The sequence below is a fragment of the Bufo bufo genome, chromosome 8 (assembly GCF_905171765.1).
Source record: "Bufo bufo chromosome 8, aBufBuf1.1, whole genome shotgun sequence".
NCBI lineage: Eukaryota > Metazoa > Chordata > Amphibia > Anura > Bufonidae > Bufo > Bufo bufo.
The window spans coordinates 176,732,896-176,804,984 of NC_053396.1; the positions used below are offsets into that span (position 1 = coordinate 176,732,896).

The 72,089-nt window shown below is 44.9% G+C and overlaps 1 protein-coding gene and 1 long non-coding RNA gene across 3 annotated transcripts; one reads left to right on the forward strand and one right to left on the reverse strand.

The window, feature by feature from the left end:
• The first annotated feature begins 26,056 nt into the window (after window positions 1-26,056).
• Window positions 26,057-43,027, forward strand: LOC120977789 (NTPase KAP family P-loop domain-containing protein 1-like). Of its 2 annotated transcripts, XM_040405907.1 has the most exons (5): window positions 26,076-26,177; window positions 31,608-31,696; window positions 35,019-35,087; window positions 38,055-38,186; window positions 40,498-43,027. In XM_040405907.1, the coding sequence occupies exons 3-5, from the start codon at window positions 35,075-35,077 to the stop codon at window positions 42,603-42,605; spliced, it is 2,253 nt and encodes a 750-aa protein (XP_040261841.1). In that variant the 5' UTR covers window positions 26,076-26,177; window positions 31,608-31,696; window positions 35,019-35,074; the 3' UTR covers window positions 42,606-43,027. The 2 variants fall into 2 exon arrangements, with proteins under 2 accessions (XP_040261840.1, XP_040261841.1); XM_040405906.1 differs by lacking the exon at window positions 31,608-31,696 and having other exon boundaries at window positions 26,057-26,177.
• A 14,958-nt stretch (window positions 43,028-57,985) lies between these two features.
• On the reverse strand, window positions 57,986-58,743 carry LOC121009162. The gene is made up of 3 exons (XR_005780713.1): window positions 58,652-58,743; window positions 58,316-58,458; window positions 57,986-58,100 (listed from the first exon to the last, which is right to left on the reverse strand). It is a non-coding gene; the product is annotated as an uncharacterized LOC121009162 (long non-coding RNA).
• Between the last annotated feature and the right edge of the window lie 13,346 nt (window positions 58,744-72,089).

Here is a 72,089-nt window from a genome sequence, read left to right on the forward strand (position 1 = left end):
GAGGCCTTCTGTCCACACACTGGACTGGTCTTCCTGGGACAACCTCTCTTTCAAAAGAGCTGGATACAGAAAGGATATTACAGCTACTCTCCTTCTTCTGAGTGTCCATTAACTGCCGGACATCTGCAAGCCAGGATGGAATCGGATTCAGTCCCTCACAGCACAATCCTTCCACCATGCCAGATCAACACACTTCCTGGTTCACTCACAGGCAGCAGCATGAGTCATCAGCATGAGTCATCATCTGTTTTGCATATTTAAATCTCAGAGTGTGCTGCTGTAGCTGCAAAACAGTGGCCTCTAGTGCCCGGAATGCCAAATGACAGTTTAAGTAAAGACATGCAGAAATAGCTTTTTCACAATCTCACAAAAGAGTGGTTCAGGGAGCATGAGACATCATTTTCACACATGGATTGGCCACCACAGAGTCCAGACCTTAACCCCATTGAGAATCTTTGGGATGTGCTGGAGAAGGCTTTGCACAGCAGTCAGACTCTACCATCATCAATGCAAGATCTTGTTAAAAAATAATGCAACACTGGATGGAAATAAATCTTGTGACATTACAGAAGCTTATCGAAACAATTCCACAGTGAATGCGTGCCGTAATCAAAGCTAAAGGCGGTCCAACAAAATATTTAGGGATGGGCAGTGTATTTCAAGCTGGCAGCTCAGGGTGAGTGTCCTTTTTCAAGGGTGCGTCCTTTCTGCTGCAGCTGCTGGCTGTTGAAAGATGGAACTGAGCACGTGCTTCCATCTCACTGAGCTGGACAAAGAATTAAAAAAAAAGAGCAAACAGCAGGTGGCGCTATACAGATGGATTTCAGTGAATAACTCAATGGCTACACTCAATATTTAATTACATGCAATTAGAAAAGTATTCAGATCAAGGTGCTGGTTTAAAAAAAAATGTTGTGGGACAACCCCTTTAAGCAATTGATAAGTTGTACCAGCCACTATAGAACGCAAAGACTGATGGGCCCACCCAGCCATAAGGTCAAAGAGGTTGTCTTATTCCAGCAATATTTATTATGTAGATAAATTTAATACAAGGCACTTACTAATGTATTGTGATTGTCCATATTGTCTCCTTTGCTGGCTGGATTAATTTTTTCCATCACATTATACACTGCTTGTTTCCATGGTTAGGACCACCCTGCAATCCAACAGCAGTGGTCGTGCTTGCACACTACGAGGAAAATGTGCTGGCATCTCTGGTGCGCATAGGCAGCCACTTTTTCCTATTATCTGTGTTGGCCCCATGTTCATAGGTGCCCGCATTGCTGAGAAAAATGATGTTTTAATATATGCAAATGAGCCTCTAGGAGCAACGTGGGCGTTGGCATTACACCTAGAGGCTCTGCTCTTTTTGCAACAGCTGCACCCTCTGCACTTCAATTGACAGCGCCAGGCATGAAAACGTTTTCACTGCTCTATCCTGCAATCAAAGTGCAGAGGGCGCAGCAGTTGCAGAGAGAGCAGAGCCTCTAGGTGTAATGGTAACGCCCCGGTTGCTCTTAGAGGCTCATTTGTAAATATAAAATCATAATTTTTCTTAGCAATGTGGGCACATAGGAACACGGTACCAACACAGATGCCTTCAGCTGCCAGGCGCACATGTAGCAGGTCAGCCAGTTGCATAGGTACAAAACTGCTGACAGATGCCCTTAAAAAAACAGCCATTAACCCTTTCAGGACCAAGCCATTTTTCACCTTTCTGCCCAGGCCATTTTTAGCAAATTTGACATGTGTCACTTTATGAGGTAATAACTTTAAAACGCTTTTATTTATCCATGCCATTCTGAGACTGTTTTATCGTCACATATTGTATTTCATGACAGTGGTAAAATTGAGTCAAAAAATGTCATCTTTATTTATAAAAATAAATAAAAATGTACCAAACATTTTGAAAAATTAGCAAATTTCCAAATGTCTATTTCTCTACTTTTATAATAGATAGTAATAACTCCAGAAATAGTTACTACTTTACATTCCCCATATGTCTACTTCATGTCTGGATCATTTTGTGAATGTCATTTTATTTTTTGGGGACATTAGAAGGCTTAGAAGTTTATAAGAAAATCGTTACATTTTTCTGAAATATTTCCAAAACCAACTTTTTTGAAGACCAGTTCAGGTCTGAAGTCACTTAATAGAAACCACCCAAAAATGACTCCATTTTAGAAACGACACCCCTCAAGGTATTCAAAACCGATTTTACAAACTTTGTTAACCCTTTCGGTGTTCCACAAGAATTAATGGGAAATGGAGATTAAATTTCAGAATTTCACTTTTTTTGCAGATTCTCCATTTTAATCAATTTTTTTCCACTAACAAAGCAAGGGTTAACAGCCAAACAAAACTCATTATTTATTGCTCTGATTCTTTATTTAACAGAAACACCCCATATGTGGTCGTAAACTGCTGTACAGGCACACGGCATTGAGCAGAAGGAAAGGAACGCCATATGGTTTTTGGAAGGCAGATTTCACTGGGATAATTTTAAGCTGCCATGTCACATTTGAAGACCCCCTGATGCACCCCTAGAGTAGAAACTCCCAAAAAATTACCCAATTTTGGAAACTACGGGATAAGGTGGCAGTTTTGTTGGTACTATTTTAGGGTACATATGATTTTTAGTTGCTCTACATTAGGCCCCTTTCACACGGGCATCCCGTATTTGCTCCAGATGCGTTGCGTGTGCATTGCGGGAAACCCGCGCGAGTAGGCACGCAACTGCAGTCAGTTCTGATGTTCAGTTTTTTTCCGCGCGAGTTAAAAAACTGAATGTGCTACCTAGACCTTAACCCAGACTTCTTCACTGAAGTTCGGGTTTGGATTAGGTGTTCTATTAATTTTATTATTTTCCCTTATAACATGGTTATAAAGGAAAATAATAGCATTCTTAATACAGAATGCTTACTAAAATGTGCCTTGGGGGGTTAAAAAAATAAATAAATTAACTCACCTCAACTCACGTCAGCGCAGGTCCTGCTGAATGAAGATAGAAGGATCTTCTATCTTCATTCAGCAGGACCTGCGCTGGCGTCCCCATGCTCACCACGTGGTGAGCGCGATTACATCATAAAAGGTCCTTTTGCAGGTCCTGAAAGAAGAAAAAAGAAGACAATGCCGGGTGCGCGAACAAGTGGATGAGGTGAGTTTATTTATTTATTTTTAACCCCTCAAGGCACATTTTAGTAAGCATTCTTTATTAAGAATGCTATTATTTTCCCTTATAACCATGTTATAAGGGAAAATAATACAGTGATTAGACTTTAATGGGGTTGCTCATCCCTATCATCTCCTAGCAACCATGTGTGAAAGTCGAACCGCATCCGCACTTGCTTGCGGATGCTTGCAATTTTCACACAGCCCCATTCATTTCTATGGGGCCTGCGTTGCGTGAAAAATGCAGAATATAGAACATGCTGCGATTTTCACGCAACGCACAAATGATGCGTGGAAATCACCGCTCATCTGCAAAGCCCCATTGAAGTGAATGGGTCCAGATTCAGTGCGGGCGCAATGCGTTCACGCCTCACACATTGCACCCGCGTGGAATTCTTGCCCTTGTGAAAGGGGCCTCACACTTTTTGTGAGGCAAGACAACAAAAAATAGCTGTTTTGGCACCGTTTTTATTTTTTGTTATTAACAATTTTCATCTGACAGGTTAGATCATGTGGTATTTTTATAGAGCAGGTTGTTATGGATGCGGCGATACCTAATATGCATATTTTTTTTATTTATTTATGTTTTGCACAATAACAAGACAAAAACACAGAAATATAGTGGCAATACTGGAGGAGCGGCTCAACCCCTAACACTGTAGCGTGTTTTACATTGGGGGAGCAGCCCCACCGCATGTGGACCGCAGCAAACGACTATCCCCAGCAAAAAATGCATACGGTGGAGGATGTCGGCGCGGTCCACATGCACCACAAGGGCATCCTACACAAAACGGAGCATTGTGCGGATGTAAATACAATCATATAAATCACAGAAAAAATGCACCAAACGGATATGCCACTGACTATACTGGCTAGTCATAAATGCAGATATTAAAAGCTGAGACTTTCGCCAATATATTCCTGTCAGGAAAATATCGGAGCCCATCATTGCACCACGTCACGGTCACTCAGCATGGCAAAGGGTCCTACCACTACGCTACCTATGGTGTGAACACGGTCTGAAGGCGATGTAATCCAGCTCGCAGCCAGGCTTCCACACAAACGCCTAGCAGGACAACTAGTGCAATGTGAACAAAGCCAAGACTGCAAGCCACGCCCATATCAGAGCCTGTGATGGAGGTCACCAGGTGCAAAAGAGTGTTTGAATGCCAGGTAACGGCACATACACTACATATGAAACAAGACAAAAACACAGAAATATAGTGGCAATACTGGAGGAGCGGCTCAACCCCTAACACTGTAGCGTGTTTTACATTGGGGGAGCAGCCCCACCGCATGTGGACCGCAGCAAACGACTATCCCCAGCAAAAAATGCATACGGTGGAGGATGTCGGCGCGGTCCACATGCACCACAAGGGCATCCTACACAAAACGGAGCATTGTGCGGATGTAAATACAATCATATAAATCACAGAAAAAATGCACCAAACGGATATGCCACTGACTATACTGGCTAGTCATAAATGCAGATATTAAAAGCTGAGACTTTCGCCAATATATTCCTGTCAGGAAAATATCGGAGCCCATCATTGCACCACGTCACGGTCACTCAGCATGGCAAAGGGTCCTACCACTACGCTACCTCCATCACAGGCTCTGATATGGGCGTGGCTTGCAGTCTTGGCTTTGTTCACATTGCACTAGTTGTCCTGCTAGGCATATCCGTTTGGTGCATTTTTTCTGTGATTTGCACAATAACAGCATTTTTTTATAAAAAACAATCATGTTTCAGTGTCTCCATATTCTGAGAGCCCTATTTTTTTTAGGTAGGGTCTCATTATTGCGGGATGAGATGATGGTTTGATTGCTAATATTTTGGGGTGCGTATGACTTTTTGATCGCTTGGTATTACACTTTTTGTGATGTAAGGTGACAAAAAATGGCTTTTTTGACACCGTTTTTATTTTAAATTTTTTTTATGGTGTTCACCTGAGGGGTTAGGTGATGTGATACAGACGTGGCAATACCTAATATGTCTATTTTTTTATTTATGTAAGTTTTACTCAATGATATTATTTTTGAAACAAAAAAAAATCATGTTTTAGTGACTCCATAGTCTGAGAGCCATAGTTTTTATATTTTTTGGGCGATTGTCTTAGGTAGGGGCTCATTTTTTGCCGGATGCGGTGATGGTTAGATTGGTACTATTTTGGGGGGCATATGCCTTTTTGATCGCTTGGTGTTGCACTTTTAGTGATATAAGGTGACAAAAAAAATGTTTTTTCTAGCATAGTTTTTATTTTATTTAGTGCTCACCTGAGGGGTTAGGTCATGTGAAATTTTTATAGAGCCGGTCGATACGGACGCGGCGATACTTAACCGCCTCAGGACCGCCTAACGCAGGATCGCGTTCCGGAGGCGGCAGCCCTGCGCACAGTCACGCATATATGCGTCATCTCGTGAGACGCGAGATTTCGCTCAAAGCCGGCCCACGCATGCGCATCGCGGGCCGGCAAAAGTTAGAGGGGGGTCGCGTCATCAGCTTGCCAGCCAATGATCGTCGCTGGCAAGCTGATGATTTTTAAAAAATCGAATCAGAAGCCAGTTAACACATTATATTTGTAAATATAATGTGTTAAATGGCTTCTCTGCTCCTCTGCTGGTCCTTTTCATCGGTTGGTTCCAGCAGAGGAGCAGACATCACTGTGAGTACCCACCAACACTGCACTTAGCCCCAGATCACCCCCCATCACCCGAATTAACCCCTTGATCATCCCTTGATCGCCCCTGTCAATCACCTAGTGAAAGGAAAAAAGTGATCAGTGTAAACTGTCACTTTTTTTTCACTGGTATTGACTGTTAGGTTTTAGGATAGTTTAGGTCCCTTGGTTAGGTAGTTTAGCGTCAGTTAGCGCCCAGCCCACCGCACCGCAGTCACTGATTCGCTGATTAGCGTATCGCTAATCAGCATTTGTACTTTTATAGTATCTGTAAGTGATCAAAACTGATCACAGTCAGATCTATAATTGTATTAGTGTCACCTTAGCTCGCCCTCCACCCAAAACGCAGTGTTTGCCCGATCAGGCCTGATCGGTCGCCCACACGTGCGTTCACCCACGCCCGCCCCACCGCAGTGACAACAATTATTATTTTTTTTGATCACTGCACAATCACTTTACAAGCACTGCGGCGATAAACAAAATCTGTTTTGATATTTTTTATCAATCGCAGCGGCCTCCGGTACTTCGCTAGCCTCCCATTTGTAAGACAGGCTTGCTTTTTTTCTTGGGTAGTCTCAGGGAATACCTCTAAATTTAGTAGTCCAAATGTCAAACAGGGGGTATTCTTCTGAAGAGGCCTACAGGATTCTGACCCAGTCGGATGAGGAATGGGAACCCTCATCTGACGAATCTAGCGGGTCAGAATATGAACCTGTAGAAAGCAGTGGCAGTCTGACCCAAAGTTCGGACGAGGAGGTTGAGGTCCCTGATAGCACCAGGCGTACCCGGCCCCGTGTCGCTAGACCACAGGTTGCGCAGGATCCGCTTCAAGAGCAGCAGAGTGGGGCTGGCGCTGTCGGATCACGTGATGAGGCATACACCAGCAGCGCAGCCCTCCCTGGACCTAGTACCAGCACTGCCGTACAACATGGTGAAGTGGCGAGCACCAGAAGGGCAGTTGAAGCTGGTACGGTGGCACGTGCAATAGTTACCCCGTCGCAGCCACCGCACAGACAGGCCCGTAGACCCCCTAGAGTCCCTGAGGTGCTGGCAAATCCTGATTGGCAGTCACCAACTTCAGCCGCACCTGTAGTTCCCCCTTTCACCGCCCAGTCTGGAGTTCGGGTTGAGACAGCTCAAATCGGTTCGGCCCTGGGATTTTTTGAGCTGTTCTTGACTGCGGAGCTCTTGGACTTAGTCGTGGCAGAAACAAATCGGTATGCCACTCAATTTATATCCGCCAACCCGGGAAGCTTTTATGCCCAGCCTTTCCGGTGGAAACCAGTCCAAGTTTCCGAATTAAAAAAAATTCTGGGCCTTCTCCTGAACATGGGTCTAACCAAAAAGCATGAATTGCGGTCATATTGGTCCACGAACCCGATTCATCACATGCCCATGTTCTCTGCTGCTATGTCCAGGACACGATTTGAGGCCATCCTGCGTTTCCTGCACTTTAGCGACAACACCACCTCCCGTCCCAGAGGCCACCCAGCTTTTGACCGGCTCCACAAAATTCGGCCCCTCATAGACCACTTCAACTAGAAATTTGCAGCTTTGTATACCCCTGAGCAAAACATCTGCGTAGACGAGTCCCTAATACATTTTACCGGGCGCCTTGGCTTCAAACAATACATCCCAAGCAAGCGCGCCCGGTATGGGGTCAAATTGTATAAGCTCTGTGAAAGGGCCACAGGCTATACCCACAAATTTCGGATCTATGAGGGAAAAGATCAGACCCTGGAGCCGGTCGGTTGCCCTGACTACCTGGGGAGCAGTGGGAAGACAGTCTGGGACTTGGTGTCAACCTTATTTGGCAAGGGGTACCATCTTTATGTGGACAATTTCTACACAAGTGTGCCCCTCTTCAGGCATTTGTTCCTAGAACAGATTGGCTGCTGTGGCACCGCGCGAACTAGTCTCGTGGGCTTCCCCCAACGGCTCGTTACCACCCGTCTTGCAAGGGGGGAGAGGGCTGCCTTGTGTAACGAAGAACTGCTCGCGGTGAAATGGAGAGACAAGCGTGACGTTTACATGCTCTCCTCCATTCACGCAGACACGACAATACAAATTGAGCGAGCTACCCGTGTCATTGAAAAGCCCCTCTGTGTCTACGACTATAATTTGCTCATGGGAGGGGTGGACTTCAATGACCAGATGTTGTCTCCGTATTTAGTTTCCCGACGCACCAGACGCTGGTATAAGAAGGTGTCTATATATTTAATTCAATTGGCTGCATATAATAGCTTTGTTCTCTACAGTAAGGCTGGGAGAACACGATCCTTCCTCAAATTTCAGGAAGAGATCATCGAGAATCTCCTGTATCCAGAAGGTTCCGTGGCCCCATCCACCAGTGTAGTTAGCCGTCTACACGAGCGACATTTCCCCAGTGTCGTTGCCGGTACCTCAACCCAACCGTCACCCCGAAAAAGATGTCGTGTCTGTAGCAGGAGTGGAATAAGGCGTGACACCCGCTATTTCTGTCCTGACTATCCTGACCACCCTGCCCTATGCTTTGGAGAGTGTTTCCGGAAGTACCACACACAGGTACACTTAGCATAGGGATTGCATCTCACAGGACAGGCACACAGGGCTATTAGGGCCCTTTCTCTCACAGCTGCTGCAAACCTCTCCTTTCACCTGGGATAAAGTGCATAATGTACTTCGTCACATCTTTGGGCGATTTGCGCTTTGCACATTGTCCCATGGGGAAGGAAAGGTTTGTCCTATAAAAGGTAAAAAAAACAAAAAAAAAACACCAGTAAGCAAAAAAGTTAACTTTCAGTTCAAAAAGTTAAAAAAAGTTTATATGTTCTGTTCAAAAGTTATTATAAAGTTAATAAAATTTATTGCGTTGCGGCCTGGTTTTTTCTTTTTTGTTTTGTTTTTTTTACCTTCCAGGTGGACCAACGATCGACTAGCTGCAGCACTGATGTGCATTCAGACAGAAGCATTGCGCTGCTGTCAGATTACACACAAGTCGGTGTATGCGGCGCTGCAAGACGAGATTTCTCCTCTGCAGTAAAAGATACGTTTGCCGAGGCATATGAGCTGAGGGGGAGGTGGTGTTCATATGCTTTGGCAAACACTTTGTATATATAAAAAAATCCTGGCAATGATTTATTCATCCACATCGATTGATGTGAATGGAGAAATCTGGTTTGCCAGGGCATACGGGCTAAGTGGGTTTGGATGTTGGGTGGAGCTCCTATGTCCTAGCAGACGCCTTTCCCCTCCTTTTTTTTTTTGGCAGAGATTTTTTCATCCACATTGATCGATGCGAATGAAGAAATCTGTGCCGTTCCTTTTTTCTTTCTGCCCAGAGGCTGAACGGAAAAAAAAAATCTCATTACCCGTATGCTCAATATAAGGAGAATAGCAGAAACTCCTAATGCTGGCCATACATGTAATGATTGCGGAGACCCTCAAATGCCAGGGCAGTACAAACACCCCACAAATAACACCATTTTGGAAAGAAGACACCCCAAGGTATTCGCTGAGGGGCATATTGAGTCCATGAAAGATTGAAATTTTTGTCTCAAGTTAGCGGAAAGGGAGACTTTGTGAGAAAAAAACAAAAAAAATCAATTTCCGCTAACTTGTGCCCAAAAATTTTTTTTTATATGAACTCGCCATGCCCCTCATTAAATACCTTTGGATGTCTTCTTTCCAAAATGGGGTCACATGTGGGGTATTTATACTGCCCTGGCTTTTTAGGGGCCCTAAAGCGTGAGAAGAAGTCTGGGATCCAAATGTCTAAAAATACCCTCCTAAAAGGAATTTGGGCACCTTTGCGCATCTAGGCTGCAAAAAAGTGTCACACATGTGGTATTGCCGTACTCAGGAGAAGTTGAGCAATGTGTTTTGGGGTGTCATTTTACATATACCCATGCTGGGTGAGAGAAATATCTTGGTCAAATGCCAACTTTGTATAAAAAAATTGGAAAAGTTGTCATTTGCCAAGATATTTCTCTCACCCAGCATGGGTATATGTAAAATGACACCCCAAAACACATTGCCCAACTTCTCCTGAGTACGGCAATACCACATGTGTGACACTTTTTTGCAGCCTAGGTGGGCAAAGGGGCCCACATTCCAAAGAGCACCTTTCGGATTTCACCGGCCATTTTTTACAGCTTTTGATTTCAAACTACTTTGCACGCATTTGGGCCCCTAAAATGCCAGGGCAGTATAACTACCCCACAAGTGACCCCATTTTGGAAAGAAGACATCCCAAGGTATTTCGTGATGGGCATAGTGAGTTCATGGAAGTTTTTATCATTTTGTGCTAACTTGTGACAAAAAATAAAAAGTTCTATGAACTCACTATGCCCATCAGCGAATACCTTAGGGTGTCTACTTTCCGAAATGGGGTCATTTGTGGGGTGTTTGTACTGTCTGGCCATTGTAGAACCTCAGGAACCATGACAGGTGCTCAGAAAGTCAGAGCTGCTTCAAAAAGCGGAAATTCGCATTTTTGTACCATAGTTTGTAAACGCTATAACTTTTACCCAAACCATTTTTTTTTTACCCAAACATTTTTTTTTATCAAAGACATGTAGAACAATAAATTTAGAGAAAAATTTATATATGGATGTCGTTTTTTTTGCAAAATTTTACAACTGAAAGTGAAAAATGTCATTTTTTTGCAAAAAAATCGGTACATTTCGATTAATAACAAAAAAAGTAAAAATGTCAGCAGCAATGAAATACCACCAAATGAAATCTCTATTAGTGAGAAGAAAAGAAGGTAAAATTCATGTGGGTGGTAAGTTGCATGACCGAGCAATAAACGGTGAAAGTAGTGTAGGTCAGAAGTGTAAAAAGTGGCCTGGTCATTAAAGGGTTTCTGTCACCCCGCAAAACTCATTTTTTTTTTTTTTGGATAGTTAGATTCCTCATAGTGCGATATAGGAGAATATAATGCTCTTACTTACTTTCATGCGGCCGATTCTTTATAAAACGAACTTTTATAATATGTAAATGAGGGCTCTACCAGCAAGTAGGGTGTCTACTTGCTGGTAGCTGCTGCAGAAATCCGCCCCCTCGCCGTGTTGATTGACAGGGCCAGCCGTGATCTCCTCCTCCGGCTGGCCCTGTCAGTAATTCAAAAATCGCGCGCCTCGCGTCATTCGGCGCAGGCGCTCTGAGATGAGGAGGCTCGTATCCTCAGCACTCCCTCAGTGCGCCTGCGCCAATGACATCACCGAAAGAGAAGACGTCATCGGCGCAGGCGCACTGAGGGAGTGCTGAGGAGACGAGCCTCCTCATCTCAGAGCGCCTGCGCCGAATGACGCGAGGCGCGCGATTTTTGAATTACTGACAGGGCCGGCCGGAGGAGGAGATCACGGCTGGCCCTGTCAATCAACACGGCGAGGGGGCGGATTTCTACAGCAGCTACCAGCAAGTAGACGCCCTACTTGCTGGTAGAGCCCTCATTTACATATTATAAAAGTTCGTTTTATAAAGAATCGGCCGCATGAAAGTAAGTAAGAGCATTATATTCTCCTATATCGCACTATGAGGAATCTAACTATCCAAAAAAAAAAAAAAGAGTTTTGCAGGGTGACAGAAACCCTTTAAGGGTGTTTAAGCTAAGGGGGCTGAGGTGGTTAATATGTCAACTTTTCTTTTTTTCCCTATTTTTGACAAATTTTTATTCTACTTTGTTTTGGGAAAAATACGCTTTTTTCAAATTTAAACATTTTTTTTTTTTTTTTTCAGTTTATTATTTTTTGTCCCACTCTGGGACTTCAACTTTTGGGGGTCTGATGCCCTTTACAATGCATCTCACAGGCTCTCCCAGAAGGCAGCCACAATGCCTAAAGAAGGCATCGGGCTGCCTTCCATGCCATCGGGTCCCCGTCACAGCAGCGCGGGGACCCGATGGCTTCTTCCTCCCTGCACGGACATCGCACGTGCCACGGTCAGCGCTGGAGTTAATGCGCCAGCATCGGTGATTTCACCAATGCCGGCGCATACAGCAGGGGACCGGCTATCGGTGACTGCCGGACCCCTGCCGCGGATCGGTTGGGCGCAGCTCCTGCACCCGCCCAATCAGTGCGCCGTACATGTATGCCGCTGGGCGTTAAATCACGTCCAGTTGCTCCATACATGTATGGCGCTGGGCGTTAAGGGGTTAATCTTGATTGTCGGAAGTAAAACATGACATGTTTATGGCCGTGTAATAGCTCGTTATTTTGCAGCAGTTTAGAAATTTTGTGTGAGTGTGATTCATTGTGTGAAGTTCCTGGGTTACATTTGGTTGCAGATTTCAGGTAATCCTTCACCGAGGTGCGCCCAAGAAAAACTAGTTACAAGAACGTGTCTGCTGCTCCCATTGTGTAATCGTCTGACATCTGCTTCTTGTATCAAAACATGTTATACCTTGAAGACTAGCCAATTATATACACCTGTTTATTTCAGGGCTGGGACACTGACGACGACGATGACGATGATGGTGATAAGATGGGAGAAACATAAATATTATATCACAGGGTGTCTACATTTTTGCAATTATTTCATTTTTTTTGCTTTTTTGTAGATGATGATGACGACGAGAAGTTTTATACTTTTATATATTTGCACTTGTGTGTGTGACTGTTTAGGCCTCATGCACACGACTGTTGTTTTGGTCCGCATCCGTTGATCCGTTCCGTGGTCCGCAAAAAAAAATTACCTGTCCTATTCTTGTCCGCAAAACGGACAAGAATAGGCAGTTATATCAATGGCTGTCCGTGCCGTTGCACAAATTGCGGAACACACACGGACGCCATACGTGTTTTACGGATCCGCAATTTGCGGACCGCAAAACACACAATGGTCGTGTGCATGTAGCCTTAATGTGTGACTTGTGCTTTATGTTTTATCACTTTGTTCAGCTATTATGTAGCTGTACAGATGGTGGCGTCTATCCTTGGCATCAGGTTTTCAGAAGGGTCCTTATTTTAACAGGGTCCATTCCCAGTGGAACTCCGAGTGACATTTGTAACTCATGGACACACAGGCGTTGTACCTCAGCGTTATAAGGAAGGAGATGTTGACACTTTATAAAGGGCTACAGCAACCTAAGCTATAGAAACCAGTGTCAGGCAGCTGCTGTCAAGGTCAACAAGATAATGGGTTTCATCAAAAGGGACATAGATGCCTGTGATGAGAACATATTCCTGCTACTTTACAAATCACTAGTCATACTACACATGGAGTACTGTGCAGGGGCGTTGCTGTGGTCTCCAAGGATCCGGGGCCCAAGCCCCAATGAATATGGCCCAGTTCTCTAAGGCTACTTTTACACTAGCGGTAGCCTTCTCCGGCAGACTGTTCCAGCGGGGGAACAGCCTGTCGGATCTGTGCTACCGCTAGTGCACCATGCCACCGGAAGTCCGCTCTGCCCCCATTCACTATAATGGGGCAGGTCAGAGGAGAAGACTACCGCTAGTGTGAAAGTAGTCGACCCTTCCCGCGCACACTGCATTTCACTGTACTCGCTATACAGCAGCACGTACCTATCACATCCAGGGACTCCCAGGTGACGTCTCCTCTGATGTAGATCTTCTCTGTCATCATCTTCTCCACTCGGTCCAGACAACTTCTTTCAGCCGACTCGTCTCTGCAGAGTGTGTCACACAGACATCTTAGGTTCCTCACATTTCTATCATCATCCCCCCCAACCTGGAGTCCCCACAGTGTTATCCTGCGGCTTGCTGTGCTCCCTAATCCTCCCAAATACTATCCTGAAGAAAAATGAGTGCTGTACAGAGAGCCCCCCCCATAGTAATAGTGCTCCTCATAGTCCCAACAATAGTAATTCCCTTCTAGAATGCCCCATTAGTAATACTGCCCCTACAGTGCCCCCAACAGTGATAATGCTCCCCAAGAGTGCCCCCATTAGTAGAAGAGCCCTCCTTTATTAATACTGCCCTCACAGACCCCTCAATAGTAATAAGAACCCCCTATTGTTCTCCCAGTGGTAATAAAGCTCTCTACAGACCTCTCAATAGTAATATGGCCCCCCCATAGTGCTCTTAGTAGAAATAAGGCGGATCTATAAGTCCCTCTTAAAGACTCCCCAGTAGTAATAAGAACACCTAATGTCACCTGGATTTATAATGCCCCCACAGTGCCCCCAGTACTTACATTGCCCCCTCCTGTTATAATGCTCTACCCTGCAGTGCCCCCTGTAGTTATATTCCTCCTCTTAGCATCCTCACAAATTATAATTCTTCAGCCCCTCCACCATACAATCCCATGTAAATAACACTATTTCCCTCCCTCCGCCATAGAGTGCCATGTAAATAACACTATTTCCCTCCCTCCGCCATAGAGTCCCATGTAAATAACATCACACCATCTTCCAGCCCCCTCCAATATACAGTCCCATGTAAAAAAAAACTTCCCTCTCTATCTACAGCCCGCTTCAATATACAGTCACATGTAAATACCATCTCTCTCTGTCTACAGCCCCCTCCAATATACAGTCCCATGTAAATAACATCACCCACTCCCCAGCTGCCTCCAACATGCAGTCCCATGTAAACAACATCACCCCCTCAAAATTCAGTCCCATGTAAATAACATCACTCCCTCCCACAGTCACCATCAGTCCAATGTAAATAACATCACTACCTCCCCCAGCCACCATCAATATACAGTCCCATGTAAATAACATAACTCCCTCCGACAGCCTACTTCAACATGGAGTCCTATGTAAATAGCTTCACCCCCTCAACACACAGTCCAATGTAAATAGCATCACTCCTCCCCACAGCTGCCATCAACATACAGTCCCATGTAAATAACATCGCCCCCTCCCCGGCCTCCTCCAACATGCAGCCTCATGTAAATAACTTTCATCCTCTCTCCAGCCTCCTCCAACGTACAGTCCCATGTAAATAACATCACTCCCTCCCACAGCCGCCATCAACATGCAGTCCCATGTAAATAACATAACTCCCTCTGACAGCTTACTTCAACATGGAGTCCCATGTAAATAACATCACCTCCTCAACACACAGTCCAATGTAAATAGCATCACTCCTTCCCACAGCTGCCATCAACATACAGTCCCATGTAAATAACATTGCCCCCTCCCCAGCCTCCTCCAACATGCAGCCTCATGTAAATAACTTTCACCCTTTCTCCAGCCTCCTCTAACATACAGTCCAATGTAATCAACATCACTCCCTCCCACAGTCGCCATAAACATACAGTCCCATGTAAATATCACCCCCTCCCACAGCCACCTTCAACATACAGTTCCATGTAAATAACATCACCCCCTCCCACAGCCACCTCCAACATACAGTTCCATGTAAATAACATCACTCCCTCCCACAGCCACCTCCAACATACAGTCCCATGTAAATAACATCACCCCCTCCCACAGCCACCTCCAACATACAGTCCCATGTAAATAACATCACCCCCTCCCACAGCCACCTTTGACATACAGTTCCATGTAAAGAACATCACTCCCTCCCACAGCCACCTCCAACATACAGTCCCATGTAAATAACATCACCCTCTCCCACAGCCACCTCCAACATACAGTTCCATGTAAATAACATCACTCCCTCCCACAGCCACCTCCAACATACAGTCTCATGTAAATAACATCACCCCCTCCCACAGCCACCTTTGACATACAGTTCCATGTAAATAACATCACTCCCTCCCACAGCCACCTCCAACATACAGTCCCATGTAAATAACATCACCCTCTCCCACAGCCACCTCCAACATACAGTCCCATGTAAATAACATCACCCTCTCCCACAGCCACCTCCAACATACAGTCCCATGTAAATAACATCACCCCCTCCCACAGCCGCCTTCAACATACAGCCCCATGTAAATAACATCATGCCCTCCCACTAGGGTGGCCAGCAGTCCGGTTTTCTGGCTCCCTGTCCTCCGTCCAGCACAGGACCTGGACGGACACAGGCATGTCTGCCCTTTCAGTAGCTCATGCTCAGACAGCAGCACTGTGCTGTCTGAGTGTGAGCTGCAGCAACTGACTGAGGCTTCTCTCACCCCAGTCAGTCACTAGAGCCCGGAGACCTGGCTCCCTGTGGCTGACTGAGGGTGAGAGAAGCACCTGGGCTGCCCCCAGCTCACCTTCCCCTCAGAAACTTCTCCCCCCCCCCCCCCCCGTTTTTTTTCCCGGCCGACGATAGGGTGTGTGGCTTAACGGAGGCAGGGCGTAGCTTCACAGAGCCGGGCGTGGTTTATTGGTTTGGGGGCGTGGCCGGTGAGGTTTGGCTTTCTTGGGTGAAGCCAGTGGCCACCCTAGCTCCCACACCGCCTTCAACATGCAGCCTCATGTAAATAACATCACTCCTGAACATTTAGTCCCAAGATAACATATCTCCCTTCAGCCCTAACATACAGTCCTAGTTAAATAATCACAACTCCCAGCATTGCTCTGCCTCTCCCTTCACCTACCTCTCCTCATGTAGCAGACATCACCACAGCTTCTTCTCCAAGACTTTTCCTCCTCACTGCCCTCCTCTCCTGCACTGGTCACATGATGGTGACATCATCGCAGGTCCTTCTCAACCCCTGCCTTTTGCAATGATCACATGACCTGTGATGTCATCACAGGTCCTTCAGATCTTGCAGTGCATGAGATTCAACGTCCTGAGGATGGCAATACAGCTGTATCTGCCTGGCAGGCAGTACATTCGGGGCCTGGGACAAAATATCCCGGGCCCAGGCCCAGGCCCAAAATGTTTTAGCCTAGCAACGCCCCTGGTACTGTGTACAGTTCTGGGCTCCTGTGAACAAGGCGGACATAGGAGAGCTGGAGAGGGTTCAGAGGAGGGAAACTAAAGTAATAACTGGAATGGGTGGACTACAAGGCCCAGAAGGATCATACAAATTAGGGTTATTCACTTTAGAAAAAATACGACTCAGGAGAGATCTGATTACTATGTATAAATATATCAGGGGTTAGTACAGAGATCTCTCCCATCATCTATTCATCCCCAGGACTGTGACTGTGATAAGGGGACATCCTCTGTGTCTAGAGGAAAGAAGTTTTCTACACAAACATAGAAGAGGATTCTTTACGGTAAGAGCATAGAGACTTTTGGAACTCTCTGCCTGAGGAGGTGGTGATGGTGAGTTCACTAAAAGAGTTCAAGAGGGGCCTGGATGTATATCTGGAGTGTAATAGTATTACAGTCTATAGCTACTAGAGATGGGTCGTTGATCCAGGGAGTTATTCTGATTGCCTGATTGGAGTCTGGAAAATTATCTTCTACCTCACAGGGTTTTTTTTGTCTTCCTCTGGATCAACTTGCAGGATGACAGGCCGAACTGGATGGACAGATGTCTTTTTGGCACCTAAAGGATCTGTGTCCAGCATTGAAGCCTCCAGGTGACACAGGGTCAGGAGAGAAGAACTATAGACAGGGGACAGACTGAGTGCACAGAGAGCAGCGACAATGCTATGTTGGGAGCTGTTGATCGTAGGCCTAATGGAAAGATGGAGAGAAACAGGCTGTGGAGAGCAAATTGCTTGGAAAAGCCACAGGTCTTCACCCGGCTAACAAGTGTGCTAGCGAGCAACATATGCTGGAAGAGAGATTGTACCACGTTAGCGAAGCGCTACCATATCTGAGCTGTACATACTCAGTGGGGGCAGACAAAACTATCCACAGCGAGAGCGACCCTAGACCTGCTGGACAGATTTCATTACCAAGAACCTATCAGGTGGTGAGGAACAATATTTGTTCTTGTGAGATGGTGTTTCTTGTTCCAGAGACTGTCTGCAGCTTTACTGGCAGAAATGATTCCACCATAGTAACCAGCCAATTTGTGCCTCTTTTGAGAGAAACTATCAAGTTTTGTGCTTCTTGACTATGTAAGAAACCAGTAAGGTTATGACCATACGTGCAGTTTTTTTTAATGCCGTTTTTTAACCCAAAAATAGGCTGGCGAGGAAATTCTATACATTTGTCACAGTTGGTCCAGACATCAGCCACTCCACCATTATGTGTGGCCTCATATTGAAACTTTTCAGAAGTACATACATCTGCAGTGAAGACTAGGGCAGGACATGCACTATGCACACTTATTAACAATTACTTTTTACCTCTAGATACCTGGTCGCTTCCTATGGTCTGTGCCCCCTTTTTCTGTATTGCACTTTGTTCTTATAATATGTATTAATCCTTTTGCTTGGTGTTTTCAATAAAGATGTATTTGACTGAAAAGATGTGCCTATGGTGATTTTCCACACACAACTTGGGCTTTTGTTTCATCTTCTCCAAAGTACCACATCTCAGTTTTGTCTGAATAACATTACCTAACCCTTGGCCTGTTCGACTACACTCTTATATACTTCACAGCATCACATCACTGGTTCTGCCAGATCTCCATCCAGACCTCTTGCCTGTTGGACTACACTCAGTAATTCCCTAACCATCATTCTACTCTCCCTGGTATGTTCTAAAGTGACTTCCCTATTGTAGTTGTCCGAAGTTACAGTAACCCTTTTCCATTTTGTCTTGTTCCACTAGACATTATCGAGTTGATCAATCCCAAGTCCTTAGACCTTCTCAATACATCGACCCTAACCAATGTTGTGGGAAAGGAGATGGCTGTCTGGATGATCTTACACTGTGTTTTACAGGAATCTGACCATTGCAGAGGTCTTTTGAGATAGTATGGATGGCACTTGTAGTAATCGTCCCATAGGACACTGAAAATGGTTTGAAAAATATCCTGTGGTTCCATTACAGATACGTCTTCTTCTGAAGGTCGGATATTTCTTCTAAAATATTCAAAAAAAGCAATGCCACACTTTCTATCATTCATTGTGAATATGCCCTAAAGAAAGACTCTAGACAGAGCTCAGTAGTATCATTACTAGTGGACAGAGGTCAGGTTTCTGAATGCAGTTTTGAAAGCCAAAATCAGAAGTACATCATGCAAGGAAATAAAATATATAGGACATTTATGACTTTTCCTCTTTTTGAATTCAATCTTGGCTTTAGCTTTCAAAACTGCATGCAGAAACCTAACCTTGTGGACGTACCCTAAGGATCCATGATGGACAGAACTGTATACAGACATTGGGAGACAGCGTGTTGGAATATAAACTTGCGCCTACAGTAGTAGGTCAATGACATCAGTGTTAGACATCAGTGCTATAACAGGGGTGACTGTTCTTCAAGGATGGATGATTTATCATTTGCTGTGAGTGTATGATATTACCTATAGAAAGTTGTATTACACCCTTATAACATTGCAAAACGAAAGGGGCTTCTTCTCTTCTGTTGTAGTTATCAATCTTATATATAGCAGGACAGATTAATAATATGGCAGCTTTATCTACCCAAGAGGGTATATCTTCCAGGACATCTTTAAGTCTCTAGCTGTGGTAGGAGCTACAGTGTGTGGGTTCAAAGCTTCTTAGATAACGTGTGGACCTGTGGATAGAGGAGCAGGTTACATGGAGGAGAATTAGCATTTATACAGTTTCTGGGGTAATTCCAACACTGCAGATAGATCCCTACAACAGGTCATCATTAAAAGAGGGTTTCCGTTGATATAGTAGGACCACAATAGATTCTAAGCCTGAGGGGTTTGTTTCCGTATGTCCCACTAATTGCAATAAGGGGTGAAATCAAACTTGTGGCTACTTCTCCAATGAAAACAGGAACCAGGACCTCTTTTGTTTTTAGAATTGTTGAAGGTTCCAGTGGCCACTAATAACTTCTATGACATTTCTGACTGACAACCCATAATAGTATATCAGTAGAAAATCCCTTTAACAAAAATAAAAAAAATGACCCCTTGCAATAGGGTTTTACCTGCATATTACATTTTTAAAAGAACCTGATAAGCTTTCGTGTCAGCAAAGTAACATATCATGTCAATGACAAGTGTGTTCATCTAAGAGGATAGAACATAAATAGACTTCTGGACAAACATAGCAAAACAGGATTTTCCAAAAATACAACTAGAACTATTACTATATATAATTTAGGAAGGCACAAGGGACCATCGTTGATGGTAGATACATGTCACCGAGGTACCTGGCCTCGGTGAAGTAGGATCCAGTATTTCAGGTGTGTCAGTGGCAGTAGGTGTTTGACATTTCATTTATTTAGTATAGCTGTGAATAGCTGATCCGGGACGGCTCTTGTTGGGAGTACTTATAGTGCTGGGTGGGAGACTACTCTCCACATTCCAGGCCGGGTCTTGACTGGCTTACAAAACTCAAAACAAGCTCTGGGGAGTGCTGTGTTGAATCAGAGTCTGAGCTGGAGTTGCTGTGCCTGAAAGACTGAGAACAAAGCTAGGTCCACATACACCCCATGGGGTTACGGTACTGTGTAATACCATACCTGTGTTATTCTATAGATACGGGACTTTGTTGTTTCTTAAGGCTGGCTGGAGCAAGCCGGTCCCTGATGTTTACCACCTTAATGTTTTGTAAAAAATAAAAGCTAACTACTGCTTTGCTTTCACCTCTAAAAGGCTGCTGCTGTGTTCTTACCCGAAGGCTACCATTGGGGAAAATCCCTACAATAAATAGATATAAGAAAATGTAAGAAGACACATAAATCCTTTTCAAATACCTCATACTTTTTGGTCGGCTGTGGTGGTGTCAGGACCTTCTGGGGGCTATGACACAGGATGCTGTAAGCTGCATCCCTTCTCCACACATTCATATGTCCACCAAACAGTGATGACTTATTCTTGGGTCTGTAAGCAATACTTCTCCTCCATGTAACTAGTTGAAACATTTCTTTAGCAGGAGCTTGATGGCTGGTAAGTCTTTAAGGGGCACATACTTAGCCAGCTTTGCACCCAGTCAGGGTGTGGAGACAGACTGCCCAGGATATTCCTGCCATACATCCTGACTTGTGGGCAGGTATACTGCACAAATTTGGCTACAGCTGGTATTGCTCTATCTGTGATACCTTTTTTCCCAGACAGGAAAAACTCTGGGCCCATTTTGTCCACCAAACCTGCAAGAGGTTTTACTGTGGTGAACCTCACTATGCTGTTCTTATGGCAGAGTCCACCTTCTATTAGGACTGTCAGGGAATGACCTGGGATGATATTATCCACCATTGATGATAGAGAACTGTTTACTGCTTCCTGGATAAAGATGTTGGATTCCCCGGACTTGTGTAACAGCACTCTGACAGTCTGGTGGAAGTTGTAGTCCATGTACAGTACAGACCAAACATTTGGACACACCTTCTCATTCAAAGAGTTTTCTTTATTTTCATGACTATGAAGGCATCAAAACTATGAATTAACACGTGTGGAATTATATACATAACAAACAAGTGTGAAACAACTGAAAATATGTCACATTCTAGGTTCTTCAAAGTAGCCACCTTTTGCTTTGATTACTGCTTTGCACACTCTTGGCATTCTCTTGATGAGCTTCAAGAGGTAGTCCCCTGAAATGGTTTTCCAACAGTCTTGAAGGAGTTCCCAGAGATGCTTAGCACTTGTTGGCCCTTTTGCCTTCACTCTGCGGTCCAGCTCACCCCAAACCATCTCGATTGGGTTCAGGTCCGGTGACTGTGGAGGCCAGGTCATCTGGCGCAGCACCCCATCACTCTCCTTCATGGTCAAATAGCCCTTACTTTCAACGTTTTCCCAATTTTTCGGCTGATTGACTGACCTTCATTTCTTAAAGTAATGATGGCCACTCGTTTTTCTTTACTTAGCTGCTTTTTTCTTGCCATAATACAAATTATAACAGTCTATTCAGTAGGACTATCAGCTGTGTATCCACCTGACTTCTCCTCAACGCAACTGATGGTCCCAACCCCATTTATAAGGCAAGAAATCCCACTTATTAAACCTGACAGGGCACACCTGTGAAGTGAAAACCATTTCAGGGGACTACCTCTTGAAGCTCATCAAGAGAATGCCAAGAGTGTGCAAAGCAGTAATCAAAGCAAAAGGTGGCTACTTTGAAGAACCTAGAATATGACATATTTTCAGTTGTTTCACACTTGTTTGTTATGTATATAATTCCACATGTGTTAATTCATAGTTTTGATGCCTTCAGTGTGAATCTACAATTTTCATAGTCATGAAAATAAAGAAAACTCTTTGAATGAGAAGGTGTGTCCAAACTTTTGGTCTGTACTGTATGTCTGCAATCTAGGGACATTGCAGATCTCAGGTTGTTGACCTCCTTCATTACTGCAGTATTCAGTTCTCGTACTGCTGGTAGAGCAGCTCCAGGATAGAGGAATAACAAGGAGATGATTGTATCAATCCCTTGGATCTTTTTTTCCCAATCTTCTTTCTTCAATAGGCTCAGGGCCTCAGCAGCCTCCATCTTGGGTTGGGGCAATTTCTTTAGGTGTTGATTGTTGGTTGCCTTCTGGTTTTGGATTACATGATGATTCAGCGATGTTCTATAGGCACTAATGCTATTGTCTTCTTTGTCTCAGGTGCAGATCATGCTGGTCCTTTGGATGTAATAGGGAATTTTTATACTGTGCTGTAATCACAGATGTTAATTTTGGCAATGGTATGATAGATATGCCTGGCAAGAATTCTCCTCACAGATATTTTTCTTGAGGAAGTCTAGGTTCTTTGCCGCTGCTGCCAAATATAATTCTATTTGGTCAAGGTCCTTGGTGATTTCTTTTGCTGTGGCTTTTTTGGCCATCTAGATGGTTCTGGGGTGATAGAAGAACTCTGAGTTGAAATATCCCTTTTGTCACCAGATGCTGGATATCGTTCAGGGGTTCTTAGTTGAGGTTTGCAGGTCAGCCTGGCCAGCACTCTATGGGACGCCATGTCCCTGTGTTCAGTATAGTTGTCTCCCAGGCGGTATTTAGATGGTAATGTTGGCTTCTTGCCATACTGGTTGGAAGATAAGTCTGGGAGCTTAGAACCTGAGCTGGATGTTACTGAGCTACTGTCAAGTGAGTCTGACTCCAACATCTTCAAAACACGTCTCTAAAATACTCAATATGCTTGCCAATATCACTGCTGCACCCTAGAAGGAAAGTCAAGCAATGTACACTGTTCAGAACACTGAGCAAGCCAGGTTCTAATGCAATATTCTCACAATACCACAGTTATGACATTGTCGCCACATATAGAAGATTCAACTTGAAGGGTCACTGACTCAAACACAGAGGAATATCCTTAATATGGTTAACACAGTAATAAACTTAATTCCCTGTATATTGGCTTAAAAACTTTTCAATTTGTGACTTCATGTATTTAATTATGGTTAAATTCACAGTTTATTTGCACTATGTGTAACTTGTTTTCAACTGTTTTAGACTGACAGAGGTATAAATATCTTATCATACTGTTTTAATGAGAATTCAACAATTTGAGAATAAATAGGCTTAAGCAGGCTAGGTGAGTAAATACATTTACTAAATTTGATAATATAAAACAGACAAATCACATACAGAGTAGTAAAAGTAAATAACAATCACTGGCCTGCAACACAATGAAGGGTGGGAGGGGGATTTCTGTCGCCATGTTGTAGCACATACCCGACACCCCATGGAGATACAAGAAAGAGATAGTGACCTTACAACATCTACCTGGATGATGTTCTCAATGGAGTCCCAGATATTTGTCTTTGAGCAGAAAAGTTTATACCTTTCAGCCTCTCCTCCTTAGGATGCCCGTTGTGCATTACGCATGCCTCTGAGATAATTACTCAGTAATGCAGCCTTCTCAGCACAATGGGGGTCTTTATATAGGTTATCTAACTATCCCTAACTCACTACATTACAAGGAATATATAAGGTGATATAATAATTAAAGGGGACAGAACCAATCAATACTTAAGTATGCAAAGTAACCTTACAACACACATACAAATATCTAACATCTATACTTACCAACATCGCAGTTGGTAAATTAGGGACAAGTGGACCCCGTTTCCGTGAATGCCTAAAACTGTACGGGAAAACCCATTTATGGACAGGGCTTATATATGCCCTGTTCATTTTTGGCCCAGAACAGCCCGAATTTGAAGGGACTGTCTCTAAAATTAGGCACAGTTCCTGTAAATTCAGGACTGTTCACAACCATGAATATCTCCAAAGCTAGAATTAATTTACTGTTAAATATTTGGTGGAACCAGGGCACAATTTCTGTATAATCACCCAGCTGACATTTGGTTTTTACCATGTCATCTGCAGGGAAAATTCATAAGCTCAAGCCAATAGGTGTTTGTGCTGTTACATGTGTGAGGGCTTCAGTGATGACTGAAAGTTGAGAATAAACATAAAGAAACATGGTACTTTGATAATTGCTACCAGGAGTGATTGAGAGGCAGTTGAGATGAATATCTGACAGAGATGGCTGGATGCTGGTCATGGCCAGACAGGGTTGGACAAAAGTCCCTTAGAACTACCAGAGGAAATCATTCTGAGGGCACACCCTCTGTTTATAAAGGAGATGTGCACAGGACGTATTATCAATAAGGTTTAATAAGATATCTAGTAATCTGGTTAAGGGTCCAAGGTCAGCTCCAATTTAAATTGTCTTCTGCTAAACCTGAGGGGCCCATCGGAGAATACTTTAGTACTCTGGTGGGCCTATCCTACCATGATATACCATCATATATACCAGATATGAACCTATATTTCATCATTGTCTAGCAATGTTAAATGTAGTTATGACAGCTCCCTCCCCATCTCCCGACTCATTATACGCCATATGGTAATGTACAGTATTACAGCGGAAATAAATATTTTACGAGAAGCAAAGTAAAAATATGTCATCACATCAGCAATAAATAATGAGCACTTGCAAAATCTAATAAAAAGTAATTATTTATGAAACCGTCTTCATTACCCAGAGCAACCAATCAGAACACAGTTTTCATTTCTAAAACTGATTTTGAAAAATGAAATCTGTGCTGTGATTGGTTGCTATGGGCAAGAAACAGAGATTTTCTTTTAGTTTAGTTTCCTTTTTATTTTCATAAATCTGCTCATTATCAAAACTGTCTTGGTTGCCCATAGCAACTAGAGCTCAGCTGTCACTTCTTAAACTGCTCTGATAAAATGAAAGCTGTGCTGTTCTTGGTTGCCATGGGCAACAAAAGACAGTCTTTCTTTTAGGGTAAATTCACATGGGCAAAATACTTTGCAGTCTCTGCTTTGTTTCCATTGCAGAAACCGTGGCAGGATAGGGCACTGAAAAAAGGAGCGTCGGCCACTGCCTCTCATTGAAAACATTAGGAGGCAGATTTGAGGAATTTGCCCTGCTCGCTCCCCCCCCCCCCCCCCCACATACCTACCCAACATTGCAGGTGGTAAATTAAGGACAAGTAGGCCCTACCCCGGGAAAACCCCCAAGCAAGACAAGACCACCCATTGAAGGGTGGGGTTTACATAAGTCCCTCCCATTTCCTGCCCGAAACAGCCTGAATTTGTAGGCCCAGTCTATGAATATTAGGGGCAGTGACTGTATATTCAGGACTGTGGGCAACTATGGTGGGATTAAAAAAAAACTCTGTGGGGACAAGGCCTGAGGTTATGTTCACACAACGGACTTCACAGGATCCATACGTGTTTTTTTAGTGCATTTTTTTATGCCTTTTTCGTTGTTTTTTTTTTTAATACAAAACTGAATCTTTAGCTTCTGGTTTTTGGAGTAGATCTACAAAGACCACATGGACATGTACAGAGCAGTTTTTTTTATTCTTCCCATTCATTTAATGGGGGATTCAGTGTGGATTCTGCTCCATGTGGAAAAAAAACCAGCAAGTTAGTTTCCCTTTGAAATGAATGGGAGGCTGCTTTGAGGCGTTTTTTATGGAGCTGATTTTGAGGTGGAAACGCTCCAAAGTCAGCACCAAAAAACTCAGTGTGACCTGGTCCTTAGACAGTTTGATAAAGGTGTCCCATAATTCCTAGAATGAAGTAACTCTAAGCATTTATCTTTAAATATTTACCGTATTTTATTTATTTGAATTTTTCATATTTTTTAATCAAATACAGTATATGGTTGTTATTTGATGCATATCCTCTAGTGAGTTTATGTATTACACCTATACTTCTTTCACTGTGATAAATACAGGATAATTCTATGGAGTAACTTTAATTATGGAGTAGCTGAACCAGACAGACAGCTTGAATGTTAAAAGCCAGGGAGTGAGCAAGTTTTAGGGATGTCATCATAGGTCCTAGGGTGGAGTTATTATGAAGGTTACTAGATATCTACAAGCCATCCAACTTACAGCAACCAGAAGCACTTGTCTTATGAGCAGTCATACATAGAAAAGGATCCTTTGTGTTGATCACTGAGTGCTGATCTGTGGCTGAGATGGTGCTTCACTGGTAGGACAATACACAGGTAAGGAGCTTGATTATTTTTCATGTAGCTTTTGTTTTAAAAGGTGCTCCAGTTAATAAATCCAAATTAGTCAAGTTGTCGCAATGTAAAATACTAAGAACTTTACGTAAATAGATCTTACATAGTAGTCCACAACTGTATGTAGTATTTAAGACAAGCGTCAGCACCAGGCAAAATCCTAGGTCTCAGTGGGCTTAGTGGGCCTATAGTCATATAGCTGGATAGTTGACAAGCCAAGGACCATGGAGATTACATATATCATATGTATATGTGTTCCCTATGACAGATGACCTAGCACTTGTGTTCCACAAGATATTTGTTAGGATTATGATTTTTTTTAGATGGTCCTACATAGAGAATTCGAACTCTGCTCTGGTACAACAAGAGTTCTTACATAAGTCTTGTCACTCAATGAACATAGAGTGTATGAGAGGATCAGATAAAGATAAATGATTATATGAAAGGCAATTTGTTATTTCCAAGCTGCCACTCCAGTGATAGTGTGGATGCGCTCCTGCTCTCAGTTCACTTCAGGGGCCCCGTTCTGGAGATAGGAGCAGGTCCCAGAGATAAGCCAACCCCTTTTAACGTTTGTTCATCTTTGTAATATTTGGAGGAAATGGGTTTTTAGAATCAATATAGGTGGATGTCCCTCAGGTAAGAGATGGTTCATTTGATGAAGTTATAGCAGTTGGAGACCAAAGGAAAGCAATTAGGTCTTCACAGTATGCTCTTCTGGTAAGGCCTTCAATACAGCTATGCTTGAGTCACAGCTACGTTTGTATTACTGTCAAAAGTAGATAACATTAACAATTTTAAAGCTGTGACATAAATTGAAGAATAGACATTGGCCTCAATAATCACCCTGTTCAGGTTCTAGTGATATTAGGAATTAGCCTGGGTAAATGTAGTCACTCCAGAAGGGTAACTGATTATCATGAACTATACAATTTCCATACATTAACTAGAAGGGTTGATATTATTAGTCATACAATGACTGGATAGTCTTTTCTTCAATTGTTCTATTGGTTTCATTCTTTTTTTGTTCTCTAATTGCCATAACTACCTCTTCATCAAATGAACCCTCTCTTACCTGAGGGACATCCACCTATATTGATTCTATAAACCCATTTCCTCCAAATATTTCAAAGATGAACAAGCATAAAAGGGGTTGGCTCATCTCAGACATTGATGGCATCCGGCTAGGATATGTAATTAATGTCAGATAAGGGTGGGTCCCAACTCTGGGAACTACTCCTATCTCCAGAACGGGGCCCCTGAAGTGAACGGAGAGCAGGCGCGCATCCACAGCCACCCTTATCTGACACCCTTCAGCTAAGGGAGTTCTGAAAATAGCCGAGAGCCAACTCTGCTATTTCCAGCAGTACTATAGTGGTGAATGGAACAGTGGCCATGCTTGTGCTCTCCATTCACCGCTATGGGACTTATGGAAATAGCAGAGTGTGTTTAATCAGTTATTTTTAGAACTCCCATAGTAATGTACGGAGAGCACTCTGCACAAGCGCAGTGTGCTTTCCTTTACTTTGGGGGACCCCGTTCTGGAGATAGGAGTGGGTCACAGAGGTACGGTAGGACCTGCACCTGTCTGACATTGATATGAGCCAGGTTAGTCTGTCCATACCAAACTCACCCAATCATGCCTTTATGGACCACTTCTGCACCCTGCTATTGTCTTTATTGGTCTAACCTCATGTCATCTTGTGTATTTATTCCAGGTCTTTCACAATGTGCATTCCTATTTTGTTATTCAATTGTTATGTTAACATGTAATGTGCCTGGTTCACTAGCAGGTGGCAGCAAACATGGCAGAGCTGTATGTAGATAGAATGGAACTTACCATTCCATTCTAACCCCGCTCTGTAGAAAAGCCAGCCTGTCAGTACAGCAGAGTCACAGAGAACCAGATGTAGCAGAGTGGAGTTTTCCTGCCATTTTCATGCTAAAGCCTGCTAGAACCAAGACAAAGCCTGTAAACCGTTTTGGAGAACGTTTAAGGAAATCAAAGCTGCCATTGAACTTCATTTCAAGGTTTGGACTCCAGTTATTCTTTTATCCCTCAATAATTCCCCCTATTTCTTGCTTCAGAGCCAAAACCTGGGGTCCAGCGGGATCCAGGTAGGAGCACCGTGACACACATAAAGAGACATTTTAGGCCACACTATACCACTCGGCAATTCCTACACCTGGGTTGCGTTATAGAGAGGGCCCTGGGGGGAGGCGCCCATTGCACTTGCACTGGTGCACAGTCAAGCTGGAACAGAAAGGGACCTTCCCCAAAAAGTTCCCACAAAGTTTGAAGCGTACAGTTGTCCAAAATATATTGGTATGCTGAAGCATTAAGATTTCTCTTCACTGGAGCTAAGGAACAAAGGAAAACTCCTGAAAAACACCCCATGGTATAATTCTCCTCCACCAAACTTTACAGCTGGCACAATGCATTCAGGCTGGTAACATTCTCCTGGCATTCCCCAAATTCAGACTTGTTCATCAGACTGCCAGATAGAAAATCGTGATTCATCACTCCACAGAACATGTTTTCACTGCTCCAGAGTCCATCGGCAATGTGCCTTACATGACTCCCTCTGACACTTGGCATTGTGCTTGGCTATGTAAATCTTGTATGTAGCTGCTCAGGCGTGGAAGCTTATGCCATGAAGCTCCAGGCGCAGCGCAATTTTTGTGCTGCTGTTAATGTTAGAGGAGGTTTGGAGCTCTGCAGTTATTGCGACGCACAGCAACTGCCATGGGTCCCTTAAAGCAAATGTTTTTCGTGACGCCAGTTGCAGTGAAGCAACAAGGGCACAGGGCCCCTTTTTAGTGATACTGTGGTAGATGGTATCCAGGTGTAGGAATGCCAGGGTGGTGTAGGGTGGCTTAAATGTCCCTTAGCATGTGTCACGGTACTCCTACCTGGATACGCTGGAACCCAGGCGTTGTTGTCCGAAGCAGAGCAAATAGGAGAAATAATCAAGGGATGAAGTTCAATAACAGCTTTACTTGAATAAACGTTTCTTCAACAGTTTCAGGCTTTGTCTTGGTTCCCAGCAGGCATTAGCATTAACTCTGACAGGTAAAAAAACTTGACTTTGCTACATCTGTCGCTCTCTGGCTCTGCTGTGCTGACAAACCTACTGTATAACTTTGCTTCTTTCTTTATGCTGAAACTTCTCTCTGTAGTCTGTCTCTAGATTAATACCAGGGAATCTCTACCTTCTGGCTTCAGACTTTGGCCTCTGTGTCCAGCAGAGCTGAAAGTGCTCTAGCTGTCTTAGGCAGGACATGTCCAGCAGGGACGTGGACCTGCCTCCTTCCCCAAGCAGGGGGTACTCTCGACTAACCTCTAACTAACTAAACTCTGCCTTAAATGGAGAGAAGAGAATGGAAGGAAAGTTCCATCGTTGTCACGGCTTGGTGGTAGTTTGCTGTGACACTTTCGCCGCGCATGATGGTTGCCGGTGGCAAAGTGTTGTTTCTTTTGCATGCGTGTGCACTTCCCCTTTAAGTCTGTTTCGCTTCCCATTTCTGGTGTGTATGGGGTTATGGTGTGTGCAAGGTTGAGCTGGGTGTGGCCTCTTGGCTCTTATTGTTCTGAGTTGTGAGCCTGAGGTCAGATTGTCTTCAGTGTCTTGTGGTGCTGGTGCTATTCCATCTGCCCAGTCCTTGAGGGCCACATAATGGGACATCGATGTCACCCCTTTGTTGAACCGTTGCTTGTGTTGGTGTCCCCTCATCCATTTCTCAGTGGTTCCTTGCTCTTGTGCCGTGTTGCTGGCTGCATTATTTTGGTGTACTGGCTGTGTGCTGGTTGGGGAATGCTTGCTGGCAGCTGCCCAGAGTGTGAACTGTGTCTGAGATGGATGCGGTGTTCATTACGGTTTCTCCTGACTGCTTGTTGGCTGGCTGCCAGGGGCCTAGTTGGTGGTCCTGGTGTGCTGGTGGCAGTTTTGAGAGACGTGCTGATGCCAAATCTGCACTTTTTTTCCTGTTATGTTTTGGGGAGGGCTTTGAGGGGAGGGAGTGTCATGGCTTGGTGGTAGTTTTCCGTTACACTTTCGTCACGCATGATGGTTGCCGGGGACAATGTGTTGTTTTTTTGCCTGCGTGTGCACTTCCCCTTTAATGCTGTTTCCCTTCCCATTTCTGGTGTGTATGGGGTTAAGGTGTGTGCAAGGTGGAGCTGGGTGTGGCCTCTTGGCCCTTTATTGTTCTGAATTGTGAGCCTGAGGTCAGATTGTCTTCAGTGTCTTGTGGAGCTGGTGCTATTCCAACTGCCCAGTCCTTGAGGGCCACCTTATGGGACATCGATGTCACCTGATGTCACCCTTTGTGTCTGTTGCTGTTACCCTACCTCACTTGTTGTATATTTGGTGTGGGTTTATGTTTGGGGTTTATGTCTGGTTTGGTGTTTCATGTCTGGCCTGTTTGGTGTTTCAGGTCAGCATGGATGCCAGACGTATCCTTTGTATGTCCTATAAATCCGGAAGGGGGTCTCTGGAGTTCCCCGGAGGGGGAACTACAAGAAGCGCAGCCTGGTGCCACCATGGTTCATGCCACATGGTGGTCTAGGTTGTTTCTACTAGAAAACTCTGTGTTTGGTGTTCGTGCTGGGTCCCGCCTGGTGTGTGTGTTTGGGCCTATGCGCGTTACCAGGATCCTGTGGTAGCAGCATGGACGGCTCGAGTTCCTGTTGCAGCTGTGTCAGGTAGGTGTCCATGTTGGTCCTGTTGGCAGTTGTGTTTTCTGCCACTGGACACTTACCTGTCGTGTCGTCCACTGCTGGCTGCTTTCTTCCCCTTTGTTGCTAGGCCTGTTGGAGACTCCAGTTCCTCTGTGTCTTGGAAGAATCGGTTGTCTCCTTCTGACGCCATATTGCAGAGACCATTAGGGTCAGTAAGGGCCCAGGTTCGAGATTATGAGCCCCCCTACCATTGAGGGCGGCTCCATACAGTTAGGAGGTCAGGGATAGGATTTAGATATGCTTAGTTGGTTTCCAGCTCCCTTTTCCTTGTTTCCAGGCCTAGCTGTTACCTTATTTTCCCTTCATTGTATGGTGGGGGGTTTCCCCCACTCCCCACCGTGACAATCGTCTGCAAAAGTAGCTATGCCATGCTTGCTGCCACCTTCTGGTGGACCAGGTACATTACATGAACAATAACAGTTGCATAGAAATAGCAATGCACATTGTAGTGGACTGAAATTAATGCATAAGATGACACTGTGTTAGACCATAGGAGACAGTAGCGGAGTGGTAATGGCACTCTGGGTCATTACATTATCGGGTCAGCAGAGCACTGGCGACTTTTATGCACTATGAACCCTAGCACTCGGTGACCCTGCTGTAAGTTTACTTTAATAGCTGCATTTCTATGGTTTCTAAATGCTTCCACTTTACCATAATATCATTCACAGTTGATGGAGGAATATCTAGGAGGGAAGAAATTTCAGGAACTGACTTGTTACAGCAGTGACATCCTATTATAGGACCACAATGGAATTCAGTAAGCTCTTTCACAAATTTTTGTAAAGGCAGACTGCATGCCTAGCGGCTGGACTTTACACACCTGTGGCAATGGGACTAAATGAAACAAGTAAATTCAGTGATATAGTGTATATGGTACCAGCACTGTGTTTACTAGATATACGGCATAAGAGAAGTGGTACTGTGGAGTGCCTTTATATGCTTATACCATAGACTGCAACTGTTTACTATTGCAGTTTATGAGGATTCTGCAGGCTGCCTATTAGTCATTTTTAACAATTGCAACCCTGAAAAACCTTGACAAGGCCCCAGGGTGCCATAGAAACCGATCTGTACCACATGATTTCGATGCACGGAGACTGATCAGAAAACAGACGTATAACTGCTCTGTATAACTGCTTACATGCTACTGTCGCTATTGACAGCAGCATTTGAGGATTTACATGGCCTGGTTCAGAGTTATTTCCAATCCCAGCTGCAGCAGGCGGTTGTCAGCTGAATAACATAGCCGGTACCCACCATATGTGAAGCGGGCTCAGCTTGAGAAACTGCTCCATACACTACCTATGCATGGAAAATATAACTGTATGTCGTTCACACAAAGGAGTTAAGGTTCTTGACTTGCATACATCGGCAAGTATGTATGCACCATATGGCTGCATACATACTTGCATGCTTAGGGACTGGCACAGATGTATGCAAGTGCTTTAATGCAGCCATATGGCTCCCAAACCTACCACATTATAATCTGCCAATGGTGAAGCTGATCACATGGTCTGTCAGTCGCAATACCTAGGTCCATCCGGTCCTTCAATGGGCCATTCTAACGCTGCTTTAAATTTTATCGGCAGAACCGATGGGATACTAGAAAATGGTCACTGCCTTGTGATTTATGTACACACTTTTTGATAATTTTTTATTGTGTACCTTGACTCTGATCTTAACCCCTGCTTATCTTTGACCTTGTCCTTTGTCTCATTCCTGGATTTGCCACTCCTCTTTGTATTCGGAACTCAGCCTGACTAATTTGGTTCTCCCTCTTCTAAGCTATCCTTTGATCTGTCCTTGGCTATGTACATCTATGCCTTTTCTCCTGTACCCCGCCACCAATTCATAACTATCCCAGAGACCACAATGTGAGGTCTCCCCGCAACAATGTCCAGATCCTTGCATAGGGGTTATAGGGTGAAAAACAAGGAATCCCTTAGTTTCCGCACCTTGTTTTTTTCCAACGCGAATCTGATGACGTCAATTACCAGCCATAAGAGGCTGACACTGGTTCCAAGTTTCAGTAATTTCATGACATCCCTGGGTCACTAGCTACTCTATCTAGCGAGCCACACGCCGAGAGCTTGAAAGCCACATGTAACCTTTGAGCCACTGGTTAGGAAACTGATCTATTTGTATTCCTGTCAACCATATTCAACTCCTGTCCTTCCTTCTGTGACCCACATTCAAGATGTGACCTTAAAGGAGTTGTACAGGATTTTTGAAATGATGGCCTATCCTCAGGATAGGCCATGGAAATGAATGGGAGCATTGCTGGAGCTACAAGACAACAGCTGATCAGTGGGGTTGGGTGGTGGTGGTGGTGGTGTGTATCAAAATCCTGGACAAACCCTTTAAAATCACATTATACCTAAGTCACAGCTTTGTATCTCTATTTTTATGGATCACCAAATTTTATTTGCGTTTGCAAAGATTTCATAAATTTCCAAGGCATTTAAATTTTTTTGGGGAATGATTGAGTGAGATTTGGGCAGTGAGTCAAGAATCCATATGTACAGTCCTTTTATATACAATTGTAAACAATTGTAGTCTTAAGTATTTTTAACTATTACAGTAGTTCTGATTTGTCAGATATTTTCTAGGGTCACAACAATGGGGACCTGGCACAAATGATTGGGTCATGAGATGATTGACCAGTGAGAGTGATGGACACCTGTCGGTTGAGGAAATTAGTGGTGGTCCAAGCTCCTAGTCTTCCACCAACGTAACTCTTCTGTTATATCAGACTGAGAACCTTAAAGGGAACCTGTCACCTCTACTATGCTACCCTCACTGAGCGTTTCAAAATTTTCATTGTGTTACCCTAAACATATAAATTACACTTTTAATTTCATTTGCAGACAAATTCAATAAGTATTATGCATTGTTGTACTTCCCGCCTTTTATGCAAATTAGCATAAAAGAGTCATATCTTACTTGTGTGACCAGAGAAGAGTCATATTTTCAAGCTCTGACTCATCTGAGGTTAATTTGCATATGTATCAAATCGGTTTTCATACACAATAAAAGCACACAGAGCTATGGGGACTGGATATTGCGGATGTGCTAGCGGCCATCTAGCCACCCATGTCCTCAGCTCTATACACAAAATCCCGGTGACAGGTTCCCTTTAATAAAAAGCTTAAAAAGATAAAATATTGTCGTATTATCAAATACAACATCATGATTATAAGCGTGTGAGCACATACTGTACCTGACATAAATGTATCTTCTAGATGTCTGTTTCGTAATAGCTAACCCTATAATTATAGCTAACTGGTTAGACCAGTTACAGTGAGACAATCTTAAAGGAAATAATTATGAATGTAAAGTGTTAAGGTAAATGTTTTAAAATGAGTACATGAAAATATATCTGTAATTAGTTATGTGGTGTTATGATATATTAATATATTTTACATGTAAATACCGGTGGAGTTTAACTAAGGAGAGGAGGCTGGTGCTTATTAAGCTGAAATTGATATGTCAACCACTTATATGAATGATGCTTATGACAACAGAAGTAATAAAGTGATTGTCATAATGTAGGTCACAGGGGTTGTGCCAAGATTAAAGGTTATTCCCTATTCACAGGATATGGGATAACTGACCGATCGGTAGGGAAACGACCACAGGAACCTCCACTAATCCCAAGAACGGGGTCACCTTGTCACATCCAGATGGAGAGGCTGATCAGGCATGCACCCTGCTACTCCATTCAGGTTCAGACTGGCCCACCAGAGTACCAGAGAATCCTCCCGTGGGCCCAGTCTGTGAAGCCAAAGGGTCAAGAAAAAAATTGCATTTGGAGCTACTTTTTGAACTAGTCACCATCCACTACGGTCTATGTTTTGAATCAATTCGACTTTATTGATCATATAGAGGTTGGGCCCTGGAAGTCATTTCTTCTGGTGGGCCCAAGGAACCATAGTCCAACGCTGCTTTCTCGTTCTCTGGGACTTCCGCAGATAGCCAAGTGCTGTATTCGAGACATAATCAAACATGTTGATCTGTTCCTTTTTTAGAAAATACTGTGTACTTTATTGCAGCTAATGATCTTTTTCCCTTCTTTATAGTTATGAATTTTACTGTGAATTAAGGATAATGCCGCTTCAAAAAATTCTGGGACAAAATGGCAACGAAAGGTAATGAGCATATGCTTACAACATATAGATTTCATTAGCGGCTCTCCTAGATGTTCATATAGATTTTCTATCCTCAGGATAGGTCATCAATATGAGATAGTCGGTGGTTTGACTCAGGGCACGCCCGGCATTTAGCTGTTTGAGGAAGCCATGGTCTCCATCAGATAGCAGCTTAAGGCTCCATTCACACGTCCGCAAATGGGTCCGCATTCGTTCGCAATTTTGCGGAACGGGTGCGGACCCATTTATTTTCTATGGGGACGGAATGGATGCAGACAGCACACAGTGCTCCCTCCCTCCCTGGATCACTTCAGAAGCCTCCAGGCTGCCATGGCAATCGATAGGAGCCCCGCAGTGGGGGCTCCGATCGAAAGGCAGAGGGAACCGCATCCCTCTGCCTTCACTCACAGGTGTCGCCATCAGTGTTGCTCGCAGCACCTGAGGGGTTAAATGACGGGGGCGACGCGATTGCTTCTCCCTGTCATTGTGGCCGGGTGTCGGCTGTATGAAACAGCCGGCACATGGCGTGTATGGAGCAGGGTCAATGCAGAGACCCGCTTAATACACCGGCAGGCGCATAATGCTGTATATACATGTAAAACTCGAAAATTAGAATATCGTGCAAAGTTCATTTATTTCAGTAATTCAACCTAAAAAGTGAAACTAATATATGAGAGACTCATTACAGGCAAAGCGAGATATTTCAAGTCTTTATTTGTTATAATTTGGATGATTATGGCTTACAGCTTATGAGACCCCAAAGTCACAATCTCAGGTCCCCTTTGCTCAGGGGGTATGGACTAATTAGCTGACTAGAGTGTGACACTTTGAGCCTAGAATATTGAACCGTTTCACAATATTCTAATTTTGAGCTGCATTACTGAAATAAATGGACTTTTGCACGATATTCTAATTCTTCGAGTTTCACCTGTATAAGGTGTTATGGGTTAAGGGGTTAAAGGGCCGTGTTTTTCTTCGGAAGCAATTATTTCTATTGCACCAATGAATCTCTAATAATAATTTAAAAAAGCAACTTTGCTAATCGTCTTCATTAAAATATTTTTCTTTCTGCACCAGCTATGCAGACCTATGTGTCTCCATGGTAACAGACTAAAAAAAGACCTCACATTAAACTCCCATTCCTCATCAGACCCCCATCAGACCTCATATCAGACCCCCAATCTTCATCAGACCTCAAATCAGACCCCCAGTCCTCATCAGACCTTATATGAGACCCCTAAGTTGGACCCTATTACTCATTAGACCTCAGATCAGACCCTCATTCCTCCTCAGACTTTAGATCAGAACCGCATCATACCTCCAAATCAGACCCCCATTCCTAATCAGATCTCAGATCCCCAGTCCTCATCAGACCTCAGATTAGACCCTTCATTAGACCTCAGATCAGACCCCCAAATCAGACTCCTATTGCTCATCAGACCTCAGATCAGACCCCCATCAGACCTCAGATCAAACCCTCATTCCTCATCAGACCCCCATCAGACCTCAGATGAGACATAAAACACTACACTTATCTCTCCGGCTCTGGACAACTCCGACACTCATAGAGCAAGTGCACTCTTCCCACACTTACCTCTCAGTGGTCTTCGGCCGACGCCTTCCTGCACTGTGACCTGACATTGCACAGCATCAGGTCATAGTGCGAGGTTTTGCTGTGCAACGTCAGGCCACAGCACAGCACGCGGCACAGGCAGAAGAAGTCCAGGGAGCAGTGAGTACAGCCAGAACACAGAGTGCTGTATTCACCGCTCCCCAGTCCTACTGTGTACTAGTGAGAGCTTCCATAATGAGCTCATTAGTTGTTGTTTCATTAGATGCAATGTCATCCCCCCCCCCCCACACACACACTTTTGGGAGGACAAAAGTGCGTGTTATGGTGTGTGAAATACGGGAATTATTTTAGGCAGTTTTATATACCTTTTGCAATTTGTCCAATGAGGGGCATGGCTTAATCTAAATCTGTGCCATGTGCCAAACATTTTGCACATTTTTTTGGTGAATCAGCCTAACAAATAGGTGCTGTAAAGTTAGACTAGACAGTCTAAAGCCCAGCTGGATTTGCAGTAACATTGGTTTAAGACTATCAGTCAAATTTTTAGACTGTCTTACTTTTGTATAGTATTTGTAAATATGCCCCATTGTGTAGCCTCAAAGTGAATATCTGCTCTTAAACATCATTTGTTTTTAGATATCTTAACAGTGTTCAGAGCTCTGTTTTATACATAGGACCTAAGAACTGCAGGCATCCAAAATGTCATCATACAAAGAGGATCTGTCATCTACTCACTCCCCATGCAATACAATTATTACTCTGTGTTGTGCCATTCCTTTATTATTCCTACTAGAAGTTTATGAATTAATTGCCAGCAGTGTTACCAGCTAGCGGTGTGTCCTTGCAGAGCCTAACTCTGGCAGCACTGATTACGGCTAACCTCCAGCTCTCCAGCTGTGGTAAAACCACGACTCCCAAGATTCTCACTTGATTGGCTGTTCTCAGAACTACATAGAAAAGAATGGAGCATGCTGGGAGTTGTAGTTTCACCACAGCTGGAGTGCCGGAGGTTATCCATCACTGGATTAGGTAGTGTCAGACTGGGAAGGGTCACCCCACCCCCCCAAATGGTAACACCCACCTGGACCTTCATTGTGAACTGCTAGTAATTCATTCATAACTTCTATCAGGAATAATAGAGGATTGGGAGAACATATATTCATAAGAATGGATGAATCTGAATTGCTATTTAATGGGGAATGTAAGTAGTTACTAAATTAGACATTTCAGGAGAGGTGACAGTTCCTCTTTAAGAGGATTTGGAGATCTCGATCAGGATAACTGATAAAAACTAAATAAATAATGCACTAATTACTATAATTATGAATTTCACCATTAATGACTGTGAATCATTTTGAATTCTCTAATAATGTGTGTTTGCTTTGTTCTCAAAGGGAAAGAGACAGAAGATGACATCTATTGTGCCTGCCTGTCAAAAGCATTATGTCAGGTGGCTACACCTGTTACCGTTGGGTTATATGCCCCATTCGGGGGCAGGGTATACATGCTGCTGGACCGCATAACAAGTAAGCTATTCTATAGTATCTAACAATATATAGGTATTCTATTATTCTATGTGCAGAGAGCCCTGGAGGAGCTGGTGCAGAGTATGGGAGTGATAGTGGCCCTGATGAATTGTTGTGTCAAGTTCTACTCCCTCAAGCCATTGCTCCCTTGGGATCGATGCAGAGGAAATTTAGTATTGAATGAGGCCAAAATTAAAAGTAACAAAGTCCTTTTTACTAAGTGCAACGTAGAACTTCAAATACATACAGTAGCAGCAGGTTTCAAGTGCAAGCTTGTCTGGCACCAGTAAGGATATTGAGGCAGATTAGATGGCTGCAATCTAGCACTTAGGTCATACTGGCCTAGTGGATGTCTGGATGATGGGTGTCTTTGCTGTAATCCCTCACCTTGCAGCAGTGTCTGGAGATGCTGGTTATAGCAGTTTACTCAGCTGTCAAACTTCTTAAGACTTCACTTGAAGCAGGAGAGTAAGTGATCACTCTGGGGAATCTGTAACCGGAGCAGGAGCTCTGACTTGTGCTTCCTCACTCCTCCATAGCTACATAGGAACTCCCCCTCCTGGCAGGAAGCCGGACCAGTCCACTCCTACCAAGAGGTGATGAACTGGGTGCTTAGCCCTGTTCCTTGGCAACCATATTCCTTCTGGTAACAACGGCCAAGACATACAATCCAAAATATATAAAATTACAATATAAAAAAGAAACAAACTACTTACAACATTGTAGTACCCCAGGTCTGGGGTACTACATGTGCACATTTATATCTTTAAATACCGTATTTTTCACCCCATAAGACGCACTCCCCCCCCCCACCTACTTCATTCATAAAGTAGGTGGTGCAGGCACGTCATGTGACATCAGTAAGTTCCGGCCGGCCGCCCGCCCTGCTCTGCCTGCTACAGGACATTTAGTAAGTAGTACAGATGGGGCTGGGGATCGGAACTTAAATTAAGTGAGTGAGCGGCGGGGCCGGAGTACAGTGACCGCACCGGCCCCGCCGCATTTGCATGCCACCGGCCCCTCCTCCCTCCCACAGGTTTAGCTCCGGTATATTAGGGCATCTGTGGATGCCACTATTATGGGGTGGGGGATATGTGGATGGCACTGTTATGGGGTGGGGGATCTGTGGGTGACACATATATAGCAGTGCCATCCACAGATCCACCCCCTATAACAGTGCCATCCACGGATCCACCCCCTATAACAGTGCCATCCACAGATCTCCCTCAATAACAGTGCCATCCACAGATCACCCCCCCATAACAGTGCCATCCACAGATCCCCCCATAACAGTGCCCCCCTCAGATCCCCCCATAACAGTGCCAACCACAGATCCCCTCCATAACAGTGCCCCCCTCAGATCCCCCCATAACAGTGCCCCCCTCAGATCCCCCCCATAACAGTGCCACCCACAGATCCCCCCATAACAGTGCCACCCACAGATCCCCCCATAACAGTGCCACCCACAGATCCCCCCCATAACAGTGCCACCCACAGATCCCCCCCATAACAGTGCCACCCACAGATCCCCCCATAACAGTGCCACCCACAGATCCCCCCATAACAGTGCCACCCACAGATCCCCCCCATAACAGTGCCACCCACAGATCCCCCCCATAACAGTGCCACCCACAGATCCCCCCCCCCATAACAGTGCCACCCACAGATCCCCCCATAACAGTGCCACCCACAGATCCCCCCCATAACAGTGCCACCCACAGATCCCCCCCCATAACAGTGCCACCCACAGATCCCCCCATAACAGTGCCACCCACAGATCCCCCCATAACAGTGCCACCCACAGATCCCCCCCATAACAGTGCCACCCACAGATCCCCCCCATAACAGTGCCACCCACAGATCCCCCCCCATAACAGTGCCATCCACAGATCCCCCATAGTAGTGTCATGCACAGACCACCATTAGTTTAAAACCCACCAAAAGCACACCTTTTGGTTAAAAAATTTTTTTTCCTTATTTTCCTCCTCAAAAACCTAGGTGCGTCTTATGGGCTGGTGCGTCTTATAGGGCAAAAAATACGATATGTTTATTACCGGTAGGTTATTATTGGCTGCAGTTTTTAATTAAATAGGTATTCCTATCTCAAATGTTCCTGATATATCTGCAGGATATGCCATAAGTGTGTAATAGGCATGGGTTCTACATCCCAGACAGGCACCTATCTCTAGATTGGGGTCTTCCTAGTGATCAGGGATGAGAATACTCCATTAAATGTTGTAATATATGATGTTATATGATGGTGTTTTTTTTTTTTTCATTTACTTATACTTTACTCACTTATCTTTTATAGAATGCATGCGGGAGGAAGCATCACATATAACAGAAAAGGAAGAAAAAAACTTTCAGGAGACCACAGTTAAACCTACTGGATGGGGCATCCTACATCTATTTTGGCGTCTAATTTTCTACTGCCCTATCGTAACTGAACATCATCTAGAGCGCAAAAGTATTAAGTTCATATTTGTACACTTCAGTGCTTGGCAGTATGCAGGTAGTGACCGACTATGGGCTGGGCTGGTCACCACACTCTGTGAGCGGATACGACGGCACTTGGGAATTCTTCCACTCAGTGTATTTAGAGTCTTGGGTTCCATACCTAAAAGAAACATGGAATCTGGCGATAAAGAGTGGACCATTAGAAAGATGATTTGCATCATACTGGCAGTCACCATTGTCTTACTTCTCATTGGATTGATCCTATTGCTACCAATCAAAACTAAAAGTCATGAAGGTGAAGAGAGAGTCTCAACTGTTTTTGGAAGTTTAGCGACCGTAGTGGCTGGATCCGGAATTGCCATGACGTTATTTAACCTAACCAAGAGTATTCTTATTAGCCAAAAGCAGAAGATTGAGCAACTAGTCAATAGCCAGAAATTTAGTTCTCAGATGGGTTTCATGTGTGAGGTAAAAAAAGAGATTGAACTGATAACCCACATGGTTCAATTCATGGAAATTTTCCAGAAGCAGAAGATCCGTGTGGTCTTGCAGATCACCAGCCTGGAGCTTTGTGCACCAGACAAAGTGGTTGGAGTACTGGATGCTATGAACACTCTACTGTCTGACCAGAGATCTCCATTTATTTCTATACTAGTAGTTGATCCCAGCATAATTGTCACTTGCTTGGAGAATGCAAGCTCCCTCAAAGGTATGGCAGACAACGGCTACATGTTCCTCAATCGCACTGTCACTTTGCCGTTCTCTGTACCTCCTCTTGGCAAGAAAACAAAGCTGCAACTTCTAAAAAAGGCTGTACAGAGGACAGAGGATCTCATTGATTGGCCTTGCAGGAATGATGCTAATCGGGGCACCAAGACAGGTATTGCAGAACCGATGAAACTCCTTACAGAAGAGCTTTCAGAAGATGAAGAACCAGAGGTGAATCTACCACCTTATCAACCAGCTTACTGCATTCAGGAAACATTTTATGCTCTATACAGCGAGCGTGAAGTTCTCCATGAATACATTCCCGACAGCATATGTCAAATGAAACGAATTGTGAATGCTATTCCTGTTATGGTCCACCTCATGATGCTGAGTAAAATACCATGGGGCAACATGTCTTCTAAATCTTTAGCAGCTTGGGTTGTTCTCTGCAATCAGTGGCCTTGCAGACTAAGCTGGATTCTTCAATGTCTGGAGGATGAAGAACAGCAGGGATATAAGGAAGGATTCAGCAACTGTTTCCTCTGGGACGTGTTTAAGGAAAACAGCAAGGAACTGTTTTCCTTGAAAGCTGGTCTAAAGAACCTTTTGGACTTGGATGGAGATCCAGAGATTTTCCAAAGGTTCCTTTCCCAAGACTTTCCTTTTACGGTTGAGGAATCCAGAATACTGATGAAATGTACGATTAACTTAGATTATTCTATAAAGCACAAAATGGGTCTTCACCGTGGAATTAACAACCTTCAAAATGACTGGAAGATGATAATTGTAGAAAAGAAGACAGAGAAAATAGAAACTGTGAATGAAAATGGCACAACAGAGGTCAAGGAGGTGGTTGAAACACAGGTTACTCAGTGTAACAAAGACTCTGGGACAGATACAAACGAGGAAAGAACTGAGTGTGGGAAAGATATACATAGGTGTAGAGCAGAGGTACATCAGGAGAGTGGAGAACATGTATCTGGAATGATGCAGGCAAAAGTCACTGAAAGTAGGAAAGCAGAACCTGTGTATGAGGAGGAGCAGGCCAAAGGACAAATGTCTTTGGAGCAGAATATAGTAAAAGAAAAGTTAGTGAATAATGAAACATCTAGTGAGAAGGACAGTCTTTTTGAAGAAGATTTACAAGTAGAACGAACTCTGTGGAAAGACGGAGAAGACTGTAGGATGCAAGTAAAAAAACAATATGAGAAATTAAAAGAGGCACGAAGCAGAGATCGGGAGACTGTACTGTAATCTGAATTTCTGTCCTCCTTCTATACAGAAAAAGTGAGTTCCTTCTCCATGTCTTGTGGGAAAAGGAAATTGACAGCTGCCATATTGTGCTAAAAAAAAGCAGATGTGCCATTTGTAATGCAACGTTTTCATGGTTTCAGATATGCAGCTTTTTCAGGTCTGGTGGAAATGCTCCTATAGACAATAAAGGAGTTGCCTGATTTAGGTAACCCATGATCAGATATGAAACAGAGGAGTCCCTCATTTTTGTACTTCATGAATTACCTTAGTCCTCTTTCTCTATTTCTAGAGGATCCCGCACAGCTTTGTGTTAGACACAACCCGTTCATCTTATTGGACACCATGTAATGCTTCAACCACCTCAGCCCCCATAGCTTAACCACCCTTAATGACCAGACCACTTTTTATAATTCTGCACTACACTACTTTCACGGTTTATTGCTCGGTCATGCAACTTACCACCCAAATGAATTTTACCTCCTTTTCTTCTCACTAATAGAGCTTTCATTTGGTGGTATTTCATTGCTGCTGACATTTTAATTTTTTTTTGTTATTAATCGAAATTAAACTATTTTTTTTGCAGAAAAGTTGCACTTTCAGTTGTAAAATTTTTCAAATAAAACTACATTTCTATTTAAATTTTTCTCTAAATTTATTGTTCTACATGTCTTTGATAAAAAAAAAATGTTTGGGTAAAAAAAAAATGGTTTGGGTAAAAGTTATAGCGTTTACAAACTATGGTACAAAAATGTGAATTTACGCTTTTTGAAGCAGCTCTGACTTTCTGAGCACCTGTCACGTTTCCTGAGGTTCTACAATGCCCAAACAGTAGAAAAACCCCACAAATGACCCCATTTCGGAAAGTAGACACCCTAAGGTATTCGCTGATGGGCATAGTGAGTTCATAGAATTTTTTATTTTTTGTCACAAGTTAGCGGAAAATGATGATTTTTTTTATTTTATTTTTTTCTTACAAAGTCTCATATTCCACTAACTTGTGACAAAAAATAAAAACTTCCATGAACTCACTATGCCCATCACGAAATACCTGGGGGTGTCTTCTTTCCAAAATGGGGTCACTTGTGGGGTAGTTATACTGCCCTGGCATTTTAGGGGCCCTAATGCGTGAGAAGTAGTTTGAAATCAAAATGTGTAAAAAATGCCCTGTGAAATCCGAAAGGTAGTCTTTGGAATGTGGGCCCCTTTGCCCACCTAGGCTGTAAAAAAGTGTCACATGTGGTATCGCCGTACTCAGGAGAAGTAGGGCAATGTGTTTTGGGGTGTCTTTTTACATATACCCATGCTGGGTGAGAGAAATATCTCGGCAAAAGACAACTTTTCCCATTTTTTTATACAAAGTTGGCATTTGACCGAGATATTTATCTCACCCAGCATGGGTATATGTAAAATGACACCCCAAAACACATTGCCCAACTTCTCCTGAGTACGGCGATACCACATGTGTGACACTTTTTTGCAGCCTAGATGCGCAACGGGGCCCAAATTCCTTTTAGGAGGGCATTTTTAGACATTTGGATCCCAGACTTCTTCTCACGCTTTAGGGCCCCTAAAATGCCAGGGCAGTATAAATACCCCACATGTGACCCCATTTTGGAAAGAAGACACCCCAAGGTATTTAATGAGGGGCATGGCAAGTTCATAGAAGTTTTTTATTTTTTTGCACAAGTTAGCGGAAATTGATTATTTTTTTTTTTTCTCACAAAGTCTCCCTTTACGCTAACTTTGGACAAAAATTTCAATCTTTCATGGACTCAATATGCCCCTCAGCGAATACCTTGGGGTGTCTTCTTTCCAAAATGGGGTCATTTGTGGGGTGTTTGTACTGCCCTGGCATTTGAGGGTCTCCGCAATCATTACATGTATGGCCAGCATTAGGAGTTTCTGCTATTCTCCTTATATTGAGCATACGGGTAATGATAATTTTTTTTCCGTTCAGCCTCTGGGCTGAAAGAAAAAATGAACGGCACAGATTTCTTCATTCGCATTGATCAATGTGGATGAAAAAATCTCTGCCAAAAAAAAAAAGGAGGGGAAAGGCGTCTGCCAGGACATAGGAGCTCCGCCCAACATCCAAACCCACTTGGCAATCAATGTGGATGAATAAATCATTGCCGGGATTTTTTATTTTTTTTTTATATACAAAGTGTTTGCCAAAGCATATGAACACCGCGCCCCTCAGCTCATATGCCTCGGCAAACGTATCTTTTACTGCAGAGGAGAAATCTCGTCTTGCAGCGCCGCATACACCGACTTTTGTGTAATCTGACAGCAGCACAATAATTCTGTCAGAATGCACATCAGTGCTGCAGCTGGTTCATCGGTTGGTCCACCTAGAAGGTAAAAAAAAAAAAAAAACAGCCCTCAACGCAATAAATTTATTAACTTTATAATAACATTTGAACGGAACATATAAACTTTATTTAACTTTTTGAACAGAACGTTAACTTTTTTGCTTACCGGTGATTTTTTTATTTTTTTTTACCTTTATAGGACAAACCTCTCCTTCCCCATGGGACAATGTGCAAAGCGCAAATCGCCCAAAGAAGTGGCGAAGTACATTATGCACTTTGTCCCAGGTGAAAGGAGAGGTTTGCAGCAGCTGTGAGTGAAAGGGCCCTAATAGCCCTGTGTGCCTGTCCTGTGAGATGCAATCCCTATGCTAAGTGTACCTGTGTGTGGTACTTCCGGAAACACTCCCCTAAGCATAGGGCAGGGTGGTCAGGGCAGTCAGGACAGAAATAGCGGGTGTCGGTCGGTTTGAGGTACCAGCAACGACACTGGGGAAATGTCGCTCGTGTAGACGGCTCACTACACTGGTGGATGGGGCCACGGAACCTCCTGGATACAGGAGGTTCTCGATGATCTCTACCTGAAATTTGAGGAAGGATCTTGTTCTCCCAGCCTTACTGTAGAGAATAAAACTATTATATACAGCCAATTGAATTAAATATACAGACACCTTCTTATACCAGCGTCTGTTCCTGCGGGAAAGTAGATAGGAGTTGTCTGGTCATTAAAGTCCACCCCTCCCATGAGCGAATTATAGTCGTGGACCGAGAGGGGCTTTTCAATGACACTGGTTGCCCGTTCTATTTGTATTGTCGTGTACTGCGTGAATGGAGGAGAGCATGTAAACGTCACACTGGTCTCTCCATTTCACCGCGAGCAGTTCTTCGTTACACAAGGCAGCCCTCTCCCCCCTTGCAAGACGGGTGGTAACGAGCCGTTGGGGGAAGCCCCGGCGACTAGGTCGCGCGGTGCCACAGCAGCCAATCTATTCTAGGAACAAATGCCTGAAGAGGGGCACACTTGTGTAGAAATTGTCCACATAAAGATGGTACCCCTTGCCAAATAAGGGTGACACCAAGTCCCAGACTGTCTTCCCACTGCTCCCCAGGTAGTCAGGGCAACCGACCGGCTCCAGCATCTTATCTTTACCCTCATAGATCCGAAATTTGTGGGTATAGCCTGTGGCCCTTTCACAGAGCTTATACAATTTGACCCCATACCGGGCGCGCTTGCTTGGGATGTATTGTTTGAAGCCAAGGCGCCCGGTAAAATGTATAAGGGACTCGTCTACGCAGATGTTTTGCTCAGGGGTATACAAATCTGCAAATTTGGTGTTGAAGTGGTCTATGAGGGGCCGAATTTTGTGGAGCCGGTCAAAAGCTGGGTGGCCTCTGGGACGAGAGGTGCTGTTGTTGCTAAAGTGCAGGAAACACAGGATGGCCTCAAAAAGTGTCCTGGACATGGCAGCAGAGAACATGGGCATGTGATGAATTGAGTTCGTGGACCAATATGACCGCAATTCATGCTTTTTGGTTAAGCCCATGTTGAGGAGAAGGCCCAGAATAATTTTAAATTCAGAAACTTGGACGGATTTCCACCAGAAAGACTGGGCATAATAGCTTCCCGGGTTGGCGGCTATAAATTGAGTGGCATATCGGTTTTTCTGCCACAACTAAGTCCAAGAGCTCCGCGGTCAAGAACAGCTCAAAAAACCCCAGTGCCGAACCGATCTGAGCTGTCTCAACCCGAACTCCAGACTGGGCAGTGAAAGGGGGAACTACAGGTGCGGCTGAAGTTGGGGGCTGCCAATCAGGGTTTGCCAGCACCTCAGGGACTCTAGGGGCTCTACGGGCCTGTCTGTGCGGTGGCTGCGACGGGGTAACTAATGCACGTGCCACCGTACCAGCTTCAACTGTCCTTCTGGTGCTCGCCACTTCACCATGTTGGGCAACCTGTGGTGTAGCAATACGGGGCCAGGTACGCCTGGTGGTATCAGGGACCTCAACCTCCTCGTCCGAACTTTGGGTCAGACTGCCACTGCTTTCTACAGGTTCATATTCTGACCCGCTGGATTTGTCAGATGAGGGTTCCCATTCCTCATCCGACTGGGTCAGAAGCCTGTAGGCCTCTTCAGAAGAATACCCCTTGTTTGCCATTTGGTCAACTAAATTTAGGGGGTATTCCCTGAGACTACCCAAGAAAAAAAGCAAGCCTGTCTTACAAATGGGAGGATAGCGAAGTACCGGAGGCCGCTGCGATTGAGAAAAATATCAAAACAGATTTTTTTATCGCTGCAGCGCTTGTAAAGTGATTGTGCAGTGATCAAAAAAAATAAAAAATTTTGTCACTGGGGCGGGCGTGGGTGAACGCACGTGTGGGCCACCGATCAGGCCTGATCGGGCAAACACTGCGTTTTGGGTGGAGGACGAGCTAAGGTGACACTAATACTATTATAGATCTGACGGTTATCAATTCTGATCACTTACAGATACTATAAAAGTACCAATGCTGATTAGCGATACGCTATACAGCAAATCAGTGACTGCGGTGCAGTGGGCTGGGCGCTAAACGATCGCTAACTACCTAACCAAGGGGCCTAAACTATCCTAAAACCTAACAGTCAATACCAGTGGGGAAAAAAAGTGACAGTTTACACTGATCACTTTTTTCCCTTTCACTAGGTGATTGACAGGGGCAATCAAGGGGTTAATTGGGGTGATGGAGGGTGATCTGGGGGCTAAGTGTAGTGTTGGGTGTACTCACTGTGATGTCTGCTCCTCTGCTGGAACCAACCGACGAAAAGGACCAGCAGAGGAGCACAGAAGCCATTTAACACATTATATTTATAAATATAATCTGTTAACTGGCTTCTGATTCGTTTTTTTGAAAATCATCAGCCTGCCAGCGACGATCATTGGCTGGCAGGCTGATGACGAACTTGTCTTTTAACTTTCGCCGGCGCGTCCACTTGGAATAACAGGGCCTAAGCTGGTTAAAGTGTAACTGCCATTTCATTTTTTATTTCCTAATGGTATAGTACACCCTGCTGTATAAGTGCTTTTGTGATTTAAAATTTTATCATTTTCAGTTTTACCTGCTAATAACTCCCACAAATGCATGCTACTTTCCTATTCAGCAGCTCTCATCTCACAGCGTTGACATGTGCAGTCCGTCTTCTCAGTATTATAACAAGAGAAGGATGAGCTCTGGGAGCAGGAGCTCAGCCCTGACAGCCTGGAGCTGGGCTGAGGCAGAAAGTGGAGGGGGGGGGGGGCTGCTTTAGATGGTGATATCTTCTCAATGGTTGCAGCTACAATTATGTAACTGGTCTTGTTTGTAAGCTGACAGTCCAGGCTTTCATACAATACCAGAAGCAGCTCCAGTCCAAGCAACAGAGGAGAAATCACTGTTAAAAATAGAGTTGAGAATAATCTCGGGTAAAATCTGCTTTTACTTTCAGCTTCATTCAAAGCATCCAGTTTTCTATCATTGATATCTTCCCCTGTACTGAACAGATTTATGTCATTATGGTATTGTCCGGGAAGGTTTTAGACCAGGTCTCAGCTCTCTAGGATGTACCGTTCCCGAGATATTCCCAAGAAATGCATTAGCCAATAGAAGCTCACATAAGCTTATAGAAGCTTGCAGGTCCTCCAGTCTCCACATACACAGTTTTACTCCAGGTTTCCATAACAACCCAGCCATTTATCTTCACTGCTGTAGGAGAGCTTTAAAGGAAATCTGTCACAAGGATAATCGCTATTGAAGTAAAGCCATGGCCTAATAGCACTTAGTACCTTATTTCCAGATGTGCCTTTGTTCCAGCAATAGATGTTTTTATCCTCTGAAAATCCAGTTTATTTGGTATGCAAATGAGCCAGTAAGGTGCCTAGAGGGGCATCACTCTTGCAGGAAGGAGCCCAGACACGTCCCCTGTCACAATGTGTCCACCCTCAAAAGACTTAAAACCCCGCCCCCAGGTCCCACCAAACCATGCCCCTTATCCATTAGACCATGCCCCTCCCACTCCTCAGCCGACAGGGATTGAAAAAATGAAGGTAAAAATCAACTTCTGTCAGCTGGAGGGGTGGGAGGGAGGGTGACTTTCTCCCTGCAGCTCACACTCAGATAGTACAGTGCTGCTGTCTTAGAGTGAGCTGTTCAAAACGACACCCCCCCCCCCCCCCCATCCAGTAAAGGCCACTGTTAAGGGGGTGGGCCCCTGTGGAGGTCACTGTCAAGGAAGTGGTATGCTGTGAAAGTCACTGTTAAAGGGGAAGGCTGCTGTAAAGGTCAAAGTTAGGGGGGTGGGCTGCTGTGGAGGTCCAATTTTAAGGGACGGGGCACTGTGGGGGGGGGGGTCAGTGTTAAGGGGTGGGGGGTTGTGGAGGTCATTGTTTTGAGGGCGGGGTGCTGTAAATGTCACTGTTATAGTGGATAGTATAGAAGAAACGAGGGGGCACACACACCAGGGAAACACTAGATGGATGAATAATTTGATGTTTAATAATTAATACTCTAAAAACAAACCCCTAAAATCACATAAAACGTACATCAAATAACTACAATAGCAGCCTATATCATGTACATATGACGCCACAAATATGGTAACAACTGTGCAGTCGGTATGGTGGTAAGCCACCACTCTTCTATACATTTTTGCTTTGTGGTCCTGAGGGTAGGACTAGAGGGTGAGCACCTATCCATACGTGATAGGGGTGAGCCGCTGTATCCCAATTTACAATTTTATAGTGGATAGTGTTGATATCTTTTAACGACACACAAACATTAAATGAAATAGATTAAATATACCCCAGCGAAGCCGGATCCTTCAGCTAGTTTTCAATAAAGACCAATTGAAAAAATTATTATTAGCCCAAAATGAGTAAAATGCAATCGCAAAAAAAATTGCCTCTGAAGGTGTACAGTCGTGGCCAAAAGTTTTCACAAAGTTTTCTGCTAAACTGCTTTTAGATCTTTGCTTCAGTTGTTTCTGTGATGTAGTGAAATATAATTACACGCACTTCATACGTTTCAAAGGCTTTTATCGACAATTACATGACATTTATGCAAAGAGTATTTGCAGTGTTGGCCCTTCTTTTTCAGGACCTCTGCAATTCGACTGGGCATGCTCTCAATCAACTTCTGGGCCAATTCCTGACTGATAGCAACCCATTCTTTCATAATCACTTCTTGGAGTTTGTCAGAATTAGTGGGTTTTTGTTTGTCCACCCGCCTCTTGAGGATTGACCACAAGTTCTCAATGGGATTAAGATCTGGGGAGTTTCCAGGCCATGGAACCAAAATGTCAACGTTTTGGTCCCCGAGCCACTTAGTTATCACTTTTGCCTTATGGCACGTTGCTCAATCGTGCTGGAAAATGCATTGTTCTTCACCAAACTGTTGTTGGATTGTTGGAAGAAGTTGCTGTTGGAGGGTGTTTTGGTACCATTCTTTATTCATGGCTGTGTTTTTGGGCAAAATTGTGAGTGAGCCCACTCCCTTGGATGAGAAGCAACCCCACACATGAATGGTCTCAGGATGCTTTACTGTTGGCATGACACAGGACTGAGGGTAGCGCTCACCTTTTCTTCTCTGGACAAGCCTTTTTCCAGATGCCCCAAACAATTGGAAAGAGCAGTCCATTCACCAAACTTTCTGCAGAAGATCAATCTGCCCCTGATGTTTTTTTTGGAGAGAAGTGGCTTCTTTGCTGCCCTTCTTGACACCAGGCCATCTTCCAAAAGTCTTCACCTCACTGTGCATGCAGATGCGCTCACACCTGCCTGCTGCCATTCCTGAACAAGCTCTGCACTGGTGGCACTCCTATCCCGTAGCTGAATCCTCTTTAGGAGACGATCCTGGCTCTTGCTGGACTTTCTTGGACGCCCTGAAGCCTTCTTAACAAGAATTGAACCTCTTTCCTTGAAGTTCTTGATGATCCTATAAATTGTTGATTGAGGTGCAATCTTAGTAGCCACAATATCCTTGCCTGTGAAGCCATTTTTATGCAACGCAATGATGGCTGCACGCGTTTCTTTGCAGGTCACCATGGTTAACAATGGAAGAACAATGATTTCAAGCATCACCCTCCTTTTAACATGTCAAGTCTGCCATTTTAACCCAATCAGCCTGACATAATGATCTCCAGCCTTATGCTCGTCAACATTCTCACTTGAGTTAACAAGACGATTACTGAAATGATCTCAGCAGGTCCTTTAATGACAGCAATGAAATTGCAACGGTCACGTCCACACACACACAGGGGGAGGGATAGTGACCACTGCGCTCCACCCTCACCCCTGGCCCTGCCTACTTGCCTCACGAGTCCTGATGACAGGGGACAACTGGACGACAGTCCCTAACTTAGGATACGTGCAGGGAAGACAGACAATTCAAAATACGGAACATGAACGGACCAGGTCAGAACCAAGAGAGCTACGCAGTACAAAGGGTTAAGCAAAGAATGGTCAGGAGAAGCCGGGGTCAAATACCAGGAGAGCAGAGAAGTACCAGAGGAGTCCTAAGAGAGTAGTCAGGTGGGAGCCGAGGTCACAATACCAGGACGGATGCGCAGTACAGGAGGAGCAGGCAAAGGATCGTCAGGGAACGGAATCAGGTGAGTAATCAGTAGTCCAACAAATAGCCAGGAACCTAGAAATTAACAGGCAACCTGTGACTAGCAGGCTGCCTGTATTTATAGTGGGGAGTGAGGGTCATGTGACGTGGCCAGCGTCACATGACCGACAGACCAACCAGTTGAGCACCGAGTGATCAGCTGGGCGCTCAAGGCAGACTTAGGAGCAGGGAGCCACCCAGCAGTAAAGCCGCCCTGGGAATGAGGTCAAACACAGATCCACATTCCCAAAGCTAAGCAACAGGTCTGCGGCTAATGGGGGACCGAATGCACATTCGGAACCCCGTTACAGAAATGCAGTGGAAAGTTTTTTGGGGATTAAGTTAATTTTCATGGCAAAGAAGGACTATGCAATTCATCTGATCACTCTTCATAACATTCTGGAGTATATGCAAATTGCTATTATAAAAACATAAGCAGCAACTTTTCCAATTTCCAATATTTATGTAATTCTCAAAACTTTTGGCCACGACTGTACATAGCCTTTTATTTCACCTGTGGTGCTGCTACAATGGGTGTCCGCAAGTGCCCCCCCCCTGGAAATCGGGGCACAAGGAGATGAACGCTTCTATTGTGGAAGCGTTCATCTCCATAGTCATCTGTATCGCCGTCCTCAGGACAGCGATACAGTTGACTGTGCTGAGGCAGGGGAGGGAGAGGCGTGTCCCTTTCCCTTCCTCTGATAGGCTGCAGGCACTAGGCCGGCAGCCTATCAGAGGCCGGCGCAGGCGGCGCGATGACGTCATCGCACCGCCTGAGCCATACAGCGCGGGACACAGGCCGGAAGAGGCCTGCATCGCCTCGCTGCCAAGGAGGTAAGTATAAGGTTTTTTTTTTTTTTGGTGTACAATACTGGTGGCTACTGGCACATAATGGGGGTCTCTGGCTACTGGCACATAATGGGGGTCTCTGGCTACTGGCACATAATGGGGGTCTCTGGCTACTGGGACATAATGGGGGTCTCTGGCTACTGGCATATAATGGGGGGCTCTGGCTACTGGCACATAATGGGGGTCTCTGGCTACTGGGACATAATGGGGGTGTCTGGCTACTGGCATATAATGGGGGGCTCTGGCTACTGGCACATAATGGGGGTCTCTGGCTCCTGGCACATAATGGGGGGCTCTGGCTACTGGCACATAATGGGGGGCTCTGGCTACTGGCACATAATGGGGGGTTCTGGCTACTGGCACATATTGGGGGTCTCTGGCTACTGGCACATAATGGGGGCCTGTCATTACTGGCACATAATGGGGGGCTGTCATTACTGGCACATAATGGGGGCTGTCATTACTGGCACGGGGGGGCTGTCATTACTGGCACATGAAGGGGGGCTGTTATTACTGACACATTATTGGGGGCACTATAGGGGCAGCTACTGAGGCCACAAAGAAGCAGTGTTTTATATGGGGGGCTCTGTACAGTAGAATTTTATACTGGGACACATTATGGTGGGTACTATGAGGAAGGGGGAGAGGAGTACTATGGGGTCATCTACGTGGGCACTAAGAAGGGGTATTTTATACTTGCAAATTATGGAGGACACTGAGGGCATCTACTGGGGCATTTTATACTGGTACATTATGGGGGGGAACTAGGAGGAAGGGGGGAGAGGAGCACTATGGAGGCATTTACTGGGGGCACTATATAGGGGTATTTTATACTGGCACATTATAGGGGCACTATGGGGACATTAGCTCAACTGGGGGCATTACAAGGGGGTATTTTTTGCACTGTCACATTATAAGGAGAATTATTTCTACTGGGGGGCATTATGGTGGGCTTTATTACTCCCACATGGTATGACCCCCTAGTAGCAGCACCAGCCTCTCCCTGCTCTGCTATTCCTCTGCCCCTTCTCCAAATCCTTATTATGAAATCTTTCTCATTAGGATAAAACACAACATCAACTCCGCCGAGCCCCCCAGCCAAATGTTGAAGTGGTGTCCGAGATCCCCAAGAGCGAAACCAAGTAATTGTAAGTTTTCATGTGAAATATGTTTATGTTATACACATATATCCTACACTGTGGAACACAATATACAGTATACCGCTACACTGTGTAGTCGTTCTATAATCACTATTGTTTTGTGGCGGCGGACAGAAAATAATCTGGAAGTGCCCCTCCCGAGACCAGGCTCTGGATCCGCCACTGCACAGCTCATGCGTTATTATACTTTGTGATAATGAATATGCCCCTCCCCTTCATTACATTCTCAGAAACAAGCAGAGCATGGATGTCAATAAAATTATGCCCCCCCCCCCTGGAAAATATCGATTTGATACCGGGATTTGTTTTTTACCGATACTGCGCAGCCTAGTATCACAGAACATGGCACGCGCTGCTCTCAGCGCACACCATGTTCCCTCAGCAGCAAAGGGGAGAAGGAAGCAGTCCCTCCCTCCCTTTCCCTGTGCTTCCGCTGCCACCAATAAGAGGAGAGGAGGAAGGGGGGAGGGACTGTGGCCACGGTGCCACCAATGAAGATAATTAACGTTTAATACAGATGCAGGAGGCGGGTGCCGGCGGCAGAATCACATATCCGCACCCGACCTCTATGACAGGGGGCTGCGATCAGCGGGGTTAACTACCACTGATCACAGCTCCCTGTCATAGAGGTCGGGTGCTGGCACCCACCTCCTGTATTTGTATTAATGGTGGCACAGTACGCCCCCCTCAGTATTAAAAACATTGGTGGCGCAGTGCACCCCCCCAGTAGTATTAAATTATTTGTGGCAGTGGCCACAGGGTTTCCTCCCCCCCTCTTCATTGGTGGTGCAGTGGCAGTTCTGATCGGAGCCCCAGCAGTGTAATCCTGGGGCTCCGATCGGTTACCATGGCAGCCAGGACGCTACTGAAACCCTGGCTGCCATGGTAAGCTCCCTGCTGCTGTGTGTACAAAGCTCAGGGCAGCAGGGACAGTGTAAAGTCCTGTTCACCTTAAAAGAGCTCTATTAGGATTAATAGGACAAGGGATTAAAAGATCCTAGGTTCTAACACCTAAGGGGGGAAATAGTTTTTAAATAAAAGGTTAAAAAACACAACAACAAAATATTAAGTATAAATCACCCCCTTTCCCAATTTTATATATAAAATACATAAACAATAAATAAATAAACATATTACATATCGCCACGTCCGAAAAATCCAAACTATTAAAATATAAAAAAATATCTTCTATGTAGTGAACGCCGTAACAGAAGAAAAAAAAACTGCGCGATTCACCATTTTTTAGTCACCCTGGCCCCCCGCAAAAAAATAGGACAAGACTGTTCGATTATGGGCCGGATGTTCCATAAAATGCGTAATGCACGCTACGTTTTGGGTGTTTTATTTTTTTCGCATGGTATCGAGTATCGCAATACTTTTTTATGGTATCAAAATCGAATAAAATGTTGTTATAATGACAACCCTAATGCCCAGTACCCCAGATGGTGATGGTGTACAACACAGTAAAAGTGCCATATTTTGTATCCAAAAGTATAACTGTGATCTTATAAGTTCCCTACGCAGAAATAAAGCCAAAGAATTCGGTCCTCTCTTTGTGCCTTCTAGAAAGTAAAAATGCTTACTGTGTGCCCCCTAGAGAGTAACAGTGCTTCTTATTCCCCCCTAGACAGTAATGATGCATCCTGAGTGCCCCTTAGTGCTCAATAAAAAGGTAACCATGTCCCTGAGTGTCCCCTTCAAGATTTATGTTGCCTCAAGTGCCCCTTAAAATGTTTTGATGCCCCCAATTGCTCCCTTAAAAAGATATAATGCCCCTAAGTGCACCACACTCATTTTCAGACTGTATGTTCCAGAAAAATGTTTTAAAACTTTTACTCAACTCACCACATTTCCCTAATGAGCGATCTGACAGAGTCTGCGTATGACAATGTGGTGACATCATTACACCACCCATGCCGACACACTTACAACCTCTGCTTGGTCCCAGGGTGCTGTAGACCACAGGCCTCTGATCTGCTCTGTTATTAGTAAGCCTGTTTATACTGGTCTCCAGTCATGGGTCTAATGGTATATACTGTGCTCTGATACTGGTATTTCAGTTGTATATTCATTTTGTCCATGGTAATGCAGGGTGATATTCTATTCCTCTTTACTGGCAGTGATATAGATTGTGCCCTGTCACTGGCAATCTAGTGGTATTTATCCTATTCCTTGTATTACCAGTGGTGTATGCCTTTCTATCATTGGTAGCCTAATGGTTAATATATTCCCTGACACTTGTATTCCTGTATACACTACCCCCCTTCATTAACAGTCCAGTTGTAGATTTACTATTCCCTGTTACTTCTTCTCGATTGCTGTATACTATCCCATCATTAGAAGTCCAGTCCTATATACTACCACAGCTAGTACAGTGGTATGTAATAACAGTAGTCCAGAAGGTGAGCAAATATTGGACCCTCCTTTCAAGGGATGTGGGTCTATAGTGGTGGCATGAACCAGCAATAGAAGAAAGCTCCGTTTTGACTTGAGCTCTGGGGGCCCCTCTCTATAAGGTATACCCTGTTTTCAGAGGTTTTATAAATATGAATTTTAACAATAATTTCACCCATTTTCTTCCAAATTGTTTAAAGGGGTATTCCAATTAGAATATGTTATCCCTTATCCCCTGGAAAGAAAATAACTGGTAGATTGGTGGCAGTCTGCCCACTTAGACCGCAACCAGTCACAATGATGAGGGATCCACGCCCCCAATTTGAAAAGAGCACTGGTTGAGTCTGCGCACCACCACTCTGTGCATTCTGTAGCAGAATACAACATCACTATCTCTAACAATCACATAGATTTGGGGTGGAGTTGTAGTGCATATGCTCGACCAACACTCCATTCAAACAAGGGGACACAAGTCCTAGTAATAGCTGGATAAGAGATGAATTATCCCAAGCAGAATGCCCTTTTAATTAAACACTATTATTATACCCATAAAATTAGAAAATATCTAATCCTGCCATTACCACCTTCATCGTTTTCCTTCCAGAGCTTGGACTGATCACCCCTATGAAGTTCCCCGGTCTTTATTGGGTAACATTAGTTGCAATACATTCCCTACAATAAAGAGGCTTGGACACATTGTTAGCTACCTCATGTATTGACTCATTTATTAACAGGCCAGTGGTTTTGAAATGGCCCTGATGATGGTGAACCCCCAACTCATCCTTCAACACTCAGGGAAGGAAAAACCCCCTAGTGGAGGAAACCTCCAGGGAACCATGGCTGAAGGACTGCCCTTCCCCTGGGCAAGGGGGTAAAAACCATCATTTGAGATGAGGTAGCTATGGAAAGTCCGGGTAATTGTCACATCCAGTATTTGGAAATTCTGCTAGATGTTGAATCCAGAAAATCCGGTAAATGTCAAATCCGGTATTAGGAAAGTCCGGTAAAATGTCACATCCAGTATTGAGGACAGAGACCAAGCCTGGAATCTGCCTCTTGATCCAGAAGATTTATGTCCAGCAATGTCATGATGGTTTCAGTTGTCTTGGGGCTCCACCCCTTGGATCTTATTGGGGGTTTTCAGGGTCCTGGGTCTTTTCTCTCAGGCCAATGGAGACACCTTCTCGGGACAACGTTAAAGACAAATGCTGAGAAAAAAGAATAAAGACCATTAATTATAAAACAGCTCTATATAATATATTACTTCTCTGAAATGTTTCTGGAGCACATTAGACCTTGACACGGCATCTACTCACCTGGAAATCTGTATAGTTCATTAGTTGGTGAATTATCAGGCCAAGGAATCCAGTCCACTCGGCCACCATGCCTATCCTGGTGTAGATCTGCAGAAGACAGAATAGAGGATTAGTGCCTGGCGGTACTCACCAGGGACTCTATATGGAGTGAGATGGGAAGATGGAGGTGAGATAGGAGCTTTTATATTACTGTTACACGGGAAAGATGTAGATTATACAAGACGGTGAAAAGTTGCATGAACTCACCTCTTCACATCGGCCAGTACATGGAAGAAGCTGGAAGAAGCCGATGGTTATACACACAGAAACTGGAAGGACGTGTTAAGGACAAGTAACAGAATTAATTCTATTATTATAGTGTTTCCTATACTGTGATGTCTGATCTGTGCTACAATGGGGTGAGAGGAAGCGAATAATCTTAGTTGCCAACAGTCCCAAATTTGCCAAAATGTTTACAAATTTTCAGAGACAATCTCTCTGTAAATTTGGGTTGTCCTGGGCCAAAAAATGAGTGGGGCTTAGTTTAACTCCACCAATGAGTGAGCGTGACCTGACAATTTAAGGGGGTGGGTAGCTTGACCCAAATTTACTAACGGCAGCAATGATGGTAAGTACGTATGTGTAAGTGTATCCAGCACACAACATGGCACTGTACCAGTCAGCTATAAGAGGATACAGGTCAGCAGGCCCACAATGGGCACCAAGGTTGATGCCAATCTAATGTGGCATAGGAGGCGACTGCTGAAGGATTTCTTGTACAGGCATACAGCTTGACCTAGGTTGTAAACGGCACAAAAGAAAAATGCCGGTCCTGCGCCGATCCTGTGGACTGTAGGACTGATCCTCATCTAGAACAAAAGCAGAGGAATAAATGTCATCAATATGGACGTCATGAAGATCTGAGAATACAGAACAGCAGAGGCCGCAGGTGGTGTAATTATACAGGGGCAGTAATACATAAGAATAGTCACCAGGGCGCGTCATTGTATTTATACACATCTCTTGACTTCAAGCGATGTCCCCTCTGTATTACTAGTCCTGAGACCTCTGTATATAAACCTACCGAAACTATGGCGGTCACAATGGTCCCAATGCAGCCCATCCATGCAACGACATAGAGGATTCTCTGGCAGATGATATGTCGCCTCTCTGATTGTTCAGACCGGATGATCATGAACCGGTACATGATGGAAGCGTTGCCAGCTCCTGAAATAGACAATACATGGGATCAGCCGGGAACGTCCATAGACACTTGTGATAACCTCCAGGACTCAGTGATGATTATAATCTCCAGTGATGGCCGCCGCTCAGCAGTGAATAGTGATTAGGGAGATAACGTCATCACTGAGCGCTGGAGCCGCTGATCTCCTCATGATGTTGTCTCTCTAAATCCACTTACCAAAAAGGGCAGATATTAAGAAGACCACTGTAAAGACCACCGATTCGGGGAATATTCGTCCCGTGTCACTGAGAAAGAAAGCAAAATATTGGGTGTTATTAGGACACAAACAGCAGCAGGATTGCGTCATGTCTTCTAATAGCAGAGGAGACTTTATTTCCTTCCATTGTAATCATCCTCCATAATATGATCTAATGTCCAGACACAAATAGAAGACAAACAACAATGGGGAAGATATTATGGAGCCGTTGCTCATAGCAACCAGTGAGATTGCAACTCTAAAAAATTATTAAGAAAGAGACATTTTCTACAAAAAGTTGCTTTCTGCACTCTTAGGCCATTTCCAAAAAGTGGGTGTGGTTTAGGTGGGTTTAGCAGGAGGGGGCGGGCCTGTGCAAACTGGCAAATTTCCACCTGAAATAGTTGGTGCAATTTAAAAAAATATATTTTTTTGTGCATGGGGGTCAGAGATGCTCCTAATTTATTATGAGGCTTGTGCATCTCACTCCAGTGCAGATTAGATGAGGGCCGGGGCATGAAACCTCAGTCTTCATAGATTCCCCCACCCCCAAATGTGATGTTTTCTATACTAACAATTATTAAATGTAGCTTATTAATAATCCACTAATAATAATGTAATAACTTTCCAGGAATAAACTGATAATACGGTAATAATAGTAATAATACTACAGAGGAATCCCGCCCCGTCCCCTCTTACCTGATGTATGGATATTTTACATGGCCTGGGATGACAGTCAAGGCAATCAGGGCACAGAGGCCCGATAGCGTCCATATGACCCAGAGGAAAAGCAAGAATGCCAAACCCCGGATCTCCATGGCGCAAAGTCAATTATTCGCTAAGCGAAAGCAAGGATTTGCTAAGCAAAAGCACAAGCCGATCTGTCTCTCTCTATATCCAGAGAAAATCTGGCTGAGATAATGTCAGGCAGTTGTTTTCTAAGGCTCAGAACTCGGTGATGTCACTAGCTTCTGTGACATCATCACACATTCTGCAATCTTATTGGTCCTCGCTAGTTTATTTCATTTCATTGGTTCTCCCTTCATGTGACATCATCTTATATACTTGAATCTGATTGGTCCTCAGTAGCTTCTGCGATGTGATTGGTGCTTCAACCTCCATAGATGCCTGGATCTGATTGGTCCTCCGTATTTTTGAAATTTATGCATATGTTGCTGAGATGTTACTGGCTTTTCAAGTCTACTGAATAGAGAAGAAATTCTACTTTTATACATGTGTACCATATCACAACAGAATGAGTAAAACTGGGTTATGGACCCTGCACCCATGTGAGCCCCTCTGCCTACAATGTGTAGGGAATGAAGGGGCCATGAAAGGTGTCTCTATTCTGCTGACCGTTTCAGGAGGGAAGATATCACCTCTCACTGCTCTGCGCTCCTATCCAAATTATTCCTGCTTGTAAACTTGAAAACTGAGTTTTATAGACGTTTTTGGTCAATTATTGATAATGCAATTCCAAAATTATATGGAGTATCCATTTAAGGTAGTTGTCTCACACTAGTTGCCCTGTAATACTTCTGCAGCAGTGGACGCAGCAGAGTATATGGTTTCATAGTCATATACTTTGCAGTAATGTTAATGTAATCCATTGACAATACAGGTCAGTCCGAGTCAGAGTTACAGGGACGCTCTGATTCGTCTAGTAGAAGGGGTCTTGAGCAGAAGTCCCCATCTATGATGTTCAGATATGGCATATGGGTAGTGCTGTCCCAATGAGCCCACACTGGAGATACACCCATGATCTTCGGCTCCTGTCTCGTCTTTGCTACAGAATGATTTTGACGTTATTTGGTAATGAAATGGCAAATGTGAAATTTTCCTTTTTTTGATTGATTACAAAGGGAATTGAGGACAAATTGGAGAACCGTGGATTGTTGTGCAAAACGATGAAGACCTCCTTGGGGCTCATCTCCATACAGGGGGTCCAGCCATACCCTAGCTCTATACACATACAGATACAGATTGCTGGAGGACACAGATGAAAATGATTTGTTACAAACATTACAGATGGACAAGTGCAACCTCGGGTCTCCCCCATCTGAATCTACTGAAGATGGTCCCATAGTCTTATACTAATTTTATGTTTCATCATAGACTTTTCATATCAACAGTAGAATAGGCCAATATGTCTAAAGCGTACCTGTTATGTTAGATGTGCATGTGAATATATTGTAATATATACAATTGTAATATATATTTTTTGAGGACACTGACATCTTCCTGAATACTTGTAAAATAATTCAGAGGCTCACCCTTCCTACACTATGGATAAATTGAAGGTTCTCTACCAAATAGCCTGCCCACTGCCAACAAGTGTACAATAGAAATTATAAATTGATTAATAGACACACCTCCACCTGGACTATTAGTATCAACCAATTATATAGTTAAAATATTTTATTATACAATATAACAATTACAAATGGTACCAGAAGGGCCCTTTCTGAATTAGTAAAAGACAATAAAAAATAATATAAAGAAATGAAAAACATAAAAAAATGATGTACTTATTGTTATCCCCCTATTAATTGTAGGACAATGTATCAATCTCTTGCCTTGATGATAGATATTAGATATAAAGTGCTGTCAAAAAAGGTATTAGATATAGTCCCAATATGGATGTTCCATTAGAATAATACACCTTGTGGGATTTGAGGGTTATAGCAGTGTATCTTATATTGTTTTAACGAGTTTCGAAATGTTACAAAGGAGGAAATCCAGAACTTAATTATGGCCACTGAGGAAGGAGCTAGAACTTAAATTCCAGTTCAATGCACAGCCTTGTGGGTTTCAGACCTTCTAATCTCCTTCTCACTGGAATATTCTGGTAGCTAAGTTGCTTCCTTGGTTCTCAGAAACAGAGGTTCTCTGAACTTGGGCCTAGCTCTGAGTAGCTTTCACGTGTAGGTTTTACTGTTCCTCAACCAAAAGTAGACTTGGACTAATCAGGGGAGTGGATCCAGGTCCATCACCCTGGAAATTTGACACAGTGAGGCATTTTACTGCATATTCCTGGGAGGAAGTTGGGTGGAGGGCTTGCCCTGATTGGCTTACAGGCTTGCAGACAGCCTGGATCAGCCAATCAGTGGGCAGCAGGCAGGGAAATGCCTGTCAAGAAAAAAAATGGGGGTTAGTCAGCACATCTAAATGCGCAGGTTGCGGGGGCGTGTCCGGACGCTGACGGTGATGGCTGCCTGAAGGAGCTGCTCCTGCCTGGACGCGAATTACTGGCCAGCGACACATCTCTCCTGGATCATATGGGGAAGAAAGTGGCTCCAAAAAAGACCCCTATCCCTCCCCGATCCCCCTCACCTACTAGGACCCTTGAACAGTGCTGGGATTGCACTCTGGGTCCGGTGCTTCCACCGCGTAGCACCAAGGCACAGAGGGCCTCCCGCCATTCCTCCCTCCCCCCTGCCGGATTCCCGCGCCCTGCCCAGGGAGAAGGACACAGTGCTACTTACCCCTGCTGGATCTCTTCAGGGAACCGGATCGCCATCTGCAGTGTCCACACGCGGATCCTCTGACCTGGGGCTCTCACCGGCCGCCCCGGACTTTCGGCCTGCTACTGCTGGAAGGAGGGATCCCGCCATGATGGCTCCTGGACCCACTTCTCAGGGGGCAACTGGGGCGACTGCAAGTAAAGATACTGTGGCTACTAAGGGATGGGATATTAACCCAGGGGACCCTGCATCTAGCCTTCCTGGGACCCCCCTGCTTGAGCTCTGGCGAAATAAGCAGCTCCCAGCCCCATCATTGCTAGACCAGGGGGACATCAGCTCTCCTCTCCCTTCTGACATCTGGGTCAGATCCCCAAGCCCTCCAACACTTGCCGTTATGGACCCCCCATCCCTGCCCAAACCTCCACAGCCATGGGCGAGCTATTTTAACCGTTTTCCTACAAAAGAGGACTTTCGGGTTCTTATTTCTGAAGTTACAGAAGCCTGCAGAGCTGAAATTGCGGCAGTTCGCACTGACATTAAACATGTGGTGGACCGGGTTGACTCCCTGGAAAATGCCCATGACGATACCAGGCAACATATTTCCACTCTTCATGAATCCATTTCTGCCCAAACGGCGGTACTCAGGGGCATGGGATGGCATTTAGAGGACTTGGATAATCGAGGGCGCCGGAATAACATCCAAGTACGGGGTCTTCCGTAGGCTACCGGTGACGAAGATCTCTTTGCTACACTGGAAGCCATTTTTAACATGATCCTGGGGCAACCATCCTCGCACAAGCTCAAGTTGGACAGGGCTCTCAAGCCTAAGGGATCTGCTACACGTCCTAGGGACGTAATTTGTTGTGTCCACGATTTTGCCCTTAAAGAATCCATCATGGCTAAGGCGAGATCCCTACGCAACTTTGACTTTGATGGCGCTCCAGTTCAATTGTTTCCTGACCTATCCTGGTTCCCACTCCAGAAAAGGAGACATCTTCAGCCTCTCCTCACATTACTCAGGGACCGCCAGATCGCCTACCGCTGGGGATTCTCTTTTGCCCTGACGGTCAGTCATCAAGGAAGAACAGAGACTCTCCGTTCCTTTTCAAATCTTCGCCCTTTCTGTGAATCACTTGGAATTCCTATCCCTGACATGTCGGACTGGGAATTTGAGTCTCCAGCGCTTCCACCGCCCCGCATTTGGTCTCCTGTAACCAGGAAAAGAAGGCCTGGCCCAAGTGTGTCCTCTTCCCCGCTGTCTCCACCGTTATCAGGACATCGACCATCTGCTTGACCACCAACGACTGGGTGGACTTGGTTGTCCAGAACTTGCCCTTAACCCTTTTCACCCTCAGGATTGATGGTCCCTGAAGGGCCCCCATATTGATCAATTATTTCCTCTGTTAAGCCAGTTATTGTTTTCTTGTTGCTACATCACGGTGCAGGCTGTCTGAAGGCTCCACCTAGTTGTAACTTGTTTTCGTCTCTCTCAGATAACTGTAGTTGGCTCCTTGTCCAGCCTTAATTTGTTGGTCTCCGACACTTATACACCCACAAAGGGGCTTCTTATTTGCCCCTAGCAGGGATTACATCCCTGGGAATAGCTGTTTACTGCTATCTGTTTGTCTGTCTTTGTGTTGTCCCGTCCTGTCTTTTCCCCCTCCCCCTGTGTTCTATCTCCTGTTGTAGGCGCCTGAACTTCCTTGCCTGCAGATATCGTGTACCTCAGTTCTGCCTTTGATCCGTTGCCCGACCAGGGCGAACCTACTGACATATACGGACTCCCTCGGTGAGCAATACCCTGCATACATTGAGTACCATCACATACTCACATGATGCGGTGCATAACCTTTAATGTCAAGGGGCTTAACTCCAACGCCAAGAGCAAACTCTTGCTTTTGGAATTGAAATCCCTTAAAGTGGATATTGTGTTCTTATAGGAAACACACTTTGATGGCAGCTCCTCTTTCCGTTTCATCTCTCATCTGTATCCTACCGCCTATTCGGCTACTCATAGCCATCGGAGGGCGGTTGCTGCCATCTTGGTGTCTGCACAGTGTCCCCTCAGGATTGAATCTTGATTTATAGATCCACAGGGACGTTATATCATTCTCCGTGGCCGTTTGGCGGATAGACCCATCACCTTATGTAACATTTATTCACCAAACACGTCCCAGATACGCTTTCTCGGCGGAATCTTCCGCAAGGTGTTTGCTGAGGGAGCGGACTCCTCAGAGCCCCTAGTCCTCCTGGGTGGGGATTTTAATGCAGTGTTCTCTGAATCAATGGATCGCCTGGCACTCCCGGGTAGACCAATGCCCTTGACGCAGCAGCGCTTAGCCAGAGATTTTCGTAAACGAGTGCGGAAATACTCCCTGTTTGACCTATGGCGTCTCACTTATCCCACTGATAGGTCCTTCTCCTTTTACTCTGCCCCCCAAGGCTCACACACGCCATACAGCGCGGGACACCGGCTGGAAGAGGCCTGCATCGCATCGCTGCCAAGGACGTAAGTACACTGCTCAAAAAAATAAAGGGAACACAAAAATGACACATCCTAGATCTGAGTTAATTAAATATTCTTCTGAAATACTTTGTTCTTTACATAGTTGAATGTGCTGACAACAAAATCACACAAAAATTAAAAAATGGAAATCAAATTTTTCAACCCATGGAGGTCTGGATTTGGAGTCACACTCAAAATTAAAGTGGAAAAACACACTACAGAATGATCCAACTTTGATGTAATGTCCTTAAAACAAGTCAAAATGAGGTTCAGTAGTGTGTGTGGCCTCCACGTGCCTGTATGACCTCCCTACAACGCCTGTGCATGCTCCTGATGAGGTGGCAGACGGGCTCCTGAGGGATCTCCTCCCAGACCTGGACTAAAGCATCTGCCAACTCCTGGACAGTCTGTGGTGCAACGTGGCGTTGGTGGATAGAGCGAGACATGATGTCCCAGATGTGCTCAATTGGATTCAGGTCTGGGGAACGGGCGGGCCAGTCCATAGCATCAATGCCTTCGTCTTGCAGGAACTGCTGACACACTCCAGCCACCTGAGGTCTAGCATTGTCTTGCATTAGGAGGAACCCAGGGCCAACCGCACCAGCATATGGTCTCACAAGGGATCTCATCTCGGTACCTAATGGCAGTCAGGCTACCTCTGGCGAGCACATGGAGGGCTGTGCGGCCTTCAAAGAAATGCCACCCATACCATTACTGACCCATTGTCAAACGGGTCATGCTGGAGGATGTTGCAGGCAGCAGAACGTTCTCCGCTGCGTCTCCAGACTCTGTCACGTCTGTCACATGTGCTCAGTGTGAACCTGCTTTCATCTGTGAAGAGCACAGGGCGCCAATGGCGAATTTGCCAATCTTGGTGTTCTCTGGCAAATGCCAAACGTCCTGCACGGTGTTGGGCTGTAAGCACAACCCCCACCTGTGGACGTCGGGCCCTCATATCACCCTCATGGAGTCTGTTTCTGACCGTTTGAGCAGACACATGCACATTTGTGGCCTGCTGGAGGTCATTTTGCAGGGCTCTGGCAGTGCTCCCCCTGTTCCTCCTTGCACAAAGGCGGAGGTAGCGGTCCTGCTGCTGGGTTGTTGCCCTCCTACGGCCTCCTCCACGTCTCCTGATGTACTGGCCTGTCTCCTAGTAGCGCCTTCATGCTCTGGACACTACGCTGACAGACACAGCAAACCTTCTTGCCACAGCTCGCATTGATGTGCCATCCTGGATAAGCTGCATTACCTGAGCCACTTGTGTGGGTTGTAGACTCCGTCTCATGCTACCACTAGAGTGAAAGCACCGCCAGCATTAGAAAGTGACCAAAACATCAGCCAGGAAGCATAGGAACTGAGAATTGGTCTGTGGTCACCACCTGCAGAACCACTCCTTTATTGGGGGTGTCTTGCTAATTGCCTATAATTTCCACCTGTTGTCTATCTCATTTCCATAACAGCATGTGAAATTGATTGTCACTCAGTGTTGCTTCCTAAGTGGACAGTTTGATTTCACAGAAGTGTGATTGACTTGGAGTTACATTGTGTTGTTTAAGTGTTCCCTTTATTTTTTTGAGCAGTGTATAAGTGTTTTTTATTTTTGTGTACAATTCTGGTGGCTACTGGCACATAATGGGGGTCTCTGGCTACTGGCACATAATGGGGGTCTCTGGCTACTGGCACATAATGGGGGTCTCTGGCTACTGGCACATATTGGGGGGCTCTGGCTACTGGCACATAATGGGGGCTCTGGCTACTGGCACATAATGGGGGGCTCTGGCTACTGACACATAATGGGGGGCTCTGGCTACTGGCACATAATGGGGGGCTCTGGCTACTGGCACATAATGGGGGGCTCTGGCTACTGGCACATAATGGGGGGCTCTGGCTACTGGCACATAATGGGGGTCTCTGGCTACTGGCACATAATGGAGGTCTCTGGCTACTGGCACATAATGGGGGTCTCTGGCTACTGGCACATAATGGGGGGCTGTCATTACTGGCACATAATGGGGGCTGTCATTACTGGCACAAGGTGGGGGGCTGTCATTACTGTCACATGATGGGGTGCTGTTATTACTGGCACATTATTGGGGGCACTATAGGGGCATCTACTGAGACCACAAAGAAGGGGTGTTTTATATGGGGGGCTCTGTACAGTAGAATTTTATACTGGGACACATTATGGTGGGTACTATGAGGAAGGGGGGAGAGGAGTACTATGGGGTCATCTATGTGGGCACTAAGAAGGGGTATTTTATACTTGCAAATTATGGAGGACACTGAGGGCATCTACTGGGACATTTTATACTGGTACATTATGGGGGGCACTAGGAGGAAGGGGGGAGAGGAGCACTATGGAGGCATTTACTGGGGGCAATATATAGGATTATTTTATACTGGCACATTATAGGGGCACTATGGGGACATTAGCTCAACTGGGGGCATTACAAGGGGGTATTTTTTGCACTGTCACATTATAAGGAGAATTATTTCTACTGGAAGCATTATGGTGGGCTATATTACTCTCACATGGTATGACCCCCTAGTAGCAGCACCAGCCTCTCCCTGCTCTGCTATTCCTCTGCCGCTTCTCCAAATCCTTATTATGAAATCTTTCTCATTAGGATAAAACACAACATCAACTCCGCCGAGCCCCCCAGCCAAGTGTTGAAGTGGTGTCTGAGATCCCCAAGAGCCAAGCCAAGTAATTGTAAGTTTTCATGTGAAATATGTTTATGTTATACACATATATCCTACACTGTGCCACACAATATACAGTATACCGCTAAACTGTGTAGTCTGTTCTATAAGCACTATTGTTTTGTGGCGGCGGACAGAAAATAATCTGGAAGTGCCCCTCCCGAGACCAGGCTCTGGATCCACCACTGCACAGCTCATGCGTTATTACACTTTGTGATAATGAATATGCCCCTCCCCTTCATTACATTCTCATAAACAAGCAAAGCATGGATGTCAATAAAATTATGCCCCCCCCTCCTGGAAAAATGTCTGCGGACGCCCATGATTGTATTGCAATAAGCTCAAAATTAAAGAAGGACTCGACTGCCTTAGTCAAGACCCTTACGTCCCACCTACAATCACTAGAAGACAAGATGGCTGCTCATCCCTCACGCTGCACTCTGAGATGAATCGTAGATACTAGGGCCCAATTGAAGAGTCTAGCTTTAGGTCGTGTCAGCAAGTTATTACTTTACACACTACAGCGTTATTATGCTTGGGGGAACAAGCCCCACACTTTGCTGGCCAGACAACTCAGGAATCATAGCTCCCAAACTGGTCAGAGTGCTATTAGTGGGGCTGACGGAACAATCCACTATGACCCCCGGGTGATAGCGGAGAGGTTCTCGGCCTATTACTCTTCCCTGTATAACTTACCCTCCGACCTTCCCACAGATGAGAGACTGAGAGATAGTACACTCCAGTCTTATTTGGCATCCTGTCACCTTCCTACCCTAGGGAGGTGGTGGAACATCTACCTGAGGGTAAATCCCCAGGGTCTGATGGATTTTCGTACAAATATTATAAGACCTTTAAGACTGAACTAATTCCCCACTTAGTAACCCTATTCAATCATTTTCTAGCTGGTAACGCGGTACCTCCCCCAATGTCTCACTCGTATCTCACGATGATTCCGAAACCTGGGAAAGATCCGCACGAATGCCCTAACTAAAGGCCCATTGCTCTACTTAACTCAGATCTTAAGTTTTTTTACCAAAACTTTAGCTACCTGACTAAACGTCTTCCTCCCCTCCCTGATTCATAAAGACCAAGTGGGATTTGTCCCGGGCCGTCAGGGGGCCGACATCACACGAAGAAACATTGACTTGATAGATGTCTTATCTCGTTCGGGTGAGGAGGCATTGCTTCTTAGTTTAGATGCAGAAAAGGCATTCGACCGTTTAGGTTGGCCTTTCCTCTTTGCTACCCTACAGGCTTACGGCCTTTCTGGTCCCTTTGTTAGAGCCATTTATAGTCTATACTCCTCCCCCACAGCAACGATCAGATTACCTCATGCTCAATCTCGACCCATAAGCATTGCCCCCTATCTCCCCTACTCTTTGCCATGTGTATCGAATCCCTGGTGGCCAAGATCAGGGCCTGCCCGGACATCAGAGGTGTTATGGTCAAGGACAGGGAGTTTAAGCTATCGCTATATGCTGACGATATCCTCCTTACCCTTACCAAGCTTCACATTTCCCTACCTAGCCTCCACTCCATCCTACAGGAATTTGGTCGCCTCTTGGGGTATAATGTCAACACCCATAAAACTCAGGCCCTCCCTCTTAATATTTCTCAGACGGCCCTGGGCTCTCTCAGGGTTAACTTTCCTTTCCATTAGAAGATGGACTCACTGCGATATTTGGGTGTTGACCTCAGTCCCCGATATGGAGAGTTTTACAAAGCTAATTTCCCACATATATATGCTGAGATTAGGGGTCTTCTAGAGAGGTGGCATCTCATGGGGCGTATTGCTGCGACTAAAATGACGATCTTGCCCAAGCTGCTGTACCTTTTTGAGACCTTACCGATTAAAGTCCCCCTTAAGGATCTGAGATCCACTCAATCTCACCTCTTTAGATTCATATGGGCGGGAAGGCGGCACAGAATCCCGCGGTCGGTCCTCCTATCTAGTAGGCACCAGGGCGGTCTAGGGGTCCCGGATCTGTCCAAATATTACTGGGCGGCCCAGCTGCGTTCTGTCACAGCCTGGGCTCCCTTGCACCTATATTCTGTCTGGATGCAGATAGAAAGACTCTGGCTGGCTCCTGTACTTCCTAACTCCATGCTATGGTCCGGACCGGACCGGACTCTGCCAGCCAAGGATCTCCATTGGCCCATGGCTTGTACCAGACGCATCTGGCAGCAGTGCAGTAGCAGATTCCCTCTGGAGTCCATTCACTCCGCCATGACCTCCTTTTTATATCACCCCACGCTCCCTGCTAGTCTTATCACGTCCACAACGAGGCCATGGTTTCAGCGGGGGGGTGTTTCGGTTTGCTGATATTGTGGACCCCTTCACTAGGGTCCTTCTGCCGTTTCCTACCCTGCAGGCCAAATATGATCTCCCCCCATCCTCCAACTTCTTTTATATCCAGATTAGACACTTTGCCCAGTCCATTTTCTCAGGGGTCACAGTTTCCCTTCCGACTCCCTTTGAACACCTTCACAGGGAAGGGATACATGCAAAAGGTTTGATTTCTGAGATTTACTCCATATTGCTGACTCCCTTCCCTGATCGGGTCCAAAGGCATTCCTATATGATGCGGTGGGAGGAATATCTGGGGAGGCAGGGGCGGACACAGACAGCAGAGGGCCCCTGTGCAAAGGATGTGCCTGGTCCCCTTCCCCCCCAAAGCCAAATTCGCAACCTAACCTTTTCCGTCCTAACATTACTTATAGCAATACAAAACATACAGGGCAAGGCTTTCACACCTGCGACACTACGCTCCGGCCACCTGATCCGGCAGAAAATGCAAGGAATTGGCCGGACACAAACCGCAGCATGCAGCGGTTTGTGTCCCGCTAATTCTCTGCATTTTTGCCAGATTGTGGCCGGATCTCTGCCATACCACATAATAGTCAATGGGGCCTGCGGGCATTCTGTCTGCGTCCAGCAGTGCCGGATCCAGTGAATTCCAGCAGGCTGTTCTCTGCTGGAAGAGCCTGCCAGAATCACTAACGCAGATGTGAAGGTAGCCTAATACAGGTCCACATAACTCGTACATCCAGTGACATCTTCTTTGATGTAGATGTTCTCTGTCCTCATCTTCTCCTTTCAGACCAGACCGCCATGATGATTTCTTTCAGCAATCTCTTCTCTCTTCAGAGTTTGACAGACATCTGTTTCCTAGTTTTCCATCATCCTCCCACCTTCTGAACACCCCATCCTGCAACCCCCAATACTGTGCCCGCTGTGCTCCCTATACTGGTTACACACAGATAGTTCCCCTTCAATAATTATTGGTGTCCCTGACACTAATAGTGTAAATATAATGTTCCCCAAAAATAATTGTGCTAACCCCATTTCGGAAAGAGCACCCTCGTACAAACTTGTGGTGGAAAGTCGTGGAAAGGGTACTGTCTCACAGAAAAGATTATGTAGTGGTTATTGGAAAGTAGGTATGCAAATCAGAGATATGGAAATATTACAGGGCGCATAAAGGATGAAATTAAAAATCCATGGATGAGTGGTAGGTTCGGAAGCATTCTTTCATGCAGAGGCCTGGTTTATCAGGGCAGGTGTCGCACTGACAAATGGTGTCCTTTCGTATTCCCCTTTTGTAACAAACCCGACATCTTTTTTGGGTCTTTCCCCTTTTTGCTGTTTGTGGCACTTCACCAGGGAAATGTTGTCCTGGTACAACACGGGCACCATGACCTCCTGAAGTACTCGGGCCCTCCCCTTCCTGACTGATTTATTAGGGCCTTGATTACCGCCTCTTGGAACTGAAGCAAAGTTCCTGTGTGGCCTGCAGTTCTATGTAAAATGTACGCATTGTACATTGCCATCAGTACAATGTATACAGCAAGCTTTTTGTACCACACCTTAGTTTTACGCATGGCACTGTAGGGCTTCAGAACTTGATCGGACAGATCAACCCCTCCCATGTGCCTGTTGTAATCAAGGATGCAGTCTGGCTTGTTGACAGGGATAGTGGTACCTTGCACTTGGGCAGGAGAACTGGTGTTTGCGTGAATGGTGGTTAGTACAAGGACATCCCTCTTGTCCTTGTACTTAACCGCCAGCATGTTCTCATGGCGGAGAGCCTTACTGTCGCCTTTTTGGAGTAGTTGCCCTACCAGGGATATAGGGAGCCCTCTCTGATTTTTTCGCACTGTGCCGCAAGCCACAGTACCTCGGGCTTTTAGGGACATAAATAGGGGGATGCTGGTGTAATAGTTATATACATAGAGGTGATAACCATTATCCAGCAGTGGGTGCAGTAAGTCCCACACAATCTTGCCAGTAACTCCTAGGACGGGGGGGGGGGCATTCAGGGGGTTGTATCCGGGAATCTTTCCCCTCATAAACTCAGAACCTGTAGGTGTACCCGGAGGTACTTTCGCACAGCTTGTACATTTTAATTCCATACCGTGCCCGCTTGCTGGGCAGGTACTGGTGAAATTTAACCCTTCCTTTAAAATGTACAAGGGACTCGTCTATGCTAATTTCTTTTTCTGGGGTGAACACCTCTGTAAATTTGGAGTTTGGTGCTCCAGGAGGGGTCTTATTTTGAATAGACGGTCAAAATTTGGGTCATTTTGGGGGGGCACTGTGCGTTATCATTATAATGTAGGAATTTCAAAATGGATTAAAATCTTGAGCGGGACATGGCCATATTGTAAATTGGAGTGTGGTACAAGACATCTGAACTCCAATATGGTCTCATTTTTTTTTTTTTTTACCAGGCCCATATGCAGCAA

Excerpts from the sequence above, each read along its gene's own strand:
- LOC120977789 (XM_040405906.1), top strand. Across the intron at positions 38,187-40,497 it reads GCTGCTGGACCGCATAACAA|AATGCATGCGGGAGGAAGCA; the intron begins GTAAGCTATTCT and ends TATCTTTTATAG.